Source organism: Pleurodeles waltl, chromosome 12 (genome assembly GCF_031143425.1).
Source record: "Pleurodeles waltl isolate 20211129_DDA chromosome 12, aPleWal1.hap1.20221129, whole genome shotgun sequence".
In the NCBI taxonomy this organism is placed as follows: Eukaryota; Metazoa; Chordata; class Amphibia; order Caudata; family Salamandridae; genus Pleurodeles; species Pleurodeles waltl.
This window is the reverse complement of record NC_090451.1, coordinates 376,213,889-376,285,977: the sequence shown is the minus strand read 5'-3', so window position 1 is coordinate 376,285,977 and position 72,089 is coordinate 376,213,889.

Genomic DNA, 72,089 nt, shown 5'->3' with positions numbered 1-72,089 from the left:
ACAGAGGGGCACCATTGGTAAAGCTCATGAAGACTTGCCGGCCAAGCTGAAAAAATACTGTGCCGCACCACAATATTGAGCCATCATTAATACAAAGAGAACTCTAAAGGCAGTGACAGTCAGGTACAACAGAAAAAGGCAGATACAATCAGCTATAATCCTAGAAGACAGCAACAACCAGGTCAAGTAGTGAACTTTACTCACAGGCCTTACAACCTCAAAATTGGGCGAGGTGACTGAAGAGTGAACACAGGAATTGTACTCGCAAAGTTGCTGGTCGCTGTAGAAACAACTGAAGCCACTTTTGGAATAGCGCATTTTTTCAGTTGGCTGCCACAGAAACATGGAGCACAGTGCTGCCTCATTCATGAACCCTCCACCACCATTAGATTCCGCCAAAAAACTAAATATTGGCGTCCGATGGACCTCATCAATCAAGACTTTTAATGACTTCATAGATGACCTTAAAGAGGAAAATTATGAGAAAACCATTAAATACTTAAAGAATCTTTGCTAGTGATGAATACAAGAAGTGATAGGACACATCTCACAGAATGAGACAATGGCATACTGTCAGATCAAAAAAGCATTAGTATACAAGTTCTATCCAATCCCAAATGTTGACTATGAAGCTTATATTTTCAATCAAGTGATACACCAAGTTGGTGAAATGATGATGTGTTTGTTAAGAGGCTTGGGGGGTCATTCTGACCCCGGCGGGCGGCGGGAGCCGCCCGCCTGGAGGGAGCCGCCAGAATTCCGCTGTGCGGTCAAAAGACCGCCGCGGGTATTCTGGGTTTCCCACTGGGCTGGCGGACGACCGCCAAAAGGCCGCCCGCCAGCCCAGTGGGAAACACCCCTCCATGAGGATGCCGGCTCCGAATGGAGCCGGCGGAGTGGAGGATGTGCGACGGGTGCAGTAGCACCCGTCGCGAATTTCAGTGTCTGCTGAGCAGACACTGAAATTCAAAGTGGGGCCCTCTTACGGGGGCCCCTGCAGTGCCCATGCCATTGGCATGGGCACTGAAGGGGCACCCAGGGGCCCCACGACACCCCTCACCGCCATCCTGTTCCTGGCGGGCGGAACCGCCAGGAACAGGATGGCGGTGAGGGGGTCAGAATCCCCATGGCGGCGCAGCAAGCGGATTCCCATGGGAAGCGGAAAGTCAGCGGTACACCGCCGACTTTCCGCTTCTGGCCGCGGCTGTACCGCTGCAGTCAGAATGCCCGGCGGAGCACCGCCAGCCTGTTGGCGGTGCTACAGCCGACCCCGGCCCCGGCGGTCCTTGACCGCCGGGGTCAGAATGACCCCCTTGATGTGCTTATCAAACACTGTAAGTTTAGTGAATTTAATGAAGAAGAAGGCATGTACCTCAGAGTCATTGATGGTTGTTTGCCAGACTGGTTTAGAGGAAGCATGTTGAGAGAGATGCCCAAAAGTACTAATGGCTGCCATAGCCGAGGAACAAGCAGATTGGCAACTTGCCGACAATGAAGCTGGAACAGCAAAAAGTGAATTGTTGTTAATCATGAAGAATAAATACAAGCACTAAGTAGATTCTCGTAAGTCAACATCCTTGAAGAAAGAAATACTGTGGTTCTCATGTGTATTTTTCTTTTCACATGAAATTAAATGTCCAGCCATCGGACAGATGTGCAAAGATTGTGGAAAGGAGAACCATTTCATAATGGTTTGCAAAGCAAAACAGGAACCATTTGTGTCATGGCGAGAGGAGAAAATGGATGCCAGAAGGTTCTAGAAGTACTCTCACCATGCACACAAAGGCAAGAATCAACCTTAACTGTGACTGGTAGAAGCTAAAAAAAAGTCAATCGTCATCAAGTTCATCCTGCAAGAATTCCTGGACGTCACTTTCAAGCAACAATGAAGAAGTTGAATATGCAACGATCATATCTTAAAAAAAGCAACATGCACATGTAGGCCTTGCCACTTGCAAAAAAGACAAATGAATGACAAAAACAAGTGAGCCAACAAAACTAAAGAATTTGTATGGACATTGCCCTGAGATCAAACTAAAATTCCATGGTTGCCCTACAACCTTTTTAATCGACAGTGGTGCATTGGTCAATATCATGCCAATCAAACAATGTAACAGTTTCTCACCTCTATTGTGACTCGAAGCATCAAAAACAAAGGTCTACACATGGGCTGTTCCAAACCATTGCAGAGTCAAGGATCATTCACAGTGGCCTTGCAGTATAAGAAGATGTCTGTGAAAGCCCCAATTCATGTTCTTCATGGTACTTCATTCAGTGTACGCCTATTTTCAACTGCTGGTGACATGGGACTGATATCTATCAATTACAACCAAAATACCCAATGTGAAATTGTGACTCAGTTCATCTCAGTCATTATTTCATGGCATAGGAAGGTTCAAGTCCATGAAAGTGCAACTTTACTTAACAAAGACATCAAGCCTGTTCCACAGCGACACCGCAGAATAGCATTTCTCCTACAAGAAACAGTCAAGAAGGAACTAAGGGCCAGATGTAGCAAGCCGTTTGCATGGCTAACCGGTAACGACTCGCAATTTGGGAATGCGACTCGCAAATAGGAAAGGGTGTTCCCTTCCTATTTGCGTTTCGCATCGCAATTCAGAGTTGCTTTGTGACCGCGAATGCGGTTGCAAACCAACTCGCAGTTACCACCAGTGTCACACTGGTGGTAACACATTCGCAAAAGGGAAGGGGTCCCCATGGGACCCCTTCCCCTCTGTGAATGTCAACATAAATATTTTTTCAGAGCAGGCAGTGGTCCTATGGACCACTGCCTACTCTGAAAAAAACGAAACCAAATGGTTTCGGATTTTTTTCCATTTTGCAAATCGTTTTCCTTTAAGGAAAACGGGCTGCAAAATGAAAAAAAAAACTGCTTTATTTGAAAAGCAGTCACAGACATGGAGGTCTGCTGACTACAGCAGGCCACCATCCCTGTGAGTGCAGGGACTCGCTATGGGGTCACAAACTACGACCCACCTCATGAATATTGATGAGGTGGGTCTTTGCGACCCCCTAGCGAGTCGCAGAAGGTGTCTGAGCACCATTCTGCATCCGTTTTTGCAACTTGCAAATTGCGAGTCGCTCGGACTCGCAATTTGCAAGTCGCAAAAACGGATTTTGCTACATCTGGCCCAAAAAGTGCTGTTAAAACACAACATTTTCGAGCACTCTACTGGTCCCACACCATGGGTATGCCCATAGTGGCAGTGTCAAAAAAGGACAGTGGTGATGCAGTGCACACTTATGTGGATATGTGCCAGGCCAACTAGTAAATCGAGAGAGAAAGACATCCTGGTCCGCAAATTGCAGATATGATAATGCAGCTGAACAGAGCCAAAGTGTTCTCCCATCTTGATTTGAACAAGGGATACCATCAACTCGAATTAGATGGCAACTGTAAGTACATTAACACTTTTTCAACTCATAATGGTTTATTCAGGTACACAAGACTGAGCTTTGGCGTGTCATCTGCTGCAGAAATATTCCAAGATGTTATGCAAAGAATAATTTAACCTGTTATGCATGCTTTCAATTATAGTGATGATATACTGGTATTTTAAACAACACAGAAGGAGCATTATAAGGCTCTCAATTAGGTCAGTTATTTTCAAAGGCGGGTCTCATGTTAAATGCAGAAAAACAGAAACCAAGTTCAAGTTCTTTGGGCACATATTTTCTGATGGGGGGATGACTCCTGATCCAGATAAAAGTAAGAGCACTTTCAGCCACCAGATGTCCCCATGTTACAGTACTTCTTGAGCATGGCCAGATATTGTTCAAGGTATATTTGTGACGTTGCTACAGTAAATGCCCTATTTCAAGACCTGACCAACGAAAACATCCAGGTCCTCTGAATATGACCAAAGCTTCAATAGAATAAAGTATTTGATTGAAAATGTGATTTAGATGGCCTACTTTGATCCTAAACTACACACTGAGATTACGTTGGATGTGCGCCCAGTGGGCAAATGCTAAGAGACATATTGTGGAGTATACCAACCGAAGTTTGTTTGACACAGAACATGCCTATTTCCAGCCTGAAAAAGAGTTTGTCTGTGGTGTGGGCCTGTGAGCATTTTCATGTGTTTCCGTATGGAAAGCATTTCATGATTGTCACAGACTTCCAAGCTCTGCTCACCATACTTGGAAATCCAATAGCCAAGATGCCCCCTAGCCATGAGAGGCTGGGGTTGCGTTTACAAGAGTACAACTATACGATTGTGCATAAGCCAGGAAAGAACCTTGCAAATTCTTTCTCATGACTACCACTCCAGTAGCACAGTTCAACATCAAAAACTGCTGATGAATACCAGTGGCCTTCCTTATCCATCAAACTGATTGTTGCTAATTAAGACATACTGGGGGTGATTCTGACCTCGGCGGTAAAATGCCCTTACCGCCGGTCATAAAACCGCCATAACACCGCCGCGGCCGCGGTCAACCGCCACGGTCATTCTGACCCACAACGGCCAAACCTCCAAAAATCCGTCCTCCACTGCAGCCCGCCACATCGGCGGGCAGCGATAAACTGGAGATGACCAAACCTCCACCGTCACGCCAACAGAAATACACCCATGCCATTACGACCCACGAATCCACACGGCGGTCATTCAAACGCGGTATTCCATTGGCGCTACACACCGCCGCGGTCAGAATACACACACATCACCAAAACACAGCCACATTGGACAATTTGAAATACACACACCTGATACACATACACACACCACTACCACACAATCAACCAACTATAAAACACACACCCACATCACCCACAAACCCCTGCGACCAGAATTACTGAGAGAAGGAGAGAGAGACACAGCAGACAATCCAGAGCAAGACACACTGAGGCACACTACACCATCACACACACCACATAGTAGCACAAAGGACAACACACCAACATACTCATCATCACATACACCACCCCACACCTCACCCACACCACCCCATGGCACCCCAAAGGCACCCACGCTTTTCGGACCAAGAACTCCGGGTCATGGTGGAGGAAATCCTAAGAGTGGAACCCCAGCTCTTCGGCTCGCAGGTGCAGCACACCAGTATAGCCAGGAAGGCGGAGCTATGGCAGCGGATCGTGGACAGGGTCAACGCGGTGGGACAGCATCCCAGGAATAGGGAGGACATCCGCAAAAGATGGAACGACCTACGGGGGAAGGTCCGATCGATGGCCTCCAGGCACAACATCGCGGTCCAGAAGACTAGCGGCGGACCCCCACCCACCCCTCCCGAATTTACATTGTGGGAGCAAGAGGTCTTGAACATCCTGCATCCTCAGGGCCTCGCTGGAGTAGCCGGAGGAATGGACTCTGGTAAGTCCCATCTCAACTACTATATCCCCCCCACCCCACCAGCATGCCAACCCACACCCCCACCCTCACCCCCAACCCCCCAGCACATATCCTCCCTGACAATGTCTCACCAGCACAACCCACCCATCCCAACACCAACTCCTGCATGATAACACAAATCATGGGCACCCATCACCTATGCATGACCACTGCACTAACCCCTCCCCCCCACTAAATACCCTCACAACACCTCCTTCAAGGGAATGCCTGCACTGGGGAACAAGGGCACGCTATTGCACACACAGAAACAATAACCAAACTCTCTTACCCCATGCAGGACCCGAACGACAACACACCAGCCAGGAGGGTCCAGAACTGTCCATCCCACCACCGGAACAGGCCCACACTGAGGATAGCAGCTCTGTCGACAGTGAACCTGATGACCAGCCCGGACCATCGGGGACCTCTGGGCAGTCGGTTCCCCTCAGGCAGCTACAGGCCACACCAGACCCGACCCCCTCTGCCGACACCAGCACAGCTCCCACCCAGCGGGCCCATGCCTCTGTCTCTAGGACAGCTCAATCAGCGGTGTGTCCGCCACTACAGGGCACCCAGGCTAACCCAACACCCCAACAACAACAGGGACCTGGGGGCAATGGGAGCGGGCACACCGGCCAGGGGACAGAGGCCGGGGGAAACCGGGCAGCTCGGAGGGCTGCTGTGCGACAGGGGGGGGAGGAGAGGCCCAGGGAACCCACTCTCCAAGAGGCCCTCACCACCATCATGGCAGCCTACCACCACTCCCAAGAAACGATGGCGACGGTACTGGCCAGGTTCACTGAGGTCCAGGCACAGCAGGAAGAACGCTACATGGGGTTCAGGGAGGAGCTGAGAATCATCGGGACCGCAATGGGGACCATCGTCCTGGCCCTCCACAGGATAGATGACGCGTTGCGGGACCATGGTGCACCACACAGGGCCCCTGTCACTAGGCCGGACCAGGAACAGCCTACCACCTCCGCCGGCGCTAGTGGACAGGAGGTCCCAACACCTCGACAGCCCCCCAGAACCCCACCTCCTGCTGAAGAACAACCACCGCGTAAGAGGAGCCTGAGACCAAAGAAAAAGACAGAGTAGGATGTCAAGACCCCCGCCAGCAGGACATACCCCCTGAACTCTTCCCACTGTCCCACATTGCCACCCTGTCCAACCATGAACTGCCTATGCTCCATCCTTCCCCAGGCAAAAGAACAATGCACCTGTGAGACTGAGAACTGGACTCTGCCATGGATATTCCTCCACCCCCACCCATCACCCTTAGAATCACATGTACCGATATCTAGCACTGTAAATAAATCACATTTTGCACAATAATCTGTTTTGAGTCATGCTGTCTTATTAACAAATGTATTACATATCACTGTTCAATTTCTGTTCTGTCAATTAGTCATGACAACATACCAATGTCAATACGCTGTATTTCATGGGCGAACCAAGCAGAAGTCAGGTACTGAGTCAGACAGCACTGAGAAGGGAAGGGAAAGGCAAAAATTACTGAAAAACATCTGTGGGGAACTACAGAAAGTACAGATGCAGGAGGCTAGAAGCAATTGGGAAATGGCGTGGGTGAATCTTACCTGGGTGTCACTGGAAATACTGTTGTATCACTCTATCCCTATTGTCTGTGTCGTCCTCTGAGTCTTCCTCCTCTTCACTCTCCACAGGCTCCACGGCTTCTACAACACCACCATCTGGACCATCCTCCTGCAGGAAAGGCACCTGGCGTCGCAAAGCCAGGTTGTGAAGCATACAGCAGGCCACGATGATATGGCACACCTTCTTTGGTGAGTACATTAGGGATCCACCAGTCATATGCAGGCACCTAAACCTGGCCTTCAGGAGGCCAAAGGTTCGCTCAATCACCCTCCTAGTACGCCCATGGGCCTCATTATAGCGTTCCTCTGCCCTTGTCCGGGGATTCCTTACTGGGGTCAGTAGCCACGGCAGGTTGGGGTAACCAGAGTCACCTATTAGCCACACACGTTGTCTCTGTAGCTGCTCCATCACATAGGGGATGCTGCTATTTCGCATCACATACGCGTCATGCACTGACTCAGGGAACTTGGCATTTACATGGGAGATGTACTGGTCAGCCAAACAGACCACCTGGACATTCATCGAATGATAATTTTTTCTGTTTCGGAACACCTGCTCATCGTCTTTTGGGGGTACCAAAGCCACATGGGTCCCATCAATGGCACCAATGATGTTGGGGATGTGTCCAAGGGCATAGAAATCACCCTTCACTGTAGGCAAGTCACCCTCCTCGGGGAAAATGATGTAGCTCCGCATGAGTTTCATCAGGGCAGACAACACTCTGCTCAAAACCTTAGAAAACATAGGCTGAGACATTCCAGATGACATGGCCACTGTGGTCTGGAATGACCCACTGGCCAAAAAATGGAGGACTGACAAAACCTGCACCAGAGGGGGAATCCCTGTGGGTTGGCGGATGGGGGACATCAGGGCTGGCTCCAGCTGGGCACACAGTTCATGGATAGTGGCACGGTCAAGTCTGTATCGAAGTATTATATGGCGTTCTTCCATTGTCGACAGGTCCACCAGCGGTCGGTACACGCGAGGATTCCTCCTTCTCATCGCAAGTCCCAGCGGACGGTGCCTAGGAAGGACAACATGGAGCACAGAGTCAGCCAAAACACAGGTACGTACAGACAGCTTGCACAGTTAAAGAATGGCAATGGGTTGAAAGGCGTGTATGTGTGGCAATGCAAGGCCTAGGCCTGTGTGTCGCAGTCAAAATTAAGCCATGTGGGCCCTTGAAATGGCGGCTGCCTGACCTGTGAAGTGGGACAATGGGATGTGAGGTCAATGCGCTGGCGGGGCACACCGTGGCGTTAGGCGGTCGCAGACCGCGGCGCAAAGCCGCATTGGTTAACATTGAAGCCTATGGGTTTCAGCAGCCAATAACGAAGTGCGCCGGCGGTCGCGGTACGCACCGCCGCGGTACGCACCGCCGCGGACGTGACCGCCATTTTCTATCTGCTTAATCACTCGAGACCTGATCATCCACAGGAGAGGACCTATACTGCAAGTGCTGCTGTGACCTCGGTCTGGAAGATACAATGGCTGCTGCGCCTGGGGAAAGGGCCCCTGCCTTCACGTCTGAAGAGTTGGACAAGCTCGTGGATGGGGTCCTCCCCCAGTATGCGCTACTCTACGGTCCTCCAGACCAACAAGTGAGTACACCGGGTGCTAATGGAATGGGCTATGCCTGTGTGGATTGGGGTGGATGTAAGTTGGTGGGGTGGGGGGCGAATGAGGAGTGCAACGCCCGACAGATGAGAGCATGTGCCATATGGCAAAGTGGGTGGGGGGGCCAATTACATCTAACATGCAGGTCATTGATGAGTTCCTCCTTTCCACCCTGTACATGTCTAATAGGTCAGCGCCCATCAGAAGATCGACATTTGGCGTGCCATCGCCAAGGAAGTCCGGACCTTGGGGGTCACAACAGACGGGGCACCCACTGCCGCAAGAGGTGGGAGGACATCCGCCGCGGAACAAGGAAGACCGCAGAAACACTGCTGGGGATGGCCTCCAACCTAGGAGGGGTGCCAGTCGCACCATGACCCCCCTGATGTCCCGGATCCTGGCGGTGGCCTACCCTGAATTGGATGGGCGCTTTAAGACATCACAGCAGACACAAGGGGGTGAGTATCAGCACATTCTCCTATCTTTCTGCGCAGTGGAGGCGTCTGGGTGGGGGAGGAGGGCTGTGGGTGACATTAGGCCAGGGCGCTTTCTGTAGTGTAGTCCTCTCCCTTAGGCATGGCCCTGTGCCCCCGGCCCCCACCTCTGTAGGGTGACAAGTACAGCCATTGAAGGTCCAGCATCTCCCATGTGCGCGTTTGACGTCTCTTGGCCTGTTGTCTTAGTCAGTAGTACTGAGTAGTGTACCCCGAATGCGGGGCTTAGTGCATTAGGCACCTGTGTCTGTCCTCTCCGCCAACGGTGTTGACATTGCATGCACTCAACCTGGTCTTCTTTTTTCTCCCCCCACCCTTTCTCTTCATCTTCTTGTGCATGTGTGCATTAGCATCATCAGGCGGAGGAGATATGGCATCGGAGCACGAGGGAGCTGCAGGACACAAGGCCCCGGTCGGCCCAGGAACAGACACCGAGGGCACCAGTGATCCGGAGGGCGAGGGGAGCACCACGACGGGGACCGCTGGTGAGAGCAGCGAAAGCGACACGTCCTCGGATGGGAGCTCCCTAGGGGTGGCGGCAACATCCGTGCCCCCCGCCTCTACAGGTACAGCCGCCACCCAGCGCACCAGCCCCGCCCTCCCAGCAGCCCCTCAGTCTTCGCTCCGTGCCGGTTCGCCCAGGAAGGCGCGCGTCTCCTTCGCCCCAGGCACCTCAGCCCCTGCCCCTGTTGCCCCTGCTGCCCTCAGTGCGGAGCTCATTGACCTGGTAAGGACCCTCATTGTTGGGCAGACGACCCTTTTGAATGCCATCCAGGGTGTGCAAAGGGAGGTGCAACAGAGCAATGCGTACCTGGAGGGCATTCATTCGGGTCAGGCTGCCCATCAACGAGCGTTCACTGCTCTGGCCTCAGCACTGACGGCAGCCATTGTCCCTGTTTCCAGCCTCCCTCTTCTGACTGCCTCCAGCCTGTCTCTGTCTCCTGTTCCTCAGCCTATCCCATCCACACCATCAGACCAGCCTGCACACACCTCAACACCCAAGAGCAGCTCATCCAAACACAAGCACCACAGATCCCGCAAACACTCACCCGAGCAACACCCAGATGCAGACATGCCAACAGCCACTGCCACCCCTGTGTCCCCCTCCTCCTCGTCTCCCTCCTCCCTCCCTGTGACGTCTACACTCACACCTGCATGCACCCCAACATCAGCCAGTGCTTCCATCACCACCTCACCCTCCAGTACAGTCCACACTCGTGCAGTCACCACCCCCACTGCCATGTACACGTCCCCTGTGTCCTCTCCCACTGTGTCTGTCACCCCCTCTTCCAAGACACACAAACGCAGGCAGCCACCCACCCAACAGCCATCCACCTCACGACAGCCTACAGCACCAGCACCTTCACCCAATGACAGCACACCTGACTCTCCTACAACCACCTCCTCTACCTCCACTTCCATCTCCACTCCTCCAACCCTTTACCTTGGCCCTAAAAAACTTTTCCTGGCTAACCTTAACCTCTTTCCCCCCGATGACCTCCTCCATCCATCTTCAAAGAGTCCCAAGAGCACCGCAGCCACCACCAGCCCAGCTTCGGGTGTCACTGTTGTGCCTGGGTTCTGGAGCCCACCCTTTGCCAGCAGTGACACATCGAGCTGCAGCAAGGACACGTCCAGCCCCCCCCCGGCAAGAGGACCCGCAAAACCAAGGACCGCCGTGCGAGGACCGACAGGGCTGCCCCCAAGGAGCAATGTGCGGCCACTTCACCACCCACACCATCTGGGGGAGGCAAGGGCCCGAGAGCCCCATCAAAGGAGCGGAAGGGCAGCAGGAGCGCGGAGAAGGTGGACCCCACATGCCACATCCCAGCTGGGAAGGAGGACACTAAGGAGGCCAGGAGGCCGTCCCCGAAGGGTCCAGAAACGTCACGGTCCGAGGGCGACTGAGCAGGGAGTCGATGCCAGGTCTGGCTCCCTTGACCTGCTGGATGAGCACCGCTGAACAGGGCCCGCGGTGCAGAAGAGCACCGCTGAACAGGGCCCCGCTGTGGAGATAGGCACCGCTGAACAGGGCCCGCGGTGGAGAAGAGCACCGCTGAACAGGGCCCGCGGTGCAGAAGAGCACCGCTGAACAGGGCCCCGCCGTGGAGATAGGCACCGCTGAACAGGGCCCGCGGTGGAGAAGAGCACCGCTGAACAGGGCCCGCGGTGCAGAAGAGCACCGCTGAACAGGGCCCCGCCGTGGAGATAGGCACCGCTGAACAGGGCCGGCGGTGGAGAAGAGCACCGCTGAACAGGGCCCGCGGTGCAGAAGAGCACCACTGAACAGGGCCCCGCGGTGGAGATAGGCACCGCTGAACAGGGCCCGCGGTGGAGAAGAGCACCGCTGAACAGGGCCCCGCCGTCTCAAGCACCGCTCTGCTGGGCCCCGCCGTCTCAAGCACCGCTCCGCTGGGCCCCGCCGTCTCAAGCACCGCTCCGCTGGGCCCCGCCGTCTCAAGCACCGCTCCGCTGGGCCCTTCTTCTCAAGCACCGCTCCGCTGGGCCCCGCCGTCTCAAGCACCGCTCCGCTGGGCCCTTCTTCTCAAGCACCGCTCCGCTGGGCCCTTCTTCTCAAGCACCGCTCCGCTGGGCCCCGCCGTCTCAAGCACCGCTCCGCTGGGCCCTTCCTCTCAAGCACCGCTCCGCTGGGCCCTTCTTCTCAAGCACCGCTCCGCTGGGCCCCGCCGTCTCAAGCACCGCTCCGCTGGGCCCTTCTTCTCAAGCACCGCTCCGCTGGGCCCCACCGTCTCAAGCACCGCTCCGCTGGGCCCTTCTTCTCAAGCACCGCTCCGCTGGGCCCTTCTTCTCAAGCACCGCTCCGCTGGGCCCCGCCGTCTCAAGCACCGCTCCGCTGGGCCCCGCCGTCTCAAGCACCGCTCCGCTGGGCCCTTCCTCTCAAGCACCGCTCCGCTGGGCCCTTCTTCTCAAGCACCGCTCCGCTGGGACCCGCCGTCTCAAGCACCGCTCCGCTGGGCCCTTCTTCTCAAGCACCGCTCCGCTGGGCCCTTCTTCTCAAGCACCGCTCCGCTGGGCCCTTCTTCTCAAGCACCGCTCCGCTGGGCCCCGCCGTCTCAAGCACCGCTCCGCTGGGCCCTTCTTCTCAAGCACCGCTCCGCTGGGCCCCGCCGTCTCAAGCACCGCTCTGCTGGGCCCTTCTTCTCAAGCACCGCTCCGCTGGGCCCTTCTTCTCAAGCACCGCTCCACTGGGCCCCGCCGTCTCAAGCACCGCTCCGCTGGGCCCTTCTTCTCAAGCACCGCTCCGCTGGGCCCTTCTTCTCAAGCACCGCTCCGCTGGGCCCTTCTTCTCAAGCACCGCTCCACTGGGCACCGCCGTCGCAAGCACCGTTTATGGTTCACTGTGCCCACCATGCCTCCTCCTTGACCAGTGGAGACTGTCATCCACCTGATGGACTGTGGCTTTGCACTCCCCAGGATGGCCCAGTGGGCAGCCCACCCACTGTAGAGACATTGAGAGACTGTGGCTTTGCACTCCCCAGGATGGCCCAGTGGGCAGCCCACCCACTGTAGAGACATTGAGAGACTGTGGCTTTGCACTCCCCAGGATGGCCCAGTGGGCAGCCCACCCACTGTAGAGACATTGGGAGACTGTGGCTTTGCACTCCCCAGGATGGCCCAGTGGGCAGCCCACCCACTGTAGAGACATTGAGAGACTGTGGCTTTGCACTCCCCAGGATGGCCCAGTGGGCAGCCCACCCACTGTAGAGACATTGAGAGACTGTGGCTTTGCACTCCCCAGGATGGTCCAGTGGGCAATCCACCCGCATGGTGGCTCCTCGTGGATCTGGCGTCGTGGACTCATGTGGCTGTGGTGCCCCCCCCTTCCCTTCCCCCTGAGGTGCCTGTAGTTTTTACATCTGATGCCCCTGCAGTGTTCTCTCCAAAGGACTCAGGTCTCCTGTGTGGGCTTTGCCCTTGTTTCTCAAGACTTTGGCCCACGGACATGCTGAAATCGTAGGTTGTGCAGGACTTGGTACTTCAGTTATACACTGATGTGTGTGTAATTAGTTTTGTTGTGGATATCTTTCATGGTTGTACGCTAATTTTCTGGAGCTTTTTGGTACATAAATATTTATTCCAAATATGATTATGTCCTAGCATTTTTCAGGGGTGTTTGGGTGGTGTCACTGTGACTTGGTGCGCTGCATTGGTGAGTACATAGTTGGGGGGTCGCATATGTGTGTGGCCGTAACCTTTCGTCCTCCCCCTCCCGTGTGTCGTAGGTGCAGTACTCACCGTTGTCGTCTGCGCCGGACTTCGTACTCGTGGTAGATGAGAAGGTAGACGAGAGCAGGTAGGATGTTTAATTCGGGTTCCATGCTGTCCTCCTTCCTCCTGGAGTGCGTAGTGGTGAGCGTTTTCCCGTCCGTAGTCTGTTTCCGCCGTGTTTTTATCGGCGGTGCTCCCGCCCCGGAAAAGGTGGCGGATTGGTGAGTTGGAATAGTGTGGGCGGTACATTGTCTGCCGCCTGTCTGTTGGCGGTGACCGCCGCGCTGTTTGTTTGTACCGCCGTGGCGGTCGGAGTGTTAAGGTGGCTGTCTGTGTTGGCGGTTCCCGCCAGGGTCAGAATCCCATATTTTTTACCGCCAGCCTGTTGGCGGGTTGGCCGCCGCTTTAACACCGACCGCCAGGGTTAGAATCACCCCCCACTGGCCCTTAACATCATTCTTTCAGCTCAATCAAGGAGACAGAGGCCCTCATTACAACTCTGGCAGTCTTAAGACAGGGTCACGGTAGCGGTGAGACCACCACCAATGTGACGATCCGACTGTCACATGACGATAGTGGCAGTAGCACCATGGTCGGACTCCCAGTACCACCACTTTTCCTCCACAAGGCGGTGTGACGTTGCTGGTGGTCCTAATCCGCCATGGAAATGCTGCAAGCAGGGCTGCCCTGGGGATTATGACTCCCTTCTCCGCTAGTTGTTTCATGGCAGTAGCACTGCCATGAAACAGCTGGCAGAGACAGGGTGCAGGGGGGCTTGGGGGGGCCTTGCACTGCCCATGCACATGGCATGGGCAGTGCAGGGGCCCCCCTTGCGAGCCCTGTTGCGATGTGCACTGCTTGTAGCACCATCTGAGGCTGCTCCACCTGAAGGCCCAGAACATACATTAAACCCTGTACCCTCAGTGTCCACTCCAGGTACAGTTCAACTACCTCATATCATGCAGGCTGGCTGAACTGTCCGAGCACCTCAATGACTGATTGAAGAAATATAATGCTGCTTGTTTATACCTTTTTATTTAACAAGGGGAGAGATGTAGTTTCTAATGACTATGAACACTAGGACCAGTGGTGGCAGCCACAAATCTCCAGAGGGGAGGGGAAAAATAAAATAAAAAAATATATATATTTTTAAAACTTACCTGTCTCCCGCCACCACCAGCTCCCTCGTTCCTTTTCCCTCCCAAAGGTGTTGATGTTCCTGGAGTCCCTCGGACACCAGCACAGGCTCCCCATGCAATCCTAGTGCTGTTCTCATGATATACCTAGCATGAGAGTAGCATCAGGATTGGTCTGAGTGGCTTGGTCTGCCACTCAGACAGTGCACTGGAGTCTGTGCTGTTTCTCCAAACCAGCTGTGCAACACAAACGAGTTGGAGAAAGCTGAGTGCGCATGTCAGTTTGGCCGGCCAAAGATGGATGGCCAAACTGACAAATGCACCCACGTGCATTTACTCCACCTCCCCTTCACCCCCTCTCAAGTCCCAGTCCCGGCCCTCCCTGTACATGCTGGCTCAGAGCCAGCAGCTGAAAAATAAAACGATAATCAAATATTGTTTTATTTTTCAGCTGCTGGCTCTGAACTAGTGGGACGACACTCCTTCCCCATTACAGAGGAGCCACCCCTGACTAAGACCGCAATGCCCTGGGCAGATTCAATTAAGGAACTACATTAATATTTGGGCTGTGTTATGGTGTGGTTATTAACGGTAAGAGACAGTGAGAATTATCAGTTTTGAAAGTTGTACTCTTATTAATAAACTTGGTTATGAGCTCCCTGTGTGGTATGTTCTTGTGCATGCTCCTGGGCTGAGGAAGATGTGACAGGTGTGGGGGGATTGGTGAGGGACAGAGTGCCCCTTAGGTAGCTCTGGCACGAGGTCCCACACCCTTAGGCCCACTCCTTCTCGCACATGAAATTAATTTGTAAATTGGCAGTTATGGCATAGTCTTTTCAATCTAAGGGAGAGAAAGATGCCAAACTGTCACAAAAGGAGAAAACAGGAACATGCAGGAGTGAGCTAGAGGGTGAGGGAAGGTCTGATAGTGGATTAAAGAAGTATGAGGAGGTGTTAGAACTAACAGCCTTAGCATTCAACGTGCTGACGTTTAATTACATTGGGGGGGAGGGCTTCTGAGCACAATTTCAGTCACCTGCACTTTAAAAATATATATATACATAAGTACTGCCTTCATATATTTCCTCCTTTAGGACATTAGTGATACCTTATTCACGAAAAACAACCTTTCCAAACATGGTATCAAGCACCAGCAACAGAAGGTGTCACGCGAGGGGCGAAGGCTGTTTTCTTCGATGCAAATGCATTCTCACATTAATATATGCTCGTACAGGAAAGCCATTCTTGTCAGCACCTAGATGGTATGAATATAAACACAACCCTTTCCCTCCAACCGTGAGTAATTGTTCTTGCACCTTCCTGCCTGTCCCAAATACATACAAATAGTATGACTGCCGTTAAGGAATTCATTGACCTTGCGCCATGACCCCTTGGTAGGCACGAGGTGTCGTGAGGTCTGCGATGAGGCACCCAGGATACCATTTTCCAAAGGTTGTTTGCCAGTGTTTTGTTAGTAGCAAACTAACCACAACAAATGGTCCTCGAAGGGCCGCAAGGGCATCGTGCTGTTCATAATGAAGAGCTGAGCAGGGACGCCTCTTGAATTTAATATCTTTCAAGATGAAGAGGCAAGTGGTATTTATTCTTTTTTATTAAGCACCGTTTCATCTGGTGGCTACTCATTTGTCACTTGAGTGCAGGAGATAGTGAACAGTTTGCTTCTCATAAGGATGCAATTTCTTAGATTTTAAGTTCTCAAGAGAGCATCTCAAGCTGCGTAAGAAATATCTGTAAAAAATCAAGCAGTGAAAATTGGACGATTATTTAAAAGCGCCACCTGTAAAAATAAACTTTGCAGAAACTCCTACCTGCTGAATATGAACTTTCACCTCTGCTTTTCTTTTACATAGACTAGATTTTATTGGCCTCTAAAGTGAAATCAGGTACAGCATTACCAAAACATACTACATAATCAGAACACAGCTTTATTGTCTCATGTTAAAATAAGAAAATGGCGCTCTAGTATCAGATTACATGAATGACACGGAAGGACCCTTTTTCCTGCCCGTGAGGGCATTGAGCAGTTCACCAGCTTTGCTCTGGTACTGTCTTGCATGGAGGGCCAGGTGGGGAAATCCAGTGACGATTGCCCAGCCCTACATAGAACTGGGCCTCAGTCCCGGAGGCCAAATGGCGGAGGGGCACACGTTTATGTCAGCAGAGCCAGTTCAGACTCCGATGGTGGAAACCTGTAATTTCCCCTGACTCTTTAAAGTGCAGGACAACTGCGCATTTGGCAGGATAGGAGCCCAGCTGATTTACGGCAGTGGTCATGTTCTGCCAAGCTCCAAATGACCCCTTATGTTTGTCCTCAAATATGCACGTTTCATATAGATCCTGCAACGTCTTTTCTTAATTGATAATAGAAAATGAGCATTCCTGTAAGTATTGACAGGGCGCCCAGCATCCGAGTAGAAATTTATCAAGGACATTTCACTTTATTATGAAGGCTCAGATAGAAGCTGTTTCTATTCACATTTTTACAAGAAAACAATAACGTGTTTTACAGGTACCATCACTTATAGTTGTGCTCTGTCAGTTAAAGACCTCGATCTCTCAACAATGATCAAATGCAAAGGGTTTTGTCACACTGTTAGGGACTACTGATTGGTTGCTTTTGTCATGCTCTGTGAATTTTGAAAGGTTGTGTTTTTTTCAGCCAACCAGTGAACATCTGCGAAAAGATAGTAAGTTCAAAATGTAGTACCCTCTGAGAAGCTTTCTGGTAAAAATATAGGAGGTTTAGCAGAAATACATCATTTCAGTCAGAAAATAGCAAACAGGGACAAGCCTCTGAGGATCAGTCTAGCCAGTAAAGCTATAAGTACTCATACGGAATACAGTATCAGACTCTGATAGAGAATAGCCTAGGGAGAGGTAAAGTTTGTCTGAAAGTCAAGAGAGAGTGTCTGAGTCTGGCTCACATGCACACCCAGTCTGAAAAGTCTATCTGTTCTTTCCCTGAGACAGTTTTATAACAGAATACAATGAAAATACAATTATAACAAATGTTTCAGAGAAGTTGTACAATCGACAAATGAACAGGCAAGAACAGTTTCCGTCGAGATGGCAAGTTTAAGCAATGAGAGTTCTAACATAAGATTCAGTTCTGAAAAGTTTTGAACATAGTTGAACATTACAGAGTTTTGTTATTCCTTTTAGTATCTGAAAGGAAAAACACTCAAGTAAGCCTGAAGTGTATTCACATTATATCACCTCTGCTCTCCCACATCTTCAGGCTAGAAGCATATTCATGAGGAAGCAAGTTTAAGATTAGATCAACATATTTCAAGATTCCAATGCAGATCAAGCGGTTACAAGAATAGAAGAATATAACTTTCTTTGTCAGCATAGCATCTTTGCGTCATGCAAAGGCCATGCAAAAGTCATGATAGAAACATTTCTGCTCAGGCTAAAGCAGCTTGGGATTTGTTAATGTTAGCAAATCAAACAAATCAAGCTAATGCAAGTCATGCAGAGTCTAGAAAGGTAAATATATCCTTTGAAATGCAGCATTTAGTGAGGCCTACATTTCACTTATACTTGTTATTAATTAAATGGATTTTATTTTTAATAACCTCTCTAGCAACTTTCCCCATCTGATGGTTTGGAACCACCACAAAAATTACATTACATTTGTGTTGTTGGAAAAGGAGTTCTTGCCCCCCTCAGACTGTACTGAAACTAGGGGACTCCATTACCCATTGCACCAGGAGGCATGCCTTCTAACACCTGCTTGGAAGGGGGCATGCCCTGATCGCGCTACAAAGTGTCACTGCAGTCCTGTGCTATGAGACATTTGTCTTGTGGGAAAGGGGTTTTGGGCCCCCTGCAGACCGCCCTGAAGCTAGGAGACCCCATCCTCCATCGCTCATCAAGTCACAAGGCGTGCCTGCTAACACCTGTGTGGAAGGAGGCATGGCCTGATCGTGCTAAAAAGCACAACTGCAGTCTGTCCTGTTTAATATTTGTCTTGTTGGAAAGGGGTTCTTGGCGCGAGGGCTGTGCCCGGGTGTAGCCAGGGTCATGGACAGGACCTTCCCCACCCATCATCACCCGGAAGAGGCTATGCTTGGCCACCCATCTTGGCTTCCTGACTCAGGTGACCCATTGTTTGCATTTTAAAAGGAGTATGGAGAATGCAGGCATCTAACTGTTGCTTTGCTTTTGACTTAAGTGGATACCAATATCTGGAAATTCTAACGGATATTTGGTGTACGTAGAGGTCCCGTAGTACGCTTGCACTGAAACCTGGATATGCTTGACATTGCTTGTGCTTCATTGAATAAGAAGGTCTGTATTTTACTATTTTAATTACGTTTTAATAAGGTTCCTATACTGGTATTTGCTAGCCAATACATAGATTACTGCTAGTAATTTGTCCTAATATAATTATCCATTTCCTTTTTTTATTTGGTAATCTTTAAGCGTCAAACAACAGAAGCCTTGCTGTGTAAAAGTAAAATCCAGAGATCAGGAAGAATGCTGGTGAGAATTGTACAGTCTCCCAAATTGATTACTTAGTTGAGGAAGTGGAGATGATACTGGATGATGTAAAGAAACTGACCAGTTTGCAAGGTCCTAAGATAACATAATTTTTATAAGAAACGTAGCCGCGAGCACAAACCCCTATCTAGTCCAACATTTGTTCCTAGTTCCAATATTAAGGGCATGGGAAACAAAAACTCCCCGGAGACTACTGGACCTATTGTGAGTACCATCATTCAAGAGAGCAGTGGGTAATAGAAAGGGACGTTAGACTCCTTAAGTGGAGGAAAGACTAATGGAGGTGTTCCCAGCCATTTCTTGCTCTAACAGGTTGTGCCATTGTCCACTCTAGAGTCTCCTAAGGCCTGCAGCACACACTCTGTGAGGTGCAAAATGCCCAGATCCACCTTGCTCCCACTAGGGAATCTAAGGAGGATTGTTATAGTTTTCCTAATAGGATCAGCCCTCCTAAAGGTGAACCCACACTGAGAAACCTATACCACAAGATTGACTCTCTTACAAAAGAGGTTTTGGGGCTCAAAGGGATAATACCTGCCCGACGACAAAGCTGGAGCCAAGTGGAGTGGGACTGAACAGCGGCCCACTGGAGAAATGTTCGACACTCACACATATACACAAACCAGGGAGCCATTGCAGAGTTGTACCCACACTTGCAATGGGACCTTGGTATGCTTCTAACACCAACCAAGTAAATTACTCCCAGAATCCTGTTGGCTCAAGCGGGAGTATTGTGAATGATAGTGGCAGGAAGAACAATGTTTGTGGGGAGCAAATAGAACCTACAGTAATAGCTGATCCCAGAAATGCACCCAGAGCTAACAAGACATCACAATATATCTATCCTCCCAGTTAAATGGCAACCAGATCAAGAGGCCTAAACAAAACCTTTTTTTTAATGAGCAAAATTGCAATCTATGGTGTTGTAAGTCAGTAGCGATTAGATTAAGCATTAGCAGAAGACATCTTGTATTTAGCAACTATTGTGAACATTTCGTGGAATCCATTTTGTATTCATGACAGCCATTTTCTCTGCCATGTGCTCGCCATGTGCTCTGTTCTACCTTTCTGTTAAATACTCCTGAAAATCTGTCTAGTGACAAGTTATATTTAGCATCTCCCACTTTTGCACATGCCCAGTAAGATCTGCAGCTGTTAGTAATCAGTAACAGACAGTAATGTTTCAACTAGTCCTTGAAAACTGTTAGCCCCTCCTACCTGTCGACTGTGCATTTCCATATGACCTTATATGTATATAAGTCTTTCTTCTATAATTGTACCACCTTCTTTTAGCCCCTGCGTGGGTATAAAAGGACCATGGTCTCTTAGTTCAGTGTGCTACTTCAAACATTACCGAAGGGTGCTGTTTGAACTGTAGTATCACCTCATGAGGTTTAATAAACTTTGTCTTTTATTTCAGTTTCTGTGCCAACTTCTTCCTTTATGGTATGAGGACTTTGTGCAGAGAAGGGCGAACCCCTTGCACTAGTAGGCCTTGCTGAGGCTTACTTCAACAAAATGGCGCCTGAACAGGGACTCATCGGCGACTTGGACGCCCGACAGATTGGTTGCGACAAAGGATTGGGATCTCACTGTGGACGATCAATGCCTGAGGAGACCCGAGTCTTGGCAACCACGGCGTTTTTCCCTTTTTTCTGATTTGACCATACAGGTGGCGCCGGTCCTCGACTGAGATCCTTTTTGTTCATTCATCATGCAGTGACCATTTGGTCGATTTTAGAACTTGGCAGTTGGAACCTAGATGCCCTGTGATTGGTAAGAGCCGTTTTACAGCACTTGCTGTGGGTTTTGATGCCTTTGTTTGGTAATGAAGTTTAGCACCACTTACTGTGGCTCTCGTGTTTTGGGTGACTAGTCAATTTGTGTCCTTTGAATTGATAAATAAATTGCAATTTATATAGGCAGGGCTGAGGAGAATTTTCTCCAATTTAATTTTGATTTGAACGGCACCTTAAGTGCTACTTTGATTATAATATTGCATATCCTGCACTATTTTTGGCATGCCTGTTTTTAGCGCACTTCGTAGGATGTGTTGCTTTTGTAATGGTACCAATTTGAGACTGGAAAAATCGCAACCGGCACCCCCAGAGGGGACGCCCAATAGAGATATGTATGTTAAACATGGTTTTTCTTCTATAATGTACAGCAGATTATGGAATAAATACACTCGTGCGGACCCTGAGTTACGTTGGCCTATGCATGGGTCATTTGATTTGCAAAAGATTGAGTATGTGGAACAATGCATTTGTAAGCGAAGGTCTAGGCAAGATATGTTTGACTGTGTACGAATGTGGGAGAAAGAAGTGCGTGGACGAGTGAAGCGTGAGCAAGCCTTGCTTGAGAAAGAGCAGCGGAAGAATGTATATGTGAAAGCATTGGAAATGAGAAAGAAAGAAATAAATGACTTAAAGGAGCTAGAAGAGAAAGAACGTAAATTACAGGTAACTGGCCAATACACTGTTAGGCAACCTCTCTATCCTATCCTTAATAAACCACACAATGATTTTTTGTTACTAGATCGCTCTCCACCTCCGTATGTCGTTCCTTCTGCCCCTCATGAGTTAGCTGAGGTCTCTGGTTCGGAGCAACAGAAGATACGAGACAGTCACTCTATGTTGCCTGCTGACCGAGCGTCTGGGCTTAGATCTCTTGCTCGTAAAACAATTCGTAGCGTTGTCTCTGCTTCTGAACTTTTAGACAACATGAAAGGGTGGACAGAAAAGGAGCAGCTATATTTTACTGAGGCATTTGGCACAGAAGTTATTGAACTATTTCGGAAATATTCTGCTGAGTTAGAGCCCGATGATGTAGCAGCTGATAATAAGCAAATGAGTGATGGTCTTTTTGTTTTCTCCCAGGTGGCTGATGCAATCAGGCGTTTGGTGAAATTATGTGTTGTGGCAGTCCGTTTGCAAGAGGAGAAAAGGGCAGTGGACGTAGTTGCACAGACATCTCAGACCGGCGGGGTGCAAGCTTCCATCTTCGGAACAGACAAGACTATGATCTTTCATGCGTAACCAATGCGGGAGGCCACACCTTTGTTTGTTCCTCCTAAAGGATTGGGTACAAGTGATGATAAAACTTCTGTTGATGCTAAGGGTTATTTTATTTATAATTTGGTGTATACTCCTTGGAATAGGGCAGATGTAATGGCACTTAAAACAGAATTACTTGACCAGCTGAAAAATCCAGCCGCCTTTTATGAGGAAGTTGAGGGAGTGATTAGTTCTTGTACTATGACTTTGGCTGACATTGATTTATTTTTCAGATTCATATCACCGCCAGATATGTGGAGAACTGTTCGTAAAGTTAATCATTGTGTAGTTTTTGGGGTGTCATGGAAAGAATTAGAACAGATGGACGGGGATAGGGAACCTGCTGAAAATGTCATATCAGTAATTTCTTTATCATCCCACAGCCATATTAGTTAAGTTAAAAACTATTATTCCCCCTAAAAAGATAGATTGAACTGTTTTAGCATCTTTTAGGAAAAAGGCAGATGAATAGGTCTCTGATTTCTTTACACACTTTGAAGAAGAATTTCATGATTTTAGCAGCTAGTTATTGTCAGATGATACGGGCAGACATTTGTTTGTTGATAAATATGTCGCAAATCTGTTTCCAGGAATAGCTAGTCGTCTAAAAGCTAGTGAAAGTTCATGGAGTACCTCTACTCCGGTTTCTCTTTTGACTATGGCTCAGTATTATGAACGTCAGGAATAAGAAGCAAAAGGTAGCGAGAATACAAAGATTCAAAAATTAAAGACGAAGGTTATGTTGGCTCAAGCTTATGGTCCGCCTTTCAGAGGTAGTGATGGAGGTGGACATGGATCTTAGGGTTCTTCTTACACTCGTTCGAATTTGTCTGTTGATCAGTGTGCGTATTGTAAGAAATTTGGGCATTGGGCTGCCGCTTGTCCGGCACTACGTGTTCAGCAGTGTTCACGTGGTCGGGGACAAATGAGAAATTGCTCAGGATATTCAGGGCCTAGAAGAAGCACGAATTATCATGCTAGGGTTGATGCTAATGTACGAGGGCAGGATGGGTTTAACACTTTTGATAGACGGAACCAATACCAGATGTCTAACTATGTGCAGCCTGATTTCCAAGATTCTGCTTATGCATAGGATTGCCTAGGATGGGGTAAGGAATCAGTTGAAGTTCCAGTAGATCAGAGGGGTCCCTATGTTACAGCACATGTTTTGGGTTCTACTGATCAGTTTCTGGTTGATACAGGAGCTACTTGTAGCGCCTTGTCTAAACAATTGATTTCAAGGGCTCCCCTGTCTGGCTTAACCACTACATCGATAGGTTTCGAAGGAACACCTTCCCCTAGCCCATTGTCACAACCACTTGCATTCCGTGTTGATAAATTTACTGCTCCATGTCCATTCTTGCTTTCTCCAAATACACCAGACAATATTGTGGATCTTGATAAGCTCAAGTATTTCAGGGCTACAATACGATGCTCTCCTCAAGGGGTGCGTGTTATTTTGAATGATAATCATCCTGTGATGGAAAGAGTTTGTCTTGTTAAAGAGGATATTGCATTAGCTTCACTCCCTAGTACTTTGTGTGCTACTTCAGATACTGATGTGGGACAAATGATTATTCCACGGGTACATATTAGTGTCAAGGAGTGAGCTGTATTGCCACGTTTGCCTCAATACAAAATTTCACAGGAGAGCGAAGAAGTACTCACACGAATCGTGCATGATCTTATTGCAGTTGGATTTTTTGAGGAATTTCCGTATAATGTTTGTAACAGTCTGATTCTTCCTATTCTGAAAAAGGATACTGATACTAGGATTTACCGATTCATTATTGATTTACGAGAAGTCAATAAGATTGTGGTACCACAATATCCTGTGGTATCTGACATCACAACACTTCTTACTTTGGTTCCCCTGACAGCAACTACGTTCTCTGTGATAGACTTGAAGAATGCTTTCTTTTCGATCACTATTCATCCTGACAGCCAATATTTGTTTGGTTTTACTTTGAATAAACGATCTTATAGATTTTGCAGAGTTCCTCAAGGCTATCCTGAGAGTCCTAGCATTTAAAGTCAAGCGTTAAAACGACAACTTGATTCTTTTGTTTTGCCTGAAGGTGTGGCTCTCATACAATATGTTGATGATATTTTGTTGGCAGCTGATACCCGTGAGCAATGTGAAAAGTGCACTTTGTCCTTACTTTCTTTTCTTGCTTCACACCATCATAAAGTGTCACGAAAAAATTGCAATATTGTAGACCAAAGGTAACCTATTTAGGTCACCTTTTGTCTAAGGAGGGCCGTGCACTTACATCAGATCGTATTCAAGCAATTTTAGACACACCAGTTCCCTCTACTAAGAAAGATGTTCGTGCATTCCTTGGTCTTACTTCTTTTTGTAGGCAATGGATATTAGGGTTTTCACACATTGTCAAACCTTTGCTAGCACTTTTGACTAAAGATACTCCAATGCCCCTCCCATGGACAGATGAATGTGAGACTGCTTTCCGGCAGCTATGACAAGCCCTTTGTTCAGCACCAGTGTTAGGTACTCCAGATTACACGAAGCCTTTTGCACTTTACGTACATGAGAAAGATGGATGTGCATTGTCAGTTTTAGTACAGACACATGGCGATAAGCAGCGTCCCTGTGCATATTTTTCAGCAGTACTTGATCCTGTCGCTCGAGCGTTGCCTGGGTGTTTTCGTTCAGTTGCCGCAACAGCTATGTCAATACGTCAGAGTGAAGGGATAGTTTTTTCACATAAGCTGTTGGTGTTAGTACCCCATGCAGTTGATGCTCTTTTAAATCAAACAAAGATGCAACATTTAACTAGCGCTCGCCTGACAGGATATGAATTGACATAGCTGGCTCTTCACATTGCACTGAAGAGATGTGCAACTCTAAATCCAGCCAATTTGTTGCAATATCCGGTGACTCAGCCTCAGTCACAATAAACACATGATTGTATATTCCTTACCGAAGAACAGACAAAGGGTCGTATTGATTTACAAGATACACCCCTTCCATATGTAGACGGGGAATTGTAGGTTGATGGGTCTTGTTTGAAGTTGCCAGACGGTACGACCTCAGCTGCATATGCAATCACCACAATACACACAGTAGTGGAGACAGCTCGTATACCACAGAAGTCAGTTCAAGCAGCTGAACTAATAGCTTTGACATGAGCATGGGAGCTTAGTACTGACTTATGTGTGAACATTTATACATACAGCCGCTATGCTTTTGGAGTGGCTCATGATTTTGGTTTACTTTGGAAGGAGAGAGGCTTTCTCACATCCCACGGGATGCAGATAATGCACGGAGCATTAGTGCATAACCTCTTGACTGCATTGACATATCCATAGAAACTAGCTATTGTGAAATGTAGTGCACACAAGAAAGTGACCGATAAGATAGGACAAGGTAATGCCCTTGCGGACCGCATAGCACGTGAGACTGCGATGCAGAGAAGTACTACTTCTATGTATGTAGTGAAGTCACAAGCTGAACGTTGGCATAATGCTAGACAAGATGTATTAGATATACAGAAATCTGCTTCTGTGAAAGAACGTGAGCAATGGACTGAAGAAGAATTGGATGATGAGGGCTGTTGGCGGAATAAGCAGATGGATAAATGGAAATTGCCTATAGCTTGTGTACAACCTATGGTTCAGATGGCACATGGGCTGGCACATGTTGGAGCTTCAACAATAACGAAGTTGCTTACGCAAGTTTGGGAGCATCCATAAATTTCCAGTACAGCTAAGAGAGTAGTACAGTCTTGTTTGATCTGTTTACAATACAATCCTGGAAAAGGGACATGAACTCCTGCCGGAGAGTTTGCTTCACCAACTGCACCTTTCGAAGTTCTACAAATGGATTATATTCAGCTTGAACGCTGAAACAATTTAAAGTATGTCTTGGTGGTGGTATGTGCCTTCAGTAAATGGATAGAGGCGTACCCCACAAAGGATAATACTGCCATTACCACAGCGAAGGTGCTTTTGAAATAATTTTTCCCTAGGTTTGGTGTTTGCAGACTTTTATGGAATGATAACGGACCTCATTTTGTTGAGGAAGTTATTAAGTATGTCCTGAAAGGATTAGGGATCAAACAGAAGTTCCATGCGGTTTTCCACCCACAATCAGCAGGGTTGGTGGAAAGGTATAATGCTACTTTGAAGCTGAAGTTAGCGAAGATACAGGCTTCTACATCCTTAACTTGGCCGGATGCATTACCGTTGGCATTATTGTCTATTAGGTCAGTGCCACACTCTCAAATAGGCCTTACCCCCTATGAAATAGTATTTGGAAGGCCAATGAACATTTGGGGAGTTCCTAAGCCAAATTCTGTATGTGATGTACCTTGTGTCCTGATGAATGATTATTTGGCACAGTTAACCGACAATTTGGTTTCTATTCATCAACAGGTTCGAGAAGCACTTCCTGACAGATCTACAGGTAAAGGCCATGAACTCCGACCTGGTGACCAGGTGATGATTAAGTCCTTTGAAAGATCAAGCAGCTTGGAACCAAGGTGGCGAGCCCAGAGCAGGTGCCCCTTGCGACAAGGCAGCACTTTGAGTGATGAACCAAAATAATTGGGGCCATAGTACTCACTGCAAGAGAGTGCTACCTACCTTGGTGGAACCTGCTGTGCTGACCGATCATCGAGAGATTTTGACTGCGGAGAAAGGCCGTGCTATATCACCTGACGAATGTGCGGAGTTCTTCCCGGACCATACGATTTCTGGAATGTCGCGATATAATTTGAGACCGAAGAAAGACCCCGTAGTGCTGGAGAAAACTGGTTAAGCTACCGCCCTGGGTTAGTGAAACGGAGAGCCAATGTGGCAAGGGGGGGGAATCAGCCATGCATTAGAGTAGTGACACCCGTCTTGGCCCGTGGCTGCCCAGGGATAAGAGCTCCAATGATTGTTTTTAATTAATTTCTGAAAGGGTCGATTATCACTGTTGCTAAAATGAATTACAAACTGATCATTAGTACTATGGGGTTTGTTGTTGTTTTCGTGGTTATAGCAATAATCACCTGGTTTGTTGAAAAGAAGGCTCTTGCTCGTGAGTTTTTTGTTGCCACTACTCCAGTACCAGAGGATCACTATTACTTTACGCTTCCCTATCAGGAGCAGAAGCACCGTCAATCGTACTTCAATAATACTTTCATTCAGATGGTGCATCATACTCATAATGCTACAAATACTACTAACTGTTGGGTATGTGGAATGATACCTGCGCATCAAAAGAAAGGAGGAACACCTTTCATTCCTCTTCCTTTTTCACACAATGGTTCTTGTCAAGCTTGGTATCTGCTTTTGTTTGCATCTGGAAAACGTACAGAGGGCGGACTTCTTTTTCGCCTTAATAAAGTATGCTACCAAGACAAAGATGGGTATTCCCAAGCCAAAGGAACTAAATGAGAATGGGAAGAGTATCAACCGGACAATGTTTGGGAGGGAGCGTCACAGACACACTGGGAGAGGACACAGGGGACGTGTATATGGCAGTGGAGGTGGTGAGTGCAGGTGAGCGGCTTGTGGTGCTGGGTGTCCTGGTGCGAGTCCTAGTGCCTGTAGATGTGGTGCATGCAGGTGTGTGTATAGACGAGACTGGGAGGGAGGAGGGAGAAGAGGAGGAGGGGGACACAGTGGAGACAGTGGATGTTGCTGTGTCTGTATGGGTCTGATGCTTGTGTGAGTGCTTGTGGTGAGTGTGGTGCCTATGTTTGCTTGAGCTACTTTTGAGTGTTGACTTGTCTGCATGCTGGTCTGTAGGTGTGCTTGGGATGGGCTGGGGTACAGGTGATTGGGTCTGGGTGTAGGAAGTTGGAGGGGGGAGGCTGGACACAGGGACAATGGCTGCCATCAGTGCTGAGGCCAGAGATTGCAGGGTTCGCTGAAGGACAGCCTGACCAGAATGAATATCTTCCAGGAATGCATTACCGTGTTTCAACTCTCGTTCTACACCCTGGATGGCATTCACAATGGTAGACTGCCCAACAGTGAGTGACCTGAGGAAGTCAATGGCCTCCTCACTGAGGGCAGCAGGGGTGACAGGGGCAAGGCCTGAGGTGACTGGGGAGAAGGTGATGCCCACCCTCCTGGGTGAGCGGGCACGGGGCGAACGCTGAGGGGCTGCTGGGAGAGCGGTGCTGGTAGGGGAGGTGGCGGCTGTACCTGTAGAAGTGGGGCGCACAGATGGTGCCGCCACCACAGGGGAGCTCCCATCGGCGGACGAGTCCGTGTCACTGTTTGGTGATCCTGTGGCCGTCGTGAAGCTCCCCTCGCCCTCCGTCCCACTGGTGAAATCAGAGTCTGTGGTGTGGCCCTCCATGGCCATGTGGGATGCAGCTCCCTCGTGCTCCGGTGCCACTGTACCTCCGCCTGATGATGCTGATGTACAGAAGGACAGGGAGAGCAGAAAAAGGGTGGAGACAGAAGAAAGAGAGTTTTAGTGCATGGCATACCGCTACCGTTGGTGGACAAGACAAACGCAGCAGCCCCCTGCATTACGCCGTGCTCCTGCCCTCTGCACATGCAATTCCTGGGAAATGGCCTACATGGCAATGGTAGACATCTGCCCACATGGATGGCAAAGGGGCTACTATACATCATTTTGCCATTTATTTGAGCTGGGGTAGAGTGCCACATGGCTTACATAACGGAGGGGCCTTGCCTACCTAACTCGCCCTGGCCTAGGGACACCCACAGTCCACCACCCCCACCCAGACAGCTCCACAGCACGCAAAGTCCATTGCATGAGGTTGAACTCACCCCCTTGTGTCTGCTGTGATGTCCTTAAGCGCCCATCCAACTCCGGGTAGGCCACCGCCAGGATCCGGAACATCAGGGGGGTCATGGTGTGACGGGCACCCCTCCCACGTTGGGAGGCCATCCCCAGCTGAGCCTCCGCCATCTTCTTGCTGCAGCGGCGAATGTCCTCCCATCTCTTCCGGCAGTGGGTGCCCCGTCTATGGTGGGCCCCCAGGGTCTGGACCTCCTTGACAATGGCACGCCAAATGTCCCTCTTCTGGTGGGCGCTGACCTACATGACATGCACAAGGAAAGAGGAACAGTCATTACCTACTGCACCGTCATTGTAATTGGCCCCTCCCAACTCTATCCCTGTGGCCCATTCATCCCCATGCATGACTGTTCTATGTACTCTGCCCCCTTCCCTCATCCACCCAGCCCTCTCCACCCAGGCCTAGCCCATACAACGTGCTCCCTCTGTACTGACCTGTTGGTCTGGAGGACCGTAGAGTAGCGTATACTGGGGGAGGACCCCATCCACAAGTTTCTCCATATCCTCCGATGTGAAGGCAGGGGCCCTTTCCCCAGACGCAGCAGCCATCGTTGCTTCCAGACCGAGGTCACAGCAGCACTAGCAGTGTAGGTCCTCTCCTGTCGAAGGTCAGGTATCTAGTGATTGAACAGATAGAAAATGGTGGTGACGTCCGCAGCGGTGACTTCCACGGCGGTGCGCATCATCACCGCCAGCGCACCTGTTCATTGGCACCTGGGACCCATAGGGTCCAATGTTAACCAATGCAGCATTGCGCCGCGCTCTACGACCGCCTACCGCGACGGTGTGCAACGCCAGCGCAGCTACCCCACAATCCCATTGTCCCATTTTAGAGGTCAGGCAGCCGCCATTTCAGGGGCCTACATGGCTTCATTTACTACTGCGTCACACATACCGAGGCCTACACTCAAAACCTTTCCCAGATGGGTTAATTGTCTGGTGTAGTCTTGTGTATGACTGTGGGTACATACCTGGAGGAATGCTGACAGTTTTTTCGCTGTTGTCCTTCTTAGGCACCGTCAGTTGGGACATATTGGAAGATGGCGGAATCCGCCCGTGTACCGACCGCTGGTGGACCTGTTGACAATGGAAGAGCGACATGTCATCGTGACCTACCGGTTTGACCGTGCCACAATCCGGGAACTATATACCCAGTTGGAGCCTGACCTGATGTCACCAATCCGCCATCCGATTGGAATACCCCCTGACGTGCAGGTGCTGTCAGTGCTCCATTTCTTAGCAAATGGGTCTTTTCAGACAACTGTGGCCATGGCATCAGGGATGTCCCAGCCTATGTTTTCAAACGTCTTGTCCAGAGTGTTGGCTGCCCTGCTGAAACACGTAAGGAGATACATCATTTTCCCTGAGGTGGCGGATTTGCCTACAGTGAAAGGTGACTTCTATGCCCTGGGACATATCCCCAACGTCATAGGTGCCATTGATGGGACCCATGTAGCTCTGGTCCCCCCCGCAGGAATGAACAGGTGTACAGGAACCGGAAGAGTTATCATTCGATGAATGTCCAGATGGTCTGTTTGGCAGACCAGTACATCTCGCAGGTAAATGCAATGTTCCCTGGCTCAGTGCATGACGCCCACATCCTGCGGAATAGCAGCATCCCTGATATGATGGGTGAACTCCAGATGCACCGTGTATGGCTATTGGGGGACTCTGGTTACCCCAACCTGTCCTGGCTACTGACCCCAGTGAGGAATCCCAGGACCAGGGCAGAGGAACGCTACAATGAGGCCCATGGGCGGACTACGAGGGTAATCGAGCGGACCTTCGGCCTCCTGAAGGCCAGGTTCAGGTGCCTCCATATGACAGGTGGGTCCCTATTCTACTCACCGAAGAAGGTGTGCGACATCATCATCGCCTGCTCCATGCTCCATAACTTGGCATTGCGACGCCAGGTGCCTTTTCTGCAGAAGAATGATCCAGATGACGGTGTTGTTGCAGCGGGGGAGCCTGTGGACAGTGATGAGGAGGAAGCTGATGAAGATGAAAACGACAACAGGGAGTCAGTCATACAGCAATATTTTCAATGAGACACAGGTGAGTATAATTTCATGTTTCACATTCTATTACATTTCACACGTCTACCTCTATCCTGTACCTACATTTCACTCCCTATTTGTTAACTGAGTTGTCCCCTTCCATTTCAGTTTCACTAAGGTGTTGACCTACGTGTCAACAGCTTGCACCCTTGAAAGGCTTGTGATGTGTGACATTGGTATGTTGACCTTCCAATGGCTAACCTTTTTTAACACTGTAATTGACAATACAAAGTTCACAATCATTGACTGACTCCAATATTATTGAGGTTTCAAGGGTGTTTATTGAAGTGCATAAAAATGTAGGGGGGTTGTGAAATGGGGAGAGGACATGGTGGAATAATGTCCATGGCAGAGTCCAGTCTATTAGTCTCACAGGTACATTGCACATCTGGCCATTGGAAGTGGAGCTGGGGCAGTTCCAATCTGGACAGGGTAACAAAGTGGGACAGTGGGGGGGCAATCAAGGTAGTCTTATTTCCTGGCGGGGGTCTTGCCATATTGCTCTGTCCTGTTCCTGGATCTCAGGGCCCGCTTGCGTTGTGGTTGTCCATCTGCAGGGGGTGGGGTGCTGGTGTGTTGGTCCTGTGGCGGTGCGTCCTGTCCACTAGCGCCGGCAGGGGTGGTGGGCAGTTCGTCGTCCTGGCTAGTGTCAGGGGCCCCTTGGAGTGCCACGGTGTCCCTCAAGGTCTTTTGAATGTCCGTCAGCACCTCTACGATGGTGCCCAGGGCGGAGCCGATGGTCCTGAGCTCCTCCCTGAACCCCAAATACTGCTCCTCCTGCAGGCGCAGGGTCTCCTGCAACTTGTCCAGGACCGTTGCCATCGTCTCCTGGGAGTGGTGGTATGCTCCCATGATGGAGGAGAGGGCCTCATTGAGAGTGGGTTCCCTTGGCCTGTCCTCCCTCTGTCGCACAGCAGCCCTCCCAGTTCCCCTGTGTTCCTGTGCCTCCGTCCCCTGGACCGTGTGCCCACTACCACTGCCCCCAGGTCCCTGTTGTTGTTGGGGTGGTGGGTTAGCCTGGGTGCCCTGTAGTGGCGGACACATTGCTCATTTTTACCTGTCCTGGGTAGGGAGGTATGGGTCCGCTGGGTGGGTGCTGTGCTGGTGTTCCCAGAGGGTGGCAGTTCGGTGTTGGGCTGTGGCTGGGCAAGGGGAACCGACTGTCCTGAGGCCCACGATGGTCCGGGCTGGTCATCAAGATCCAGTAGGTCAGAGCTGCTGTCGTCACTGTGGGCCTCTTCTGGGGGTGGAGTGGTGTTGTCTGGACCCTCTGGTGTGGTGACGGCCCTTCGGGTTCCTGCAGGGGTATGAGAACATGATTATTGCATGTGTGTGTTTCATGGTGTGCAATGGATGGGTGTGCGTGAACCCCAGTGCAGGCATTCCTGTGTGGGGGCTTGTGTGGTGATGGTTGTGGGGTGTTGTGGGTCTGTGCAGTGGGCATGCTTTAGTGATGGGTGTCTATGCTTAGTTGTGTCATGCAGGCCTTGGGGTTGGGATGGGTGGTTGGTGTTATGGGTAGATTAGTGAGGAGTTAGGGTGATAGGGGAGGGTGTGAGGGTGGGGGTGTGTGATAGCATGCAGGTAGGGTGGGGGATATGATAGTGAAGATTAGACTTACCAGTGTCCATTCCTCCGACGACTCCTCCGAGGTCCTCAGGATGCAAGATGGACAAGACTTGCTCCTCCCATGTTGTTAGTTGTGGGGGAGGAGATGGGGGTCCGCCGCCATTCCGCTGTACCGCGATGTGGTGCCTGGATACCGTTGAACACACCTTCCCCCGTAGGTCGTTCCACCTCTTCCTGATGTCCTCCCTATTTCTTGGGTGCTGTCCCACAGCGTTGACCCTGTCGACTATTCTTTGCCATAGCTCCATCTTCCTGGCTATGGATGTGTACTGTACCTGTGCGCCAAATAGCTGTGGCTCTACCCTGATGATTTCCTGCACCATGACCCTGAGCTCCTCCTTGGAGAAGCGGGGGTGTCTTTGGCATGACATGGGGTGGTGTGTGTGATGTGTGGGGTGGTGTATGTGTTGATGAGTGTGGTGAGTTTAGTGGTATGTGGTGTTTTGAGCGTGGATGTTGTGTGGGTGATGGTGTAGTGTACCTCTGTGTGATGGTGTTATCTATTCTGAGCTGTCTCTCTCTGGCCTTCGTCTCTAATTTGTGGTCGTAGGCGTTTGTGGGTGATGTGAGTGTGTGTTTTATATTGTATTGGATGTGTGGGAGTGGTGTTTGTATGTGTATCAGGTGTGTGTATTTTGAATTGTCCTATGTGGCAGTGTTTTGGAGAGGTGTGTGTATTTTGAGCGCAGCGGTGTGTACCGCCAATGGAATACCGCGGTTGAAAGACCGCCGCGTGGATTCGTGGGTCATAATAGCATGGGCGTGTTTCTGTTGGCGTGGAGGTGGAGGATTTGTTTCTGCATGTTTATCGCTGACCTTTGGTGTGGCGGTATTTTGTGGGTGTCTGAATTTCGTCGGATTCCGTGATGTGTGTCATAATAGCTGTGGCGGTCTGCCACGGCGGTGTATTGGCGGTCTTCTGCACGGCGGTAAGCACCTAATACCGCCAGGGTCGTAATGACCCCCCATATGTCTTCACAATTATAAGAGACTCTGACAAGAAAGAACAATTTGTGATTTCTGTTACCAAAACTAATGCAGATTTATGTATTCGTAGCATTGGGCGAATTCCAGTGGGGATAAGCGATTGTACCTTGATTTTAACTGTTGAGGGTGTAAATAATAGTAGTTTTACAGCTTCACATAATACATATTTTGTTTGTAACTATGGCTATTACCAACTACCTGTTGGGTGGTCAGGTGTGTGTTATGTATCTTTTCTATTACCCCCGGTGTTTTTGGTCCCTGCATCATATGACCGAGATTTTAAACTGTTCAATGACATCATTAAAAATAGATATAAAAGGACAATAAGTACAAATGAGGTAGACCAAACGGACACTAGCCTGCAACAATATGTTGATTTTAATTTAGGGTTGTTCTCCTTTGTGGGTGCTGCGTTAAACAGTAGGAAAGTGAGACGATTGACTAGGTTTGTGGAAGCTGTTACCAATCAGGCAGTTCTGGCACTTGGGAATATTACTGAGGAGCTTCAAATTGCGAGGATTGTAGCGCTCCAAAATCCTATGGTACTAGATGTGATATTAGCTGAACGAGGTGGTGCATGTCGCATCATCGGTAGTAGTTGCTGTGTTTTCATTCCAGATCACTCACCTTCAGCATATGATGCAATATCTATATTGCATAAAATTGCTGCAGAAATCCACACAGAGACTGGTACTTTCTGGATGGTTTTGGGCTCTTGTTTCCGCTTGGGGCTGGAAACTACTGACTATCCTGTGTGTAATGATTGCAACATTTTTCACATGCTGTATCTGTATACAGTGTGGTCCAATGTTCTGCTCCATGTGTATTACTGCTTGTATGCCTACCAAAAGAAATAGTACAGAAATGAAAGCACAACACATGTTAGATAAGGAAATAGCTGAAATGATGAGCATAAGTATACAAGATGAATATTTAGATTATCCCAGAAAGGCGAATGTCTTCAGCTAATGCTTAAAGGGTCATCTGTTGTAAGTCAGTAGCGATTAGATTAAGCATTAGCAGAAGACATCTTGTATTTAGCAACTATTGTGAACATTTTGCTAAATCCATTTTGTATTCATGGCAGCCATTTTCTCTGCCTTGTGCTCGCCATGTGCTCTGTCCTACCTTTCTTTTAACTACTCTTGAAAATCTGTCTAGTAACAAGTTATATTTAGCATCTCCCACTTTTGCACATGTCCAGTAAGATCTGCAACTGTTAGTAATCAGTAACAGACAGTAACGTGTCAACTAGTCCTTGAAAACTGTTAGCCCCTCCTACCTGTTGACTGTGCATTTCCATATGACCTTATATGTATATAAGTCTTGCGTGGGTATAAAAGGACCATGCTCTCTTAGTTCAGTGTACTACTTCAAACATTACCGAGGATGCTGTTTGAACTGTAGTACCACCTCATGAGGTTTAATAAACTGTGTCTTTCATTTCAGTTTCTGTGCCAACTTCTTCCTATATGGCCTGAGGACTTTGTGCAGAGAAGGGCGAACCCCTTGCACTAGTAGGCCTTGCTGAGGCTTACTTTGACAATGGGTTTGATTTAGAGTTTGGCAGACCAGTTGCTCCATCACAAATGTGATAGATATCCCATCTGCCGTATTATGATACCCATAGGATATAATGGGATAGTAATATGGCAGACGGGATATCCCTCTCGTTTGTGATACAGTAACCCCATCAGCCAAGCTCTAAATTAAGTCCTAAGTCTTTTTCACTGTCCCCATGATTTAAATATCAAAAGTACACCAAAAAATTGGACCATAAAATATATTTGATGTATGTTGCCAATTTGGGACTTAGAGCTACGGAGAATAATGATTCTCTTAAAAATAAGGCCATCTATTGTATCAGACAGGTCGCCGATGTCTACCTGTTGTGTGAAGGCCTAGTGAAAGCAGAACGTCTGACTAGTGATAATGAATTTTTTGACACTGTCATGCTTATCTTTAGATCCAAAGAAATAGTGGATGGTCTGGTTTCTATGAAACTACACTCTTCCCCACCTCCTAATACAATGATAAGACTTAAACTGAAATTACCTACACCTTGTTGACTTGGAGCTCAGTCAAATCTGAATGCAGTAGACTGACCGCTATCTATAGACCTTTCCACCATATATGATGATTCCCTAAAAAAGTAGATTCCTTTGATCAGCAACTAATACTGCAACCAGATCAAAATGACCCTTTAGCTTTAGGGACCTCAAACATTGGACCTTGTGCTATAAGTGGCAACTTGGGAACTGCTGGGGATCATACATTATTGAGGATAGAACCTTCTGGCCTGTTACACATGGTTTCATGGAACATAGCAGGCCCACAACATGAACTGATTGACCTAGAATGGCAGATGTACATCGAGCAGTTACATTTCTTCATTTTTCAGGAAACCTGGCTGTTAGAAACCCCCCCATAGGCCTAGGTATAGAACATTCATTGTCAATGTTGCTGCTTGTCCATTTGGCAGACCCTCTTGGGGGCTGAATTTATGGATAAAAATTATTTTTAGCATCTCAGTAAAAGTTTTGAGTATTGAATCATCTGACCTTCGAGGTCTAAGAATTAAAACACCACGTGGTCCTTGCCTGTATCTTTTTAATATATACTGAGGCCAAGGAGGAGTAACCAAGAATCCCAGGTAATAGGCATGCTTAATGGATTTCTTAATAAGCTAGACTCAAATGACATAGTTATCCTGGGTGAGGACTTTAATTGCAGAGTTGAACCAATTAATGGTCTAGATTTAATAGCAACTGAGGAGGACCTGACATAGGATATCCTCTGTCATGGAAGCAAAAGCACTGCTCCATGCTCAGTGCCTGCCATGATAGAACCTCATGTTAGCACATGGCATTCATGCCTGCAGTGGCAGGTCTAGATGTGATAACCCTAGCTGATTTACCTTTAGAAGAGGCAAGTCGTAATTGAAAATTCACTTTCATGATTAGCGTAACACTATGAGATAGACTCAGAGCCTTTTGGATCAATCCGAGAAAAGACAAAAACTATCTCCCCTTGCATCTAACAGTGATGGGGTAGTTTTCTGAGATCCTGACCTTGCCTGCTGATTGTCTTTCCAATGAGCTTGTTATAGGAACAACCATAGGTCAATCAAGGGGCTTCAATTGTGGCATACCTCAACACTCTCCCAAATATATCTAACATCTATTCAGATATTTTAACTCCTTTTGTAGAGAGGATACCTGCAGATATTCCTAAAGTGGATTTCCATGGTGCCGTGGTTGAGAAGATACAACCCCATTTAACCAAGGAATCTAGTTGAGATGGTAAAAGAGGAAAACCTAAGGCCCTCCCTTGTAATCCTTTATATACAAAAGAGTGTGTATTAGTTGAAAAGTAAGTGATTGTTGTCCTGAAATCCTATAATATTGTAGATGCCCCAGGACTAAGGGCTAAACATTTTTTTTTAATTGCATTACGGAAAAGGGATTGAGATGATGGTAATTGGAATGAGTTGATTGTGACGTCTAAAAGTAGAGAAGCAGTAACCTTCTGGAGGATTATTGCCCATGCCAACAAGAATCTGTCTCCACAAGCACACTGTTTCCTTGATCCCAAAACTTGGATTTGTCACTTCACTAACCGCTACTCATTGAGCTCTGCTGATGAACAAACACGTTTATTAGTGCCACATGTACTATTGAATAATCAACCCAATTGTGCCATACAATATCAGGCATATTTCTCCCTCGAAGGGATAGAAAAAGTCATTGAGTCCCTTAAATTAGGCAACGCGTTGCATCCAGACAGGATCCCAGGAGAACTTATGAGGCACGATCAATCTGTTTGGGTTCAGATGTTAACCTGTTATGTAATTCAGTTGCTTATGGTGCTCCAGCTCTAGAAACATGGAAATGTGTGGAATAGTATCCATATTTTAAAAATTGAACAGGCAAAATGCGGACAATTATAAGCCAATTAGTTTGCTGGACACCTTGCAAAAAGTATATGTGCGGTAGGTTTTAAATAAACTTGGTAACTGGATGGAAGAGAATAAGGTCCTATCCCCATTTCAAGCTTGGTTTAGATCATGGGCCAATAGAGTGGACCAGGTGTTTAGGTTTTTTATGTAATATATGGAAGTATGTTAAGCTGAAAGGGGGTCATCTATATGTCACATTTGTAGACCTTAGGGTAGCCTTTGATCTGTTCCCAAAGAGTTCTCTGTGGGCAGCCCTAGGGAAACAAGGAGTCCCAGAGGATCTTCTATCACAGATAATGAGACTGCATGAAGGTAAATATGCAAGGGTGCGTTGAGGCCATTAGGGTGAGCTCACTGTTCTAATACCTATTGAAAGGGGAGTGAGACAGGGTTGTGTGCTCACAGCCGTCTTATTCTCTCTCTATTTTAACAATGTCACTGGTTAGCTAAAAGAAAGTAAACAAGATTCACTGAAGCTCAATGGGGTCCCTGTCCCTGCATTCCTTTTCGCAGATGTAATGCTTTTGTTGTCACAGACCTGATGGGGGTGCAGTCCTTGCTCACCATATTTAAAACCTATTTTAATATCACGGGCCTTGAGATAAACTCAACTAAAACAAAATATATGGTAATGAATCCACATTTGTCTTTTAAGGGGAACATTGTGCTCCATCAAAAAAAGCTTGATTGTGTACCCAGATTTGACGCTTGACTCTAACTTGTCTTGGGCCCCTCATATAAAAAATAAAGTACTGTCCATAGCACATAGCTCCATTACGATGTCAAAAAAGCATAAAGCTAAAACATCAAGGGCCGTTTATTCAGCAATCAACGTATATGGAAGCATGACTAAAGCAGCTGCTCTATGCGGAGCTGACATATGGGGATTTAATAAGGTGGACAAGCTGACTTGGGGGAGCCGTGAGGCTAAGCAATTTTAATTATTTAAGTCCACTCTGCACTTTGAATCCTTTCTGGATGAAGTTCAATACCAATTGGCCACTTTATCTGAAAATCTGCAATGACACTCCCAGAAAGAATACATTGAGATGGATAACTGAAAACACACATTTAGTGGATGTAAACTGCAAATTGTGTAAGTTAGACTCCAAAACCTCATGTCACACATATTATTCTTCTGCCCAACCTATGCAAACTTGAGGAGCAAATGGACCAGTCCCATACGCTATAATTTGAGAAGTAACAAGAAGTACTAAGAATTCTTAAAACTAATACTTCTACATGCATACTTTTTAGTGCAAGTCGTTATTTGCTTGCAGTTGGGTTTGTTTGGAAAAAGAAAGGCAGACTTCACCTGCAATGACCTTGGAATTTGTATTGATAAAAACTGATGTTCAGCAAGTTTGGTTAAATTTTTTTAGTTTGATAGTGATTTTTAAATTAATTGTTATATGCTGAGGAACCGTGGGAATGATTTTAAAGGATTTTAATTGTTTTTAGATAATATGATTATGTATTGTTTGTTCATATGAAATGCTTGCTTGTGCTTTTTAAGGTTTGTAAAACTGAAATTAAGTGATTTTACTGAATAACTTACATTCACAAATGTGTTGTCAGAGTTTACTTCCATCTTCTTCAGGATCTCATCTTGAGACTTGTTCTTACTTTCAACCTCTTAAATTCTTCATTCACTCTGTCAGTCAATTCTAAATCATTTTTCATTCTTTTATTCATGTTTCTCACTCTTTATTAATATTATTTTTATTGCCTTTTGTATTGATAATGTAGAAAAGAAGCAAGTAAAACCATTAATACAGGGATTAATATTATGTTAAGAATTCCTTCTCCTATGGTCTTAAACTAACTAGCTACTGAGAAAAACCATTTTGCAAAACTTTAAACTATACTTGTGGCTTCGTAAGGTTCAAGATCAAACTTTAGATCAAATTTTGTTGTTGTTGCATAATCCACTGTATTTCCAGTCTCATCAGGTATTTAGGTACAACAATTCTCAATTTTCAGCACCTTGCAAACTCCACCTTTCTCTGCAAGGAGGATATCTGTGGCATAGTGATTCTGCAAGGCCACAGATCTAATTACTACAGTCTCAGTGTTTTCTTCCAAAGCTCCAGAGATACTAGTTTGTAATCCATCAACAACTTTTGAACATTTTCAGATTTTTTCATAGTTCAAGACAACTACTACAGCATGTACAATTTTTCCAAATATGTCTCCTACTAATTGTGTTCCCTTCTTCACACTATGTGCATATCTTCTGTGTTGGGGTGGCATAGGTAATGTATTTAAGCTCTATTTGTGACACATTTTCAGAAAAAGTAAGCCTAAATAGTGAATACCCTCCCAGTAAGTAGGCAACCTAAATAAAACACTCTCTACATGTAAAATATACTCTAGGTATCGCAGGACCATCATCTTGCAATACTTACCATGATCATCCAGACAATTCAAACACATGCTCACAATTACTGTTTCCAACTGGCATCATTCTCTCACTGATTCTTCTCTTAAACACACATACTTTTGCTTTGTGCCTTTTATTTAAAGAAATACATCTTTCTTCTAAATTCATCCTCTTCTTTTCTCCATACATAATATTGAACATCCACTCTCTTATATGGACTTTTTGCAAATTGCTCATTTCTCTCTTCACACAATAAAATACAACTTTTCTCTGGTGAGTTTGTTAACCATGTTAGGTTTCTCTCACATGATTTAACAGTGTATTCCGGAAGAAAGTGACTAAAGTAATGCCATGCTGCCTCCATTTCTCTAGCTTGTGGATGTAGATTCATATCCTTCATTAGTTTGACTAATAGTATTCAAGATGTTTTTGTCTGTGCCCTAAACTAAGAGAAATACTACATGAGGTAGAATAGGAAAGTAGAATATGTTGATATGAAACCTGCTTATCGGCTGAGGATGGCATGTGTGCACATACATAACAATTATTAACATCAATTGCTTTAATGTGTTCTTTTATTAGTCTACAGTAAACATCCATTGATGCAATCTACAAATGACATCTTCAGCTCTTCTTCAGCTGTACCTGGTTTAGATGTTGCATTCATACCTTCTACTACAGCTTTTTCTATGTCAGGTATGAAGTGTATATCTAATGCTCTTGCTACCCCTACTAAAACTATGAGTGTAAGTAAAATCCCTGAAAATATTTTACACCTAGTTCTATTAGCAGTACACATATTTCTCTACAATCGGATCTGCTACTAATAATTGTTTGTAACAGAAAATTATGTTTTCTTTTATAATGTTGAACAATGTCAATACATTCTACTTCAGGTTAGTTTTTCCCTGGGTTAATATCTTTTTTTGCAATTTATTTTTCTTTTATTTAGTCTTTTAGGACCTGATTATGATGTTGGATTCTATCTGCCATATTACGAGTTCCATAGCATATAATGGAATTGTAATTTGGCGGACAGGATATCCATCATGTTTGTGACGGAGAAACCCCATCTGCCAGGATTGTAATCTGGCCCTAAATCTTTGTTAATTATAATATGTTCATATAGACAATCCATACTACTCCGTGTTCTTCTAAAATGTTATCCCTACTCTTCCACTGGTCTCTCATACTTGGGTTATTTTCTTATTTTCTTTTCAATTATATTTTATCTGACTTTTTATTTTATAAACAGTTTATACAATGTATTAGTGTCTCTTTCTCAGTACTTACAATGGCAAGTCATTAGTTCTTTTGTAAACAAGTGCTTTCTATTTTTGACTTTTTCAAGAAGGTTCTGGCAGTTCCATGTACCAATCAAGCAAGTCAAAAATTGGAACATTCAAAACTTGGCTAACATAATATGTCCATTCAGGTGACAAATATTAACAATAGACAAGACACTCTAGGTCTCCTTGATCTGCTGAGTGTGTTTTGTTCTTCTTCTGCATCACTTATACCACATGACACTGCTTCTTTTTGATTGTCAGGGGTATAGATTCAGCTGCTGCATAACTGTTGTCGCTCCAGTGTGCTGCACATTTTACAACCCCAATTTCAGTGGGGTGTTGCAGAGTTTCCAATACATTTTTAATATGTTCTGCATTTCTAATAAGCGAACCAGATGAGGTAATGCAACCTTGCTGTGACCACAACTGCACAAAATCATGGACAGCACCAAATCCATACTGAATATCTGTAAATATTGTCACTCTCATTTCAGCTGTCAAGCTGCAAGCTCTGGTAAGTGCAATTAATTCTGCAACTTGTGCTGAATAAATTCCTTGAAGCCATTAAGCTTCTATTATTTATTGGATCATGTAGACTACATAAACTGCTCTCACTTAACTTGGTGCATAAGTCTGTGATCTCAAGGCAATCATGTTCCAAGTAGTCAGATTCATCTCCTTTGGGGATGGGCTACAATGTGCTGAGACAGCTTCTCAGCACAACATTGCTTGAAGCCAGGATCTGTTTTTCATAATTTGTTAGTAATGAATTAGTAAGGTGCTGAGTCTTTGTTCTTGTAATCAAAACTTCAACTGAGTGAGGTGCCATACCTGTGTTTCCCATACTATGTTTTCACATTTCTCGATGCTAGCACTTACTACAGATACTGTGTTGCTGCAACCAGACAAAGCAGCAACTACAGGATCAAGGGTCACAGAAAAATAGGCCACAGGATTTTTGGTATCCCCATGTAATTGAGTTAGCACTGAGTGAGCGTAGACTTCCATCTCACTGTAAAACAGTAGAAAATCTTTTGAATATTCTGGCAATCCTAGTGCCAGGGCATGACAGACACTTTCTCTCAGCTCTAGGAGTGCCTTCATGCATTTGTTGTCCAATGGAACTGGATTTGGTACATCATGTTAACCTCAGTAAAAGTTTTACCACCATGGAAAAGTTTGGCATCCACTGTCTAAAGTAACTAACCATTGACAAAAACATCCTGACTTCTCTTTGTGTTTTAGGAGGACTCATTCTCAGAATAGATTCACCTCTCTCTCTTGACACTTTTCTTATTCCTTTTTCAGTGATGTGTCCCAAATATTGGACCTCTTTTTGACAATATTGCAGTTTGTTTGGAGATACTTTGGCCCATATTTATACTTTCCTAGCGCCGCATTTGCGTCATTTTTTGATGCAAAAGCAGCGGAAACTTAAAAAATTCAATTCGATTTTGTAAGTTTGCGCCATTTTTGCATAAAAAAATGATACAAATGAGGCACTATAGAAGTATAAATATGGGCTTTTATGTCCATTCTACTCCAAGTGATTCAACAAAACAAAGGTGTCAACTTCGCAAGATCCTTTTGTCTCTTAAGCTACGAGCAAGTTATCTATATATTGCACAGGACTGAACTTCAGGGCATGATAAATGACTCCAGGCTCGTTTTCGAGACCTGATTAAAGATGGATGGGCTGTCAGTGTAGCCCTATGAGGGATGGCACCATGCTAATACTTTCTCTTGGAACACAAAGGAGAGCAAGTACTGACTGTTTTCATGCAATGGAATGAGAAGAAAGCATGACAAAGGTCAATAACATTAAACCATTCAGCTGTACATGGAATTTGATAAAGTATGGTGGCTGGATTCTGTAACACAGGACAACATTGGATTAGGATATCATTCACCTTACTTCAATCCTGAACTATCCAGAATTTCCCATTCTGTTTTCGCAGTTCCATAATAGGTGAGTTGCTTAGACTCCCAATTATTTCCCTCAAGATGGTCTTCTGTATGATATAATTGATAATTGGGGTTATTCCATTTATCACTTCAGGTGTCATGTGATAAGGTGGTGTTCTAGGAAAAACTGTATTTTGTCTTATGTTTATTCTGACTGATTCTACTCCTTTGACTAATCCAATATACGTTCCTGTGAAATGCCACACTTCTGAAATTACTGTCTCTTTTAAATTTGCAGGCAAATCATTTGTTATTAGCATTGGATAGGTTCTATTGTCTCTGGCAGCGCAATTCTAAAATCAACGTCTTCATCATGCTTTTGGAACTCAACTCCCTGCAGCGTGTAAGAGATGGTTCAATTTAACTTGCACAGTAAATCTCTCCCTAGAAGGTTAACAGGATTTGAATTGCACACCACAAACTGATGATTTTCTTCAAATGATCCTATTTTTACAGGAGCTTCTTTTGAAATAGGGTAGTACTCTGACTATTTGCAACTCCTGCAACTTGGATCTCTTTTCATGAGGGGATAGGTCTGATACTTCCACTGTTCTCACAGTGGAATGGGTAGTGCTGGTGTCAATAAATAATGACACTTGGTGGCCATTCACCTCACCTTCCACAAATGGTGCACTCTGGTCTATCTCTAAGACTGCTCCAAGCACATAATCTGCCTCCCCTCTCAGGCACCATCATTGTGACATGCTTGTCTCTAACACCTCATTCTTGTCAAGCATGAGAAATTGCTGAACTGTATTTTAATTATCCATCTGCATCACATTTTGCTTTATGTTTAACATGTGATTCTTATTTATTCTTGCATTGTTTACATTGGATTGAACTACAGGTGCTTGTGGCCTGAGTACAATTTGAGTATGATTTTGCAATAGTAGTTATATCTGTTGCATAGGAACATTTGGTACCTGCATTTTGTTTACTCCCTGCATCTGAATATCAATTGTTCTATCTGGATTGAGCCTTCACTCTTGCTTCGAATGCCCCAGCCTTTTGTACAAGTGACAAGGTGTCAGTTTCTTCAGTGTTGCAACATCAACACCTAGTCTTGAATTAGTCAGAGGGCCTCTTCCTTGAGACACAACTGCACCGTTGCACGACTGTTCTGAACTGCACCACCATTTCCAACAAACAAATGACATTGAAAGCCACATTGCACAAACTATGGCTATGCCAAAATACACTTCTCCTTAATTTTGCACTGTTTCATCTCCTGCTCATCACTGCATACTGTGCATGTTTCAAAATCAAATCCAAATACGTTAAGCCTATTTAGATCTTGGCAGAGAGGAATGCTCTGTCACAAACATTACAGATATCCTGTCTGCTGTTTTACAATCCTATAATATCTTATGGAGATACTAATACAGCAGATGGGATATCTGTCATGTTTGTGACAGATTAACCTCATAAAGAAGCAAGTTTAAGGTTATTTTACTAAATTTCAAGATTCTAATGCAGGTCAGACAGTTAAAGGATAGAAGAGTAAAACTTTCTTTGTTAGCATAGGATGTTTGCGCAATGCAAAGGCCATGCTAAAGTCATGATGGAAACATTTCTACTGAACTAAAGCAGTTTGGAAGTTATTAATGGTAAGAAAATTAAACAAGTCAAGCTAAAGCAGGTCATGCAGTGTTTAGAAAGGAAAATGCACCCTTTAAAATTCAGCATTTGATCAGCCTTACATTTCTCTCATGTAGGCTATTAAATAAATGGATTTATTTTTAAAGATGTATCTAACACTACAATATTGACAAATATTTACATAATGAAATAATGAAAAAAAATATTGCCAGGCAACACAAAGCATTGTTTACACTGAGAAAAATGAACCACTCCAACACAAAACACTGTTTACACCGGATAGTAAATACCACACTAGAAATGAGATATTATGTATTGTTTTGCCTTGCTGTGCATCACTTTGCACCAGTGCAAAGCTTTAGTAAATCTGGTACAATCTTTTTCAGTTTAAAGGCATTCTTGTCACCATTTCAGATGGTGACAAGAACATGTATTGTATGGAGTTGTAAATGGATTATGCAGAAGTTTATTGAGAAAATATCCAAGTTTACAAAGGTTTTTATCACTGTAAATCTGATATTTCTCTTATGGCAGGATGTAAGATTTGTTATAAAAATGTTTGCGAGCAATGTAAAATGAAAACCATTAAAACAAGATATATTTAATGGCCTCAGCTCCATTCTAAACAAAAAAAAAAAACCCTTTTCCTTTGTTATGTGGTGTTTCAGAGCCCAATGAGATCAGGCATTGGCATTGGAGGACATGTAACAACCATAGCATGTAGCACAATGTGGTAAAGGAAGAAGAGACAGAAGAGGTAATATGTCTGGCTTACAACTGAAAGATTTATTGGATGTGATAAATATCATAGAGAACTCTGAATGTAGGCCTAGTGTCTAATCCATGTTAATTCTATAAAACCCATGTATGGAATGAGAGTAAATGCCTCAATTACACTGACAAAAAATCTCAAGTGGTTACAAATTGAATGTCAGAAAAGTCCTCCACATTTACATGAAAACAAATGTTTGATCTTGTTTTCTATATCTGTCACATGTTGCCATGCAGTACATTTCTGGCATTCATTGGACATGGATATCATACAGTCAGGCAGTGTCACAAAATGCAAGCATTGGCAGCTGTCAGGAAAGAAGCCAACTGCTCCTTCCAGTGTTAAATAATTCATTCAGCATGATGAGTGTCATGCAAAAGAGCAGGTTTTCAAGAAGGACTTAATACAGGACCTCAAAAGATTGATAGTGATTACAAGATTGCTGACGAGTAATGGTCCAGCTTAGGACACAACGAAAATATATACACAAATTTGCAATCCCTGACCTGAGAGCTCTGACAAGAGACTTACTGTAATGGGCATTTCACTTTCAATTTAGCTAGTCAACAGAACCAATAAAGACAACACTACAGCCCTCATTGTAAATGACACAAATTCTCCTGGAGCAAAACCTCTGCACTGATTTATGCCACTTCCAATTACATATGTGTCCAGTCCCGAATTGTTGGATCTACAAACTCTGTACCTGGATCTATCTTTGCTGTTGAAGGTCTAGCAGGCTGCAATACAGCTGAACTGTACCCCATACCCAACCCCTTCAGTAGAAAAGATGGAGTAAACAATGCCTCCCCCAAACAGACAAAGCCTGTCCTGAACCTCAAGACCACAACCCTCCAACTAACATTTTCCACCTGCTCACAGCGCATACTAAAAGACTGATCTCTCACAAATGGGGAACAATGCTTGGTAATGCACCTGGCATTTTCAGGTCCATTCAGTTATTCCCCATTCCCGGAGAACAATCAGAATAGCCCGCCGTTATAGCCACACCATATTCTTGCTAATGCGTAATGAGGACATTTGTGGCAACTATATTTGATCCTACATTCTCACAGGTCCCTGTCATGTGAGGACAGTAATGAGGACGATTAGTCTTCCAAATAATCATGTGGCAGTAGCAAGCTCCACTGTGGGCCCAGGGCAGCTGCAAAGGATTTCAAGAAAAGTTCCATCATTAGCGTGTTATAAAGTCTTGTTTTCAATCCATTAGATTTCTCCCACTTCACACTGATTACTTGGATGGGAGAAGGGATCAAGGGAGGGCAGAGTTTTCCTAGAGTACTTACAATGCTATTTGAGGATTGTCTGTACTGCCAGCTTTATGAGCAAGTAATTCAATACTTTGAGCATAAGGTGTTGAAGGTTTTTAAAACACCTCTTACAAAAAGGTCTTTCTACATTTGGATGCAATGACATTGGCACTCAAGCCATTGAAATGTCCTCTTCCTCATGCATACACATATATATTTGAAAATGACATGTCTTTAATAATGAAACAACCGATCTATAGGTACTTGTGTCCCAGGTTCCACAATGTCAACATTGCAAATACAGAGGGATTGACCTGAACATCAGATATTGAGTCTCTACTGTATGGAATGCTCAGGACAATCACATTGCCTATCTGAAATATTTCTATTAGGACCCAAAGAGCAGGAACAATGGACAAGAGGTCCAGGCTCATCAGATGTGAATGTTGGAATGCTAGATGATACAGTTCCATATTACATTATCAGAGAGTACCAATATGGGTAATCATGTACAGTTAGGCTGGTTTGGTCTGATGTTTCACTTTGGTCCAGAAAAAAATGACAATGGATTTATTAATCTCTCAGAACAAGAGGTTCAGGATTGTCAATGGTAAAATGTATGCATACTGAAGTGGGGAGCCACCACCATCTTTGGCTACTGTTTCTACCTCAAAGAGAGAGCTGTAATTATGACCATCTGACATACTCATTAGCTGCCTTATCCATGACTATTTACACTAAAACCATGTTTATATATATATATATATATATATATATATAGAGAGAGAGACAACTTAAAGTGGCCATTGAGTAGTCTTAAAATAAATAAATATGTATATATATACATATATATATATATTGATATATATATATATATATATATATTGATATAGATATAGATATATCCACCACCCTGCCTAGAAACGTCACACGCGTCCGCATTAACAACACAATGCACCAAGACTACTTGAACATCAGCGTGTTTATTAAATCACAGAACCTTACGTGTTTCGGAGCCTCTGGTCCTTGTTCACAGGTTAATACAGTGCCCACTTTCATTACTACTTAAATACCACCAACATCAACGTTATCTTGTAACTACATTGGGAACATAAACAAAGGACTGACAGAGATCGAAATTCTTTCAGAAACATTTCGCCCATCTTTGAATATACTTAATGCTCTTTGAGTTATATTCAAATATAGGACAAAAAATACCTCCTATTATCAAATCCCATTAAATCATTCCTGACAAGATTATTATCCAAATTGCATTTGAAAACATGATATCTTTATAACACAGTCCTATTAATTATTAAACATAATATTTTCCTCACACCTTAATTATTTGTAATAATACAGCAATCTATCTCATGTCTCAGAACTAATATATTAACTCCAAGTGTACATGAAAATATATCTTTGTCAACATAAAAAAAAATCAACAGGTTCATATATAAATTATAAAGGTATACATCACAGTTTGATCTCTCCTTATTCTAACTCTTGCCTCAATATAATAGCTCTTTCGCGTTTGCCTCTGTTGCCTCAGTGTCACCCTAAATCATTCAAAGAAATAAAAATAAATGTATTATACTCCTACATATATGTGTATAAACTTTATAATTTAACAACTTCAAAAAGAAATGTTTATATATTGCTGAATGTCATCCACTCTTAGATATACACATGACAGCTCAAATCATCCTAAGTGCACTGATAGTTCCCCATCAAGGTTAAAACCTTCAGGGGACATTGTTCTGTACTTAATGATGTATTTTGACTCAAGTCTTCTCAATTGTTGTTCTCTATTGCCTCCCCTTACACCAATAGAAACATTATCCAACACACAAAATTTGAGAAGGTTGCTGTTTTTTTCATGGCATTGTGCAACATGTCTCGCTATGGGATACGTTTTTATCTTCTCTAGATATAGCCCTTATATTTTCTAATATGTGTTTATATGCTTTATGGATAGTACTGCCGATGTAACATTTGGCACACGGACATTGTAGGGCATAAATACAGAATTCAGTATTGCAGTTAAGGTGTTTCTTTATTACAAAAGGTTGAAATTGTAGACATAGCTGTATTTGTTTGCAGCTTTTGCTACCTCTACATGCCTTGCGAGAACCACAGATAAAGAAACCCTGTATTGATGACTGTTTCTAACTTTTTGCAGATTCAAAGAGACAAGTACACAGTTTATCTTTGAGAGAGGCACACTTCTAAAGGTGATCTGGGGTCTTTCCCCGATCACCCCTGCCAACTTATCATCCAGCCTTAATATCTCCCAATGTTTATTCAAACTACATCTTACGAGGCCTTCCTGAATGTATTTCCTGGCCCTCGATCGCAGCTGTGCTGCGATCGAGGGCCAGGAAAAGCCACTAGACACCAGGGATTTCACTTGGGGGAGTAGGCCCCCCTCGTAAAACGGGTCGCCCCCCTCCCCCCTGGGCCATATTTTTTAATTTCAAGATTGGGGGGCCCCCTGGGGGGAATAAAAACAAAAAAAAAAGAAATTGACAGGGGGTTGCCCGTGGGTAGGGTGACCCCCTGTGGGGGCAATCTTATTTTTAGTAGTTGTAGGGTTTCCCTGAGGGCCATTTTAGCCCCCAAGAAAACCCTACAACTACCAAAAAAATACTGATATATATATAATTCACCAAAAGTATTCACTGCACTCTGTGAACAAGACTCCTTGGGGAGTTGAAACGCGTTGGTGGTTGTTATTTTGGCATCAATAAATAGGCACTATTGAAACTTCATGGGGTGCAGTGAATACTTTTGGTGAATTGTATTCTTCGAGATTGGTCCTCTCCGTCACTGGCACCGGCAGTGGAGTGCACCACCCAGCAACCTTTAGACCACTTTTGTTTGAAATATATATATGTATATATATATATATATATAGATATAGATATAGATATAGATATGTCAATCCACGTAGATAGATATATCTATCTACATGGATATATCTATATATATATATATATATATATATATATATATTTGCCACCAGTTGTCTTGCAGTTGCAGCTTGCGTCTTCAAAGCAGTGCACATACTTCAACTGACGCATTTCAACTGTAGCTTTTAGGCAGCAATAAAAAAGTCAAGTAAGTCTTGTGATTATGTTTCTGCTACAAAAGGATCAGACTTTTGTCTAGTGGCAGTTCTAGTGCCATTAAGAAGCGCAGAAGGTTTATATGACTACTGCTAAGAGCAAATCTGTATTTTATGTAAATAGCTGAGTACATTAGTAAAGTCAGCAACTACCTGCGTTATAATACAAATGAAATGTATGTGCAGGGTGAGGGGTGGCTATGGAGAGATGAACAGCACATTTGCTGGGTGGTAATGAGGGAATCCGAGGAGGAGGACATGGTAGTGGGAACACCAATAATGATTGCTGGACTGGGCGCAGGAGGTGCTAAAGACTGACAAATGGTATGTGACAAGGTGTTTGAGTGTCTTGAAAGAACATGCCGATTGAGGGAAGAAGCGCAGGTAAGGTGGCCTCTACTGTTGCACGTATCACACACAAACACCAGCAAGTTTGTGACTGTCTTTATAGGCTAGTGTTTTAGAGCAACAGTTTAGCCAATAGCAGAGATGGAATCTTGATGGATGACTGCTGCTGACGTCACTCGGGTTATAGAGGACAGCTCTGACATAGGATCAGAGACTGAGACAGCATCTGAGGCATAGGACAATGGCACAGACTCTGGGAGTGATATTTCAGTTGGAGGACTCCCATTGGATAACTCCTTCCAGTAAATTGTGAGGGAGGTGATGAGGGCAGTAGTGGGTTAGCCCAACCCAGAGAGCAGGTGAATGCGGGGGCAAGCACAGAGAAGGAACTCTCTTGGGAGCTCCCCAATTTAGTTCATCCCCAAATTCCACTGCCCAGATTGTATTGTGGAGACATCAAAATTATCTATCACAAAACAAACTAGTTTTGTAAGGCAGGCACCTGAGTTTTTGGTCCTGGGTTCAGCGGCTATATCATACTGAACCTAAACATTTCTGGAAACTAGATATCCAGGGGAGTCCAGAGAGGTGTGGCTTGTGTGGATTCCCCAAAGTTTTCTTACCCAGAATATCCTACAAAGGTGAAATGTTGAAATGTTTAATAAAAACTCAATTTTTCTTGCATTTCTGTCACACAAACTACAGGAATATGCTGAGATCCACAAAATTCCTACCACCCAGTGATTCCTCTCCTGTCCTGATAAAAACACTACCCCACTTGAGTGCCTATACCTAGTGCCTGCTTAAGGAATGGATCACCCCAGGGTCAACAGTTGCCTCATGTAAGTACCAACATTGGGGGAACGCTGGGTGGAAGGAAATTTGTGGCTTCTCTCAGATTCCAGAACTTTCTGTCACTGAAATGGAGGAAAAAGTGTTTTTTTGGCCTCATTTTGAGGTGTGCAAAGGATTCTGGATAACAGAACCTGATCAGAGCCCCACAAGTCACCCCATCTTGGATTCCCCTAGGTATCTAGTTTTCAAAACTGTGCAGGTTTGCTAGGTTTCCCTAGGTGCCGGCTGAGGTAGAGGCCAAAATCCACAGCTAGGCACTTTGCAAAAAACACATCATATTTCATGTTGCCTTTCCTGTCGCGAGCATTAGGCCTACCTACGCAAGTGAGGTACCATTTTTATCGGGAGACTTGGGGGAACACAGAATAGCACAACAAGTGTTATTGCCCCTTGTCTTTCTCTACAATTTTTCCTTCCAAATGTAAGACAGTGTGTAAATAAGACATCTATTTGAGAAATGGCCTATAATTCACATGCTAGTATGGGCACCCCGGAATTCAGAGATCGGCAAATAACCACTGCTGCTCAATAGCTTTTTTTATGCCCATTTTGGAAATACAAAGGTTTTCTTGATACCTATTTTTCAATCTTTATATTTCAGCAAATGAATTGCTGTATACCCGGTATAGAATGAAAACCCATTGCAAGGTGCAGCTCAATTATTGGCTCTGGGTACCTAGGGATCTTGATGAACCTACAAGCCCTATATATCCCTGCAACCAAAAAGCCCAGCACATGTAACGGTATATTGTTTTAAAATATCTGACATTGCAGGAAAAAGTTATAGAGTAAAACACTGAGAAAAATGACTGTTTTTTTCAGCTCAATTTTAACATTTTTCTTTCAGTTGTTATTTTCTGTAGGAAAACCTTGTAGTATCTACACAAATGACCCCTTGCTGAATTCAGAATTCTGTCTACTTTTCAGAAATACTTAGCTGTCCGGGATCCAGTGTTGGTTTCACACCCATTCCTGTCACTAACTGGAAGGAGGATGAAAGCACCAAAAATAGTAAAAATGAAGTATGTCCCTGTAAAATGCCAAAATTGTGTTGAAAAATGTGGTTTTCTGATTAAACTCTGCCTGTTCCTGAAAGCTGGGGAGACAGTGATTTTAGCACCACAAACCCTTTGTTGATACCATTGTCAGGGTAAAAACCACAAGCCTTCTTCGGCAGCCCTTTTTTCCCATTTTTTTGAAAAAAACAAAATTTTAGGTTTATTTTGGCTAATTTCTTGTTCTCCTCCAGGTGAACCCAGAAACTCTGGGTACCTTTAGAATCCCTAGGATGTTGGGAAAAAAAGGACGTAAATTTGGCGTGGATAGTTTATGTGGACAAAAAGTTATGTAGGCCTAAGCGCGAACTACCCCAAATAGCCAAAAAAGGGCTCTGCAAGGGCAGAGGCCCAGCAGCTAAGAGGTTAACTAGTAATGAAAGTGGGCACTGTATTAACCTGTGAACAATGCGTGGAGGCACCGAAACGCGTAAGGTTCTGTGATTTAACAAACACGCTGATTTTCAAGTAGTCTTGGTGCGTTGTGTTGTTAACGCAGATGGGTGTCGCGTTTCTAGGCAGTGTGGTGTTTTTTGATTGAATAGGGCTTGCTACCCTGCCAAGACTTGCCGCATGTAAGAGGCCGGAATGAAGTGGCTTGACTTTGGGATATATATATATATATATATATATATACACACACACACACACATATGTATAAACACACACACATGTATCCCCCACTCCTGCTTATGTGGTTACCATGGACAATGGAAGCACTTTCCTCTTTCCATAGTTGATTTTGGAGCTTGAAAAAGATGAGAAGGTTTCAATCAACACACCTGTGGGGGAGAGACGCTTGATGGTCTGACTAGGTAAATGAAATATAATTGAAGTACCCACTGAAGACACTGCTGTCTACAGGAGACACTACACCTTATGTGTCGAAAATAGGCAGCCATGACGGGTACTTCTATAGAGCTTAAACATATCTGACATGAAAGCTCCACAGTCAGTCTTTTTCATGGGGCATGAATATATCCACTGGACCCTTGGAAATAAATTCCTGGCCTAACCCATCTCTTCCAAGGGTCCTAAAAGGGAACCCCAATTTACTCAAAGGACGTTTAAGCATTTAATGAAACGGCTGTGACATCCCCTGGATCATCATTTTCTTGCCACAACTTGAAAAGTATACAGAAGTTATTCCCGGAAGAAGGGCCAATGTCAAGACACACTTGGTCCCCGTTGTCCATTCAGTCTTTTATGGGCTTTTGGAGACTAGGGTGGTGGGAGCCAAAAAGAGGAACCAAACAAGAGCCACAACATGCATAGTCCCATGCACTCAAACAAGTACACAATCACACTATAGAAACACCCATTACAGACACACCCACTCATGCTGCTGCCGGGTGCCAGAGAAACTCACATTCCCTGACTGGGAGCCACTCAATTGATTGTTCCAAGGTTGTGCAAGTCTTTGAAGTCTTGGAGGCCCTATTGGCCTCTTCCATGCTTTGCTTGCCAATTGAGCACCTGAAGTAGCAGTATCTCCCACTTCCCTGTTACCTGTAAAAAAAGGAAAAGAAGAAAAAGCTAAGTACTATTTGGAGCATGCTCATATGCAATCTGGGGCATGAACAGATCTGTAAAAGAGACTTGACTTGAACATAATCAGAAGGCACAGATTAAGAGACTTCAAGCTTCAAAGATAAGAGCTTGTCGGAAAGTTCCCCTGTTTTCTCAATACAGCAGCAATTCATTGGTGCCACAGAATACTGGCAAAGGATGTTCGTATGAGAGTTGGTTTCACATCAAAGGAAAAAGAGTTGCAGAGAGAATCTTGAAGCCACACAGTACCTGAATAAAAGAGCTTCTACCCTTCAAGTCACCCTTAACCTCAAGTTGAGTTTGGCCTTATCCCGAACTGTCTGCACTGTGCACCATGAGCCAGCAGGATCCATAGCCCTTCTTGTACATGGCTTTGCTTACACAGCATCAGGAACCAAGAATGATACAGGTAAATCAGTCATAGCATGTAGAACACAGCCAGTTGAGCTTGTTGTTTAATGGTAATCTCAATTCCAGGATTTTGTAAACTCCAGAGTATCAGCCTATCACACTGGGTCACACCACAGTGTTTCCCAGAATAGGAATTCCAGAGGATAGACACAGGCAGGATGAAAAGGACACTTGAGCAGCTTCTCTTGTGACTTACCTTGTTTTTTTCCCTTTTCCCCTCTGTGCTTCCTCCTGGTTGGTTGTTTCAATGCTCTTCGCGGTTAGCACAGTTGGGCATTGGTTGATTATTCCTCTGAACATCGCTCCTCTTGCGTACGACAAGCCAAGGTCAGTGCTTACTCTATTCAGTCACTAAGTAGTTAGTTACCTGAGAGCCAGGGACAAAGTCAACCCCCATTCATGAATAAGACTAGGGATAACTAGAGATAACTTTTGTTAGTTGATTCTATACGACTTTAGCTAGAATTTGTGTAGGGAGATAGGGTCGAATTTTTCACATAAGTATGGTCTTTGTTGGAATTATGGATGAGGTAAAACAAGGCTATTTTAAATTTCAGATGGATTTCTCCAATGGGTTTGGCTTCCTTGTGATCCTTTTTGGACTAGTGTAGTTTGTTGTATTTATATTTGACCGGTAGGCCATCATCATCTGGTAATTTAATGTAGTAAATGTCCTTTTTTAGCTTTCGAAATTTCTTCATCGCAGAATAGCCTTTGTAATATCTACCCTCACGTGTTAACCCAGGCAGAAATATGTCCTTCTGAAAATTTAAGGCAAAGGCATTAGTAATGTAAATGGGATGGGAAAGGTGAGATCCGTAATTGTTTAAAAAGGGTTGTATCATAATCTGCACTTCTTTAGGCTTCAATTGGGCCGCATGAAGGCAGATCTTGTTTCTTGTGGCACCTTTTCACACTTGACAGTGCATATTGTGCTATAGAGGTGCACAGTGTATTCAAGTCAAAGTTTTTGTTTTTAGTGTCCACAAAAGGTCTTGTGTCTGATGAATATTATACTCTTCACTTATGTCACACATTTCCCTCTTCAACTTGTGTTGTTCTACGTCTAATTTTAGCCCATTCCCTCATCACTTGGCCTCTTTTTTTTTTTTAAATCTGTTTTATTATTTTCAACACATAGCATGGTTTTACAAATGCAAAAACTAGGTTGATAAAGTACATTATTCAGATGCTAGCAGAGTAGCAGTTTACGTGTTTACTTCAAGGTATCTCCCATGCAACGGACAGTACAGTCAATATCTAGTGACATAGGGGGTCATTACGACCCTGGCGGAAGGCGGACAACAGGCGGTAAGACCGCCAACAGGTTGGCGGTCTTCCTTCATGGAATTATGACCATGACGGTTACCGCCATGGTCATCCGCTGGTTCTCCGTTCCGCCCGCCAGGGCGGAGACGACCGCCGGGCTGGAGACCTGGATCTCCAGCCCGGCGGCCGTCACTATACCGCCGGCGGTATTTTGACCCGGATTACCGCCATGGATTTCCTGCGGTTTGAACCGCCATGAAATCCATGGTGGTAAGCACTATCAGTGCCAAGGAATTCTTTCCCTGCACTGATAGGGGTCTCCACCACCCCCCACCCCCACCCCGACTCCCTCCCCTACCCCCCCACCACCTCTGCCACCCCCCAAAGGTGGCAGGGCCCCCCTCCCCACCCTGACCCCCAACATCACATCACCCATTCCCACACGACACGCACGCAGGCACCACCTACACATTCACACGCATACACGTGAACATACATGCCTACATACACACACACAGGCAGACACGCACACCCACATTCAAACATTCACGCACACATCCATACTGACATACCCACAGACATACACGCACTCATTCCCATACACACAACACCCCGCAAGCATACACGCACTCACACCCCGCCTTCACATACACACACGCACACCCCCATGCACGCACACAAAACCCAACACCCCCCCCACCCCCTCCCCTCACAGACGATCGACTTACCTGGTCCGACGATCCTCCGGGAGGGGACAGGAGCCATGGGGGCAGCTCCGCTGACACCACACCGCCAATAGAACACCGCCACGGCGAATCACAGGACGTGATTCGCTGGGCGGTGTTCTGTTGGCGTGGTGGTGGAGGTGGAGCAACCTCCACTTCCCCACCTCCCGCCAGTATGGCTGTTGGCGGCTCTCCTTCCGAAAAAGGACAGAGAGCTGCCAATGGTCATAATAGGGCGAGCGGAAAACCGCCACCACTGGTGGTCTTCCGGACGGCAGTCCCTCGGAGGTCTTTCAAAAAGACCGCCAAGGTCAAAATGACCCCCATAATGTTTTGTCAGAACATGTGACATTATTAAGTAGTATGAGTACATCAAGGGCCTCATTCCGACCCTGGCGGTCTGTGACCGCCAGGGCGGAGGGCAGTGGAAGCACCGCCAACAGGCTGGAGGTGCTTCCTGGGCTATTCTGACCACGGCGGTTATGCCGCGGTCAGAAAAGGGGAACCGGCGGTTTCCCGCCAGTTTTCCCCTGGCCCAGGGAATCCTCCATGGCGGCAAAGAACCAGGATGGCGGGAATGGGTGTCGTGGGGCCCCTGGGGGCCCCTGCACAGCCCATGCCACTGGCTTGGGCAGTGCAGGGGCCCCCTAACAGGGCCCCATACAGATTTTCACTGTCTGCTTTGCAGACAGTGAAAATCGCGACGGGTGCCACTGCACCCGTCGCACCCCTGCAACTCCGCCAGCTCCATTCGGAGCCGGCTTCCTCGTTGCAGGGGCTTTCCCGCTGGGCCGGCGGGCGGCCTTTTGGCAGTCGCCCGCCGGCCCAGCGGGAAAGTTGGAATGGCCGCCGCGGTCTTTTGACCGCGGGGCGGTCATTCGGCGGTAACCGCATGGCGGGCGGCGCGGTCAGAATGACCGCCCAAGTCTATTTTTCATGTCCCAAGGTGCATTGAACATTGCATTACATCACCAGCATGTTTTCAGTTGTGGCCAATTTATCCTCTTTTTGCAGTCCCATTCAGCTGGTGGGATATATCAACAGGTCAGTTTTGGTTTCATTATGACATGTGTAATAGTAATATAGGGGGTTATTACAACTTTGGAGGAGGTGTTAATCCGTCCCAGAAGTGACGGTAAAGTGACGGATATACGACCAGCCGTATTACAAGTACATTATGGCGGTCCTCCGCCACCCGCCAAAGTCCCGCCGTCCGAATACCGCTGCGCGGTCAGAAGACCGCCGCGGTAATTCTGAGTTTCCCGCTGGGCTGGTGGGCGACCGCCAGAAGGCCGCCCGCCAGCCCAGAGGGAAACCCCCTTCCATGGGGATGCCGGCTCCGAATGGAGCCGGCGGAGTGGAAGGGGTGCGACGGGTGCAGTTGCACCCGTCGCGATTTTCAGTGTCTGCTTGGCAGACACTGAAAATCTTAGTGGGGACCTGTTAGGGGGCCCCTGCAGTGCCCATGCCATTGGCATGGGCACTGCAGGGGCCCCCAGGGGCCCCACGACACCCGTTACCTCCAGCCAGGTTCTGGCGGTCAAAACCGCCAGAACCAGGCTGGCAGTAAGGGGCTCGGAATCCCCATGGCGGCGCTGCCTGCAGCGCCGCCATGGAGGATTCCCTTGGGCAGCGGGAAACCGGCGGGACACCGCTGGTTTCCCGTTTCTGACCGCGGCTGTACCGCAGCGGTCAGAATGCCCATGGATGCACCGCCAGCCTGTTGGCGGTGCATCCGCGGTCCCCGGCCCTGGTGGTAGTCAACCGCCAGGGTCGGAATGACCCCCTATATCCTATGGAACTCGTAATACGGCTGGTGGTATATCCGTCACTTTACCGTCACTTTTGGGACGGATTAACACCTCCTCCAAAGTTGTAATAACCCCCATAATGTAGTCTCCTTCCCTGTCAGCGTTACGTTCCTCACTTATCTCTGAGGGACTTAACAAATGTTGGCCTTGTGAGATATACTTTTGCATTGCAATAATTCATGGTGGTCGTTCATAATTTTTCACTTCTACATTTTCGCTTCCCACATGTCATAGCCCTGTCCCCTTTCCCGTAATGCTCGCAAAACCTGCGTTTCCACTCGTGCCCACCACAATGTCAGAGCACGCAACTAGATATCTCTGGTACTTTAGATGCCTTCCAGTTCATGGCAATCAAACGCTTGTACATGATGAATGCTAAGTCTGCAAATTTATGAATATGTTTATGTTTCTTAACTCTGATTCTTATTCCTAACAGGCAGGATTCCGGTACCAACAGAAACATGTGTTCTGTGATGTCGGTCACTTCTGCTACCACCCCAATCCAGGCTCTCTGCAATGGACCACAGTCCCATACCATATGATAGAAATGCGCTGCATGTAGATCGCATCTGGTGCAAAAAATGTAATTGGGTGTAGTGGAACCTGGGTTTCTGTGACACTCTCTGTACCTGCTGAAGGGCCAAATACCATTCCCCCAGGGACAGGGGTTTGGGGAGGACTGAGTTCCATCTACGTCCCGCCGCCCCCACACTATCCACAACCACGGCAGTCAGAGCTTTGTATAAATTAGTGATTACTTTTTTTTGGGGTACTCTCTGAGAGTAATAAGTGTAGAACAGGGGAAGTCTCGGGTCCTGATCCCCTGCAACCATTTCTTTTTAATCAGGTGGCATATAGCATAATACGCCATAAAATGTCCTGAGCTCACCGAGGAGAGATCCTTGATGGCTTCAAAAGACATCAATATACTGTGGTCAAAGCAATCACCCACAGTCTCTATTCCTGCTTCCACCCATGGTGCTATGCAATGATGTGTAAGTAGCCGTGTGCTTCCCGGTATTTGGCCCAATGGTATGAGAGGGGAGTACGGGGGCAACCTTTGCTCCCCTGTATATATTTCCGCCAGCAGACGCGTGCTGCCAGCAATAGGTAATTATCAGTCACAGGTTTTGCCGCACGATCTGCAGGCCACTTTAAGATGGAAACACCTTTCAACTGCGCACGCACCCAGGTTTCAGGTTGGTGACATAATGGCCATTGTAGTTGTGCTGCTGCATAGTATTGCTCAAAGTTTGGTGCTCCCAACCCACCCTCACATAACGGGCGTTGCAGGGTACTGAGAGTGGCTCGGCGCCTGCCACGACCCCAGATGAGCTCCAGCAGCAACCTATTAAGGTCACGAAAGAAGCTCCCCAGAATAACTATAGGCAACGCAGCAAAATAATAAAGAAGCCTTGGTAAAATCAGCATGTTTGCCACTGCCACCCTACCTAGAGGAGAAAGAGGAAGTGAGCACCCGAACTGGAGTGAACATTTCAGAGAGCAGAGCATGTGTCCTAGGTTGCCATCCCTCATGTCATCAGTCTTGCAATATATATGCACTCCCGGATATTCAAATGTGTCCAAGCACCACCTCAACTTGCTTGGGGGAAGCGTCTCTTTCGTCCCTGTGGGTAATACCACCATAGGGAACAAGCAGGACTTGGACCAGTTAACCCGCAGACCCGAAATTGTTCCATACAAATCCAACAGGGACATCACTGGTAGACTGACCCTTCTCTAAGTAAATCAATGTGTCATCGGTATATAACTATATGATGTGATATGTCCCCATACAATATATTCCCCATTGCGCGGCCTAGGCACGAAACCGAGCAGCCAGTTGCTCCATTGCAATTGCAAATAACAAGGGCGAGAGTGGGCATCCCTGTCTAGTTTCTCTGCCTGTGGTGAACAGCGTACAGAATCTGCACCCAACGCACAAAGCCCGGTCCGAATCCCATACTACGCAATGTGGCAAACAGGAAATCCCAGCCCAACATATCAAATGGCTTTTCTATGTCTAGAGATACGGCCACATTTTCATATGCCTCTTTAGGGGTATCGCCAATGATGCTTAATAGTCTTTGGATACCGTCTGGGTATGAAGCCGCTTTGATCTTCATGTACCAGAGTGTGTATGACCGGGGCGAGGCTATTTGCCAGCACCTTACCCAAGATTTTGCAATCCAAATTCAGGAGGGACAGTGGCCTATATGATTTCACGTCCATGGGATCCCGACCAGGCTTAAGGAGCACTACAATTAACGCCTCTCTCTGGGATGTCGGGAGCAGACCTCGAGTCCATGCCTCCTTGAACGTGGACAGCAAGGGATGCGATAAATGCAGAGCATAGGTGGACTATCCATGCCGGGAGTTTTAGTACGAGCTATTTGTGTTATGGCCACAGCAATTTCTTCCGGTCTGAGGGGCTCATCAAGCGCTGCTACATGTGGCGCCGACAGTTTCACCAGTGGTGCTTCACTAAGGAAGGACTCCAGCTGCTGGGCATCGCATGCTGGTTGTTGTTGATATAGCCCTATATAATAATCTTTAAAGGCATTATTCATTTATTTTTGTGTGTACACTACTGTCCCGTCATTCAGACATATAGCCCCGATCGGAGCATGCTGCTGTTCCTCCCATAACAGCAATGCCAGGAGCCTCCCCGAACGATCACCTTCCATATGCAAACGTGTGAGATCATAGTTGTAATCGTGCTGGCGAAGGTGCTGATCCGCTTCTTCGTACACTCTATGTTTCGCACCCAGGGGTTCAAATGGCACTGTGGGGGTCATTCTGACCCTGGCGGCTGGTGGCCGCCAGGGCCACCGACCACGGGAGCACCGCCAACAGGCTGGCGGTGCTCCCACGAGCATTCTGACCGCGGCGGTTCAGCCGCGGTCAGAAGCGGCAAGTCGGCGGGCTCCCGCCGACTTACCGCTGCTCGGGGGAATCCTTCATGGCGGCGACATGAGGATTCTGACAGCCCCTACCGCCATCCTGTTCATGGCGGGAAACCCGCCATGAACAGGATGGCGGTAGGGGGTGCCGCAGGGGCCCCCGTAAGAGGGCCCCGCAAAGTATTTCAGTGTCTGCCATGCAGACACTGAAATACGCGACGGGTGCAAACTGCACCCGTCGCACCCCTGCAACTACGCCGGCTCAATTCTGAGCCGGCGTCCTCGTTGCAGGGGCATTTCCTCTGGGCCGGCGGGAGCTCTTTTGGAGAGCGCCCGCCGGCCCAGAGGAAATGTTAGAATGGCCGCCGGGTGCGGTCATTTGGCGGCGGAACCTTGGCGGACGGCCTCCGCCGTCCGCCAAGGTTAAAATCAGGCCCTGTATGTTGTGCGACTGCTATTTCCAGTGCGCACAGTTAGTTTTCTAAGGTGACAACTTTATTATGTAGTGAGCGGCGCACCGCCCAGGATGCGGGGAGGTAGTGTCCTCTCACCACAACCTTATGTGCATCCCATTCTGTGGCTCTCACATCAGTGGACCCAGTTTTTAAGTCCCAATAATTCTTGATGCAGGCATTTAAGTCCTCCCTGAATTGAGCATCTAACAGTGCCTCAGTTCTTAAACTCCAGGTGGGTATTGCAGAATGCTTTCTTCCCCATCGTATAGTCAGTAGCAAGGGGAGTGATCTGACACTGTCCTAGCTAAGTAACCAGAAGTCTTGATCAAAGAGCACATGGAGGAAGTCCCCCATAGCAAGTCTATTCTGGTGTGTGTCATGTAGTGAGGAATAGAAGGAGTACTCCCTATGTGTTGGGTGTCCTATGCGCCACATGTCATAGACTCTGGTATCTCTAGCCAAGGTTGTCAGTAAAGTAGTTTCGACTGCTCACTGCTCCCCTCAGTGGCAGAGATGAACGATCTACCAACACATCTGGAATGCAATTAAAGTCCCCACCCCAGACGGCAGACACAGCCGAATTGGTCAACAAAGCAGAAGTCAGCTCCAGGAAGAATTCACCCAACGCACTATTAGGGGCATGAATCCCTACTACGGTCAGTGGCTTGCCGTCCCATATAGCCCCTCCAGTACTATGTATCTGCCACCTGTATCCACCCTTTCTTTATGCTTGCATAGGCCGAAGAGGACGTACCATACACCTGACCACGCCAGCGCTTCTTCAGGGCCTGTAAATCACCACTCAGCAAATGTGTTTCCTGTAATATGGCAAAATGCACCCCCCCAATGTTTGAGACAAGCATATATACTGTGCCGCCTTCCCGGCATCACCATTCCGAGTACATTCCATGTTATAATATTATATTCCTGCATCGTATGTGGTCTGTGTGTTTCCATAGTGTTATAAACAGTGCAGTCATATTCATCATGTTATCTGCTCGGCTCCTAAGGAAAAATGCCCCTTCGCTGCCTTGGAAAATATATTCACTTGACAAGTTTACTAAGATGTATCGCGACCCTTCTAAACATAGTAAATAGAACCCCCTATCCCCCAACAACAATCTCAATCCCAAAATATGAGGGTGTTCCGGCACGCTTTTGATTACCATTAACAATAACAAAAAAGAAAACAACATATAATGATTGCAAAAAAACGTTTTCCTTGTGGAGACCATCTGTGGGGTCATGGTGGTGATCATGTGGGGCTCGCCCAGGACCCCTACTGTCAGATAGCAGGTTAATTAAACATTGCTCACACCAGCCACAGTCACAATATCACCTAATTCCTTCAGTGTATGGTGTGAGAGTGTATCCATACATAGATTTTAAGAAACATTTCAGGCCCCACAGCTCCTGTCTGCCACATATGCTTTACAGTGTCCCTCAGTTACGGATGTTAGATGTACTGTAGCAGGGACAGCCCAAGTTCCGTACAGATTTATCACCTGATCCATAAATGTTCATTCAGTTAGCACAGCTCATCTGTGGTACTCGGTGTGACCACTGGTCCTTTCATTACTCACACAATAGTTGAGTCAGAGCCTCCTGAGTCTGAATCCGAATGCGCCTGTGAAACATCCCGGATCGGCGCAGTTTTCAGTGTGTATCGTTGCATCTCTGAGTGGCCGAGCTCTTTCCACGGCTGCCTGTGTCTTGGTGGGTTGCGCTCTCGACCCCCTTTTAGACCTCCTTCGAGCAGGTGAAGTCAGCCACTCTCCATCATCCTTTTCTTCTTCTGAGGGTTGAGCAATTCCCTTAGCGTGCATCCATGTCCAGGCTTCGGCTGGGGTGGCAAAGATGTGTGTGCGATCCTCCGCAATCCCCCAGAGCTTGGCAGGGAACATCAAGGCATATTTGAAGTTGTGCTCACGCAGTCTTTGCTTGACTTTCAGATAAGAATAGCGTTTGTGTTGCACTTCTGCAGTGAATTCTGGGTAGGCTGTTACGGAAGCCCCATCATGCCTCACCGGGCTGCTCTTCCGGAAGTGCTGCAGTATCATGTCTCGGTCCCTATAATTGAGAAAGTGTGCTATAATCGGGCAACGAGGCATCCCCAGTGCGGGCTGCCTGCCCGGTATTCTGTGTGCCGTTCCACAGAAAAGAATTTTGATGCTGTCCCTTCAACACCGACAAGCCACTGCTCTAGAAATAGTTCCACACTGGGCCCTTCCACTCTCTCCGGGAACCCCAGAAATCGTACATTGTTGCGACGAGATCTCCCTTCCGTATCCTCTGCATGCTGTCGTAGAGCTTCCACTTCCAAATCTAACCTCTCTACATGTTTTTGGATCTCCGACACAATAGGTCCCAGAATGTCCAGGGTAACTTCTGACACCTTCACCCTCTCCTCCAGTTTGTGGTGTTCAACCCTAAGGAGGTTGAGATCACGAGAGACAGTATCTATCCTGTTTTCAAGGGACAACTTGGTGTCCATGATGGCCTTTAATATTTTTTCAAATTTCTCCGAGTGTGTTTGCAGGGTGCTTTCCAGGGAGCGCAAACTCGGTGCATCTGACATTGCATCAGGAGGGTCCCCATGCCCAGAGCGCTCTTGGGACTTGACAGTCTTAGTTTTCCCCATCATTCTGATCTTTCAGAGCGCTGCGTTGACGAGTTAAATTATCTCCACTTTGCACTGTCACCTCTCAACATTACAACAATATCAAATGGGGGGGTGGAAGGGGAGGCTCCAGTGCCATCCATTCGCCACATATGCTAGTGTCCTGCCGGAAAGGGCCTATGGCCCGAGCGCTGCACTCACCGTTCTCCGCAGCTCTGTTTTCTGGTTATTATCCACTTGGGTGGTATCTGTGGGTAGAGGCATATTCAGGCATCCGTTCCAATGTGAAAGACAAAGGGAGAAGGTAATGCCCTGACTCGTGCCTGCTATCCGCACCACACCCGCATGAGGGGAAGCCCTGCTCGCCTCCACAGACGTGCTGCTGTCTAATTGCAGATGCGGCGGTGCAGTACCATGGTGTGCCGCGTTCCCAGCCGCTCGCCATCAGTCCTCCATATCAAGGAAGGCCTCCATCGCCTTCGCAAGCATTTCGCACTCCAATCACACTCTCGGCTCCAGTCGTGGCTACAATGCTGGAACCGGGGCCAAACACCTCCACAGTCTGCGCCAAGTGGCTGGTGCTGCAGCAATTTATATCAGGATAGTTTTTGGGGCCCGAAGCGGAGCTCGCTTTCAAGCGTCCGTCTCAGCCGCCATCTTGGCCACGCCCATCACTTGGCCTCTTAATGTTGCCTTCGATCTCGATTCCCTCATCATATGACCTTCTAATATTGCCTTCCCAGTCATTCAAAACACCTGAGTAGACTTAGTAGTCTTGCAAAACATTAAACCTGATTGCCTACACATTGTCAACATCACTTTGAGGTATGAACTTTGGAGCATGAGTATAAACTTGGCAGCCCATTTAAAGTTCCTGCATGCTCCTATAAACATGTTGTTTGGAAACCTTCTTATGATCACAGAGTAGGATTACACCTCTCTAAGAAAAGAGTATTTTTGCATGCCTATCGCTTCGAATATCGAGTAAAGACAGATCATCATCTGGAATATGCTTCAAGAGTGACATTGGACCATTTAGGCCAGGTGTGTTTCGATGACATATCAGTCTCTTTTCATAACACAAGGGTATCAATGAAAACAAGGTGTGACACAGGAGAGGCTTCAACCAAATGCCAACAATTCTTTAACTTCGTTTTATTATTATAGCAGTATTCTTTCATGTGCCTGCTTTTTTTAAATGTCACGCAAGATTTCTGGCCCTGTTGCGAGATTTAAGTATTAGCCCCTGTTTATGATAAAAGAACCTGCTCCATCTATGTCTTCTGCTGTTTCTTGGTATCTTATATCCCTTCTTCTATTTTTTACTGTTGAACAACTCCAGTCAGATGCTTGCAGAGTCGAGAAAGACACACAGGCCCTCATTCCAACCCTGACGGGCGGCGGTAGCTGGCCACCAGGCGGGAACCGGCATTTGGCCGCCATGCGGCCAAAATACCGCTTCCCTCATTCCGACATTCCCGCTGGGCCGGCGCTAACCAAGTTAGTGCCGGCCGGTCCAGCGGGAATGGGGGCCGCAACACAGGAGCCGGCTCCGAATGGAGCCGGCGGTGTTGCGGCAGTGCGACGGGTGCAGTTCTACCCGTTGTGTTTTTCATTGTCTGCTAGGCAGACAGTGAAAAGCTTCATGGGGCCCTGTTAGGGGGCCCCTGCACTGCCCATGCCAGTGGCATGGGCAGTGCAGGGGCCCCCAGGGGCCCCAGGACACCCCTTACCGCCAGCCTCTTCATGGTGGTGAAAACCGCCAGAAACAGGCTGGCGGTAAGGGGGTCAGAAACCCGAGGGCAGCGCTGCTTGCAGCGCTGCCCTGGCGGATTCGCCCAGCCGGGACAAAAACGGCGGGAAACCGCCGGCCCCGGTTTTCTGACCGCGGCTTTACCACAGCGGTCAGAATGGGCTTGGAAGCACCGCCAGCCTGTTGGCGGTGCTTCCGTCATTCGTGGCCCTGGCGGTCTTGGACCGCCAGGGTCAGAATGACCCCCACAGTGCATTAATTTGCACTTGGTGATTGAAATCTTGGCAGCTCGTGCTCCTCGCAATATTTTCATAAGATAACCCCTCACTTAACTCATGCATTCATGCATTATAAATAGTGAAAACATGTGAATGGGCAGAAACTGTGATCTTATAACCAATGCCCCTTCGTTTGCAGGTTTTTGCACACACGGCCAACGTTTCCATCTCATCAACCAGTTTGCCTCCCCTTCCTCTGTGCCCCAACAGCATCAGTAATAAAACACCCATGGAATCTTTGGCATCCTTAAGTCACATTTTATCTTGACCACATAGCAGATGTGCCACTGTACTCTTCCGAATTAGTGTGAAAGCTCATCATTGAAAGTTGCGCAACTATCAAAACTATGGTCCAGGTCAGATCCTCGAGGTTACCCAGAGACCAGTGCTTCAACATCCATATGAGCTTCATATCTGGTTGTTGTATCACTTTGATAAGGCAATGCTTAGTCAATGGTGAAATGTGGATAATACTACTATCCAGGTATCCTATCCCAAAGACACTGTTCTCAGCTACACACTGATGCAAGAGTTTTTCATTGACTTATGAACACTCAACACAAATTACACAAATCATTAATCGATGCCTGCACAGCATCACTTCTGTGCCGTTTTTCTCAATATGTGACTTGGGGCCAGATGTAGCAAACGGTTTGCGAGTCGCAAACTGCGAAAATCGCCGTTTGCGAGTCGCAAACCTGAGTTTGCTATGCAGAAATGCATTTTGCGAGTCGGGACAGGCTCGCAAAATGCATTTCAGAGTCGCAAATAGGAAGGGGTGTTCCCCTCCTATTTGCGAGTCGGAGTGGTATGTAACTCCATTTGCGATCGCGTACGCGGTCGCAAATGGAGTCGCAGTTACCATCCACTTGAAGTGGATGGTAACCCACTCGCAAACGGGAAGGGGTCCCCATGGGACCCCTTCCCCTTTGTGACTGGACCCCAAATTATTTTTTCAGGGCAGGTAGTGGTCCAAGGGACCACTACCTGCCCTGAAAAAATTCCGAAACTTAAGGTTTCGTTTTTTTTTTTTAAGTGCAACTCGTTTTCCTTTAAGGAAAACGGGCTACACTTGAAAAAAAAAAACTGCTTTATTTAAAAGCAGTCACGGACATGGAGGTCTGCTGACTACAGAAGGCCTCCATATCCGTGAGTGCCCATAGTCGCTATGGGGTCGCAATTTGCGACCCACCTCATTAATATTAATGAGGTGGGTCTTTGCGACCCCACACCGTTCTGCATTGCAAATTGCGAGTTGCAATTTGCGAGTCTCTCGGACTCGCAAATTGCAAGTCGCAATTTGCAAAGTTGCTACATCTGGCCCTTATTATATTTTGTAAATACTTTCTTCCTCTTTATTTTGTTCAGATTAATACAGCCCCTGTGCATGTCATACAGTTACTAAGTTAAACAAAAGAAATCTGCAAATATTTAGAAAAATAAAACTGTATGGCTCTCCTTCTTGACTATCACCCGTTTCTGTCCTTTGTCAGAAACTGCACAGGTTTTGTACATACATCACTGGCTGAATAATGTGCCAGAGATGCTTACCTGACCGTGATCAATACTGAAGAGGAAGAGAATGGTTCTGGGTAAGATGTGTGAATCCACTAGTTCAGCTTGCAGTGCATGAGCAGCAGCATGTCAGTCGGTGAATTATTTATATAACCAAGTAGAATGGCATGTATTGTGGTAGAATGTCATGTGTTGGTAGTGGTGTCGTTTGTGTTTTGCCATATGTATAACATTATACACTGAGATTATAATGCCACACATATGTAGACTGACAGAGCTAGTTTAGAGAAAGTAAATCACAGCGATATGAAACAACCACAAAGTGACATAACTTGGGTAAGTGAAGACATTGTCAACTTCAGCTTGGCTAAGTGAAGCCATCATGCTTTTGGAAGACATGTTCTTCAAACATTTGATTAACATTCTTTGAACTCAGGGAGTATGTTTTTTTCATCTTTTATGAATCACAATTTTATACATACATTGGCCTGCCATCAACCCATGTGACATCTTCCATGTCTCGATCTCCTTCCGGGCCTTACAGATAAATTTGTAGATAACGTTGTAGATAAATTTCAGTTTTATATATGTCACATTTATTTTGGCGTTCCTGCATGCTTGCGGGTTGCGAATGCCTGTTGATATTTACTTAACTGTATTGTTATCATCGTTATTTTCCTTTGTGCGCATATTTGTAAACATTATCACACATACTGTGCAGAGTTCGATGCTGAGTCACTACTACATAAGATATAAGAAACAGCATAAGTGTGTGGTCAAAAATCTATTATTGTAATAGGGAATGCTTGCAGGTAGGTTTGGATTTGTACATTGTGGTGCAATGTGCATTGCCACGGAAGATGGGGTGAAGTGTGACTGACTGTATTTGAGGGAGGATAGTAATTGTGTGTGCTCTGTGAAATGTGCTCAGTGTAAAGGGGGTTAGTATATATGTCAACCGAGGGTGAGGGGATCATTCATCTCACGGGTATGGGAGATAGGACCTCTCCCACAACGCAGGGCTTTTCATTCCAACCCAACATGCATGCATGGCATTCTCACTTTGCAAACTGATTAAATATAACTTTCGGGAAGAATTTAGGGGTAGTGCCTTAGGGGAAACATTGCTTACCTGGGGATTTGTGTCTGAGGGAAGCTGGAGAGACCATTGTGCGTGCACCTCAGTTGGTGGGTGTTACTGAGGATTCATTTAAGTTACCTGCAGGGTGGGTGGTGGGGATAAGTGGCTTCTGTGTAGCTGGGACAATCAACGTTACCATTAGTCCTTGTGCCTGAGGACTTGCAAACTAGAAGACAGCTTGATGAGGGGAACTGGTGACTGACAAAGAGGTGGCGTTAGGCATGTCATCAAGCATTGGGCCAATAATCTCCTCATCCTCTGTGTGTTGACATTTACTGTGTTCGGGTTCTGTAAGAGATCAGTGTTCTCTCATGACATTGCAAATTAGCTTTTGCTCTAGCCCGAATGATAAGCTTTGGATCTTCTTCGACAGGTGTTGCACCTGAAAGGCAAAGCCATGTTGGTCCTTGAACTAGTGGGGCAGCAGTGATGTAAAGAAAGACATGCAGACAAACATTTGATGTGGGTGGTGGTTATGGTGCAGTACCATAATACCACAGTCAATTTACAGCTACATGAGATTTATAAGTCTCACGGTGCTTTCAACGGGCATATTAACTTGAAAAACTACAATGTCTTGCATGTCAATGCCATGGGTCCTGTACTTGCAAACAGATTATATGATGTCAGCTATCCTGTGTCAGTATGGGCACAGGTTGGGGATATCTAGGTTTGGATGGAGCAGACATTACTGAGAATTAAAATGTGCACATGGATCTTGACAGTTGTTGTAGTTGTCATGCATGCCTTACCCAAAAAATATTAGCTATATTCAGAAAATGGCCTTTACTGCACAGCTGGATCCACACAGACCATAACCACACAAGCATTACGACACTTGCCCTGAACCACACATATGTCTGGACCACACTAATACGCGGTTAAGGCATCATGCATATGCATGGTTCAGGCACACAGTGGGGAGAGGAGCGCAGTAGCTGGGTAATTATGGTTGGGGCGGGCGGGTGCGATTTTAACAACAGGGTGGGGTTGGAGGGCTGGGGAGAAAGGACCAGTTTTGGGGAGTCAGGTTGTTTTTTTTCTTTAAGGGGTTGGTGTTAGGGCTAAGGGTCATGGAAGGCCAGAATAGTTTTTAGGGCAGGGTGGGGTTGCAGGGCTGAGGGCGGAGGGAGAGGGGCAGTTTCGAGGGGCAGTTGTAGGACTCAGGGAAGGTGGGGGGGGTCGGGGTACTTCATTTTTCATGGGTGGCGGAAGGTTTTAGGTCTTGGGGAGGGTCTGGGGCCAGGTTTTGGGGGTGTGATGTTTTTTCAGAGTGGGAGTATGTTTAGGGCTATTGGGTGACACTAATTCGGTGCAAACAGGGTATAAATATGCCACAGAGTATAAATATGCCCCTAAATATGGCGTTAAGGCCATAGAGTCTTTTGCACAGGAACGCCTACCTTGCATCTCATTAAGGCAAGGTAGGTCTCCACTTCCAGAAAATGACTTTAACCCCATAAATTTGGCGCTAGACGGGTCTAGCACCAAAATATAAATATGGAGTTAGTTTTGTACCAAATTAGAGTAAAACAAAAATGATGCTAATTCTGTGCAAACAGAGTATAAATATGCCCCTAAGGCCCTCATCATGACAACGGTGGTGAGTGATAAAGTGGTGGAAATACAGCCAACAGGCCAGCAGTAATTGCTGCCAAATCATGACCATGGCGGTGAGAACTCCCATAGACAGCCAACGTACCACACCATCCGCCAGGGCTTAACACCATGCATGCCGGCTAACGCCATCAACAGCCAGGCGGGAGACAAAGTACCACCCACCTTATCATGACACAACGCCACAATTTCCGGGGTGTAACCAATGGCATCAAAATCCTGGCATAAACAGAACACAGAAGACGAAAGACTTACCTACAGAGACACAGAGAAGACCAATGCCGCCATGGAACCGGAACTGCAAGCCTTGCCGATGCTTCTACGCCATGCTCCACCAGGAACACCAACGCCGATGAAGACGACAACGGTGAGTACAGCTGCCTAGCACAGAAGGGAGGGAGGGAGGAAAAGGAGAGTGACACACACACACACGACACTCACTATTCACAAATACACCATACACACAACCAGCTGCAGACGAAAAACAATGGTACACGACACACAACATAATAATGCAAGGACAACAAGAAGGCAGTAATGAGAATGTACTGAACGGGAAGAGCCACCAAATGAACCAGTTGGATAAAAAAGAGATATGTACAAATGTCCACAGAGGGGCAATGCTTCGTCCAAAGTACAAAGGGCCCTCATGGCCACAGAGCACAGACCAAGGCCCAACTTGTTTCCTGACATGATCTGCACAGAACTCTGTAGGGGCATCATTTTGCAAGTGGGCAGGCACCTCAGGGGGATGGAGGGCACCTCAGCCGAAGTCGGCAACTTGCCCACTGGTTCTGGATGGAGCTCCCGGCCCATTTCTCTGTGCTGTGGAGTGCAAGGTCACAGGCTCTCAGGTGGATGACTTGCCCACTGGTTCTGGAGGGGGCTCCTGGCCCATTTCTCTGTGCTGGGGAGTGCAAGGTCACAGGCTCTCAGGTGGGTGACTTGCCCACTGATTGGCTCCTGGCCCATTTCTCTGTGCTGGGGAGTGCAAAGCCACAGTCTCTCAGGTGGGTGACTTGCCCACTGGTTCTGGAGGGGGCTCCTGACTCATTTCTCTGTGCTGGGGAGTGCAAGGTCACAGTCTCTCAGGTGGGTGACTTGCCCACTGTTTCTGGAGGGGGCTCCTGGCCCATTTCCTTGTGCTGGGGAGTGCCAGGTCACAGTCTCTCAGGTGGGTTACTTGCCCAATGCTTCTGGAGTGGGCTCCTTGTACAGCAGTACCAGGAGGGTAGCCTACATGCCCTCTGCTGGAGGTGAGGGCTGCACTGTGTCAGCAGGTGAAGGTGCAGCCTCTGCAGGAGGAGTGGGCTGCACTGCCTCAGCTGGAGGTGAGGGCTCCGTGACAACTGGTGGTAGTGGTGGTGTCACCCTGCCAGTCTCTGCTGGAGGTGAGGGCTGCACTGTCTCAGCGGGTGCAGGTGCAGCCTCTGCAGGAGGAGTGGGCTGTACTGCCTCAGCTGGAGGTGAGGCTCCGTGACCACTGGTGGTGGTGGTAGTGGTGTCACTCTGCCAGCCTCTGCTAGAGTCGAGGTCTTCTTCCCCTCCATGGCAGGAGTTGAGGGCTTCTTCCCCTTCCTGGCAGGAGTCGAGGGCTTCTTCTCCCTCATAGCAGGAGTCAATGGCTTCTTCCCCTTCATGGCAGGAGGTGCGGCCTCCTTCTCCTTCATGGCAGGAGTCGAGGGCTTCTTCCCCTTCATTGCAGGAGTTGAAAGCTTCTTACCCTTCATGGCAGGGGGTGTGGGATCCTTACCATTTTTGGCTTATGGAGTGGGATCCATCACTGTCTTGCTTCAACGACTAGGAGGTGCCTCCACTGTCTGGGTGGAATGTTTGGCTGAGGTGCTGGACTGTGTTGTTTGGACCCTGCTCTTACGGGTAGAATGGGGGAAGGGGTTGGGGAGGGAAGAGG